A 72,089-nucleotide genomic window follows, 5' to 3' on the forward strand; every position below is an offset into this window, starting at 1 on the left:
GCTATAAACAAAGGAGTGCATTTCTGAATTACAAGTTTATTCATTAGCAAATGTTTTCTTTGCTGATGTGAGGTTCTTTATTGAGCCAAAACAAATGACTTGGTTACTAGCCTTTGGGAAAGGCTTAAGCTAAATAGACCTGTTCTAAAAGCTGCCAGAGTTAAGAAGGACTGGCGAGATTATGCACCTTTCATGTGTAAAGGAAAGCCACTGATTTTTTTTACTGTAAATAGATAACAGCAGTTTCAAAAAGCAGAGCCTTTCAGTGGTATTGGAATGAAACACTTGGCTTTAGGAAATCTCACTATTATGAAATAGTGAAAGACACAACCAAGAAGGGAATTCTTGATAATTTTAGATTTAACTATCTAAATTAAACCTAACAGCTAAAAATATATAAATAATGATTTATAATGTTATCTGTGACCTGTATACTCATGCAGACTTTTGTTTCAGTGATAAAGCTGGAATAGATAAAGACCAGGGTAGACAATATGAAATGACAGCATAGCTAGACAAGTCACAGTTTATACTGACCCAAAGGCACAGGCTTGCTCTCTAGCTTATAACAGAGAAGAACACATTAGCTGCTAGATGTGTGATGTCCTAAAGGTGGGCCACTATGGAGAACAGTATAGAAGTCCATAAAGTTGACAACAGAGCTACTATCTAATCCTGATATCTCAGTACACACACACACACACACACACACACACACACACACACACACACACACTTAGCATACCTAATTGGTATCTTCACACTCATGTATATTGTGGTAGTATTTATAATAGCTAAAATATGGGTTCAATTTGTCTACATAAATGATAGATGTATAAAGAAACTGTGATATATACATACAAGTGTGTGTGTATGTGTGTGTGTGTGTGTGTGTGTGTGTGAGAGAGAGAGAGAGAGAGAGAGAGAGAGAGAGAGAGAGAGAGAGAGAGAGAGAGAGAGAGAGAGAGAGAGAGTGTGTTTGGGTTTCTATTGCTGTGATGAAACACTGTGACCAAAAGCAACTTGAGGAGGAAAGGGTTTATACTTCCAGGAAATAGTCCATCACTAGGGAAGTCACGGCGGGAACTCAAACTGGGAAGAAACCTGGAGGCTGAAGCTGATGCAAAAGCAATGGAGGAGTGCTGCTTAGGGTTTGCTCCATTCTTACAAAATCCAGGACCAGGGCTCTTCCCCCATCAAACACTAATTAAGAAAATGCCCTACAAGCCTGCCCACAAGCCAATCTTAGGAAGGCATTTTCTCAACTGAATTTCCCTCCTTTCCTATGACTGTAGCTTGTGTCAAGTTGACATAAAATGAGTTAGCACAACACAGGCATGCATGTGTGCCCATGTACAAACACTGAGATATTACTCAGTGATTTAAAAAAAAAAATAGCAGGGAGAGAATACTCTCATTTGTACCAAAATCACTGTAACTGAATAATATACTAAAAGAAATAAGCTGAACATAGAAAGTAAGAAGATTAATCGGCACTGATCTGAATCCAAAATAATGACTGTGAGAGGCTAAGCATGACGGAAAAAAAAGCAGATTATGTACAGAGGTGGCTCCTTCACTGTATTTTTTATGTCTATATTGAAATATTATGCTCAACTCCATTAATACATACAATTAGCTAATGTCAATCAAACCAAAATAAAAAAGATAGTATGAGAGAGATGAATTCTAATACATATACTTTAATTTCAGATACGTTCTGTAAACCATTCCCTGTAATGTATCTATAACCAAAATGAACATTAATCTATCCTTTTGGATGACTGTTGCTAAGGATGATTTAGGAGGAGCCCACACAGGAACTTAGAACACAACTAAGTACTTTTTCTCCTTTATTATCACTCAGAAAAAATGTGTTATGATATTTTTATATGGTGGTATTGAAATATCCTTAAGACAAATTATTGAAGATTTATGTAAGTAAAACACCGAATACCAGAGCAGACTTCAGGATTCAGGTTAAGCAATGTTATTTTCTTTGGCTTTAAATTCTTTATTGACAGATTTTTGCCATACACTGCAAATCCAGCCCTAAGTAGCCTTAGAAATGGACTCAGCAGATCAGCAATAGAGTAATTGGGTGTCTGAAAAAAAAAACATGCTTTGTAAACAGTTCCTATAAACTCCTAAGCTTTTGTTTTACTGACAAGTTAGCTTATCAATCCTTGTATCTGGGGGACTGGTTTGTAAGGGCTCCTACCTAGCTTGTTACCACAGGACTCCTGGATTCCTTAGTGACTCTTTGTAGCAGTCGTCTCAACCTTTCCAATGCTGTGACCCTTTAATGCATATTGTGGTGACTCCAGCCATAAAATTATTTTCACTGATGCATCATAATTGTGATTTTGCTACTGTTAAGAATCAAACTGTAGGACCCTCTGAATCCTTCTTACTTTGCCATTCTCCCATGATTCTTTCATCTAGAGTCCCAAAAGAATGTCCTCTCCTCTGCCCCAGTTTCCTGGTAAGTGAAGACTTTCCTGGGACATGCCCCTTGGGCTAGTGTGCAGATATAAGTGAGTATATACCATTTGAGTCTTTCTGCTTCTGGGTTAACTCACTCATTATGATCATTTCTAGCCAATGGACAGGACATTCCCCACAGTTGAGTGGAGAGTGGGGTCTGACTTTCACACGAACTCTGGTGCCTCATAATGGATCACATCCCCTGGATGGGGAGACCTGGTGGCAGTCAGAGGAAGGATAACAGGCTACCAAGAAGAGACTTGATACCCTATGAGCATATACAGGGGGAGGAAGGCCCCCTCAGTCATGTCACAGTCATAGGGGAGGGGAGTAAGGGGAAAATGGGAGTGAGGAAGGAATGGGAGGATACAAGGGAGGGGATAAGCATTGAGATGTAATATGAGTAAATTAAAAAAAAAATCATACTGTAAACATCTGATATGTAGGGTATCTGATAGGTGAATCCTGTGAAAGAGTCCCAAAGGTATCGTAACCCATAGGTTGAGAACCGCTGCCCTACAGCTGCTGAGAGCTGAAGGCATGGGGAGAGGTTCTTCCCTGAGCACCCTTAGAGAAGTTACTGGTTACTTCAAATGCGGCATTACAAATATGGTAAGACTCAGTTTGGCATGCTTCCTGGGGTGGCAATGCAGCAAACCTCTGGGGTAAGGTGAAAAAACTAAGCCTGTCTATGTTGTACCTTAAAAGGACCTAGATTTCTCTGCTTGTATGATTGCCCTTCACAGTCCAAGGGCAAGAATGCTATTTAAGACTCTCCTGCCCAAACCTCAACTTCTTGAAAACTACCAATATGCTAATAATAATCTATCTTTGATATATATTATGTTTACTAACTAGCTAATAATTTTAACTGTAAAAATCCAAGTTACTGTGTAATTATGCTAATTAACTACCTCTAGCATAGACTGTAGATAAAGATAAATGTTAACCACCAGCTGTCTTCTTTGCTTTTTTTTTTTTTTTTTTTTTTTGGCATTTTCTGCTAATTACCCTTCTACACATACACGAATAACATTCTATTGAACTACAGGGATGCTTTGAACTGAGTTGTTTTATAATTTAATATGTATAAATATACTTTAGCAATTTACAAACCTATAGAATATGATCATCTAGAATTTTATTTTCAAAGGTAAAATAAATTTAGCTTGTATGTGAGCATGTTTGAGGTCTAGGCAATTTGACTATATTGTAATTCCCAATCTGACCCCATAGAGTTTGTTTTTAAGAGTTGAAAGATTTTAAAATACACCCAAATTAAAAAAAAAATTACATCTCTGTTTTGAGAACTAACCCATGGGTTAAATGCTGTTTATCCTATTTCTGGACTATTGTCTCTTCTTATTAGGATTTGTGAAAGAAAATGATTGTGTGTGTGTGTGTGTGTGTGTGTGTGTGTGTGTGTGTTTTCACATGTGAGTATGCTTGTGCCTGTATGAATGTGTGCTGTGTTTATGTGTGTGCCTGTGTGTTTGCTTTAGCTTAAAACATCACTAACATGTAATTCATTTCAACGCAGTGGATTCACGTACATTGCAACTTTTTATAAACTCATATAAATAAATAATAATTTGGCCATAATTTTCTAACATGAAGTACTCAACATACATATATCTTTAACATTTGAATGTGCTATATCAGTCTCAAACTAAACTTTTAAGGCATTATAAAATTTTATTTGCTATATTTTTCTTCTGAAACACATGCATACACATACACAGAGGTAGAGGTAGAGAAAGAAAGATAAATAGATGGATAATAGATAGGTAGATGAGAGAGAGACAGAGAGACAGAGGCAGAGGTGGGGAGAGACAATGGAAGAACATAAAGTAAGACAGATAATGACATGGGAAGGCTCTGGGAGGAGTTATAGGAGGAGAAAACATGATAAAATATATTGTATAAAATTGTTAAGTAAAATATTTATTCACTCATTTTTGGTTTTTCGAGACAGGGTTTCCCTGCGTAGCCCTGGCTGTCCCGGACTCACTATGTATACCAGGCTGGCCTCAAACTCACAGACCCTGCCTCCCAAGTGCTGGGATTAAAGGCGTGTGCCACCACACCCGGCCAATAAAATATTTTGAAATTGAGTTTTTCTTGAATAATTGTTCCTAAGCATGACTGTTTTAAGCCTTAGTTTATTTCTGTTACTGTACCAAGCACTTGTTTTATTAGGACCTTTTCATACACGCTTAACCACACTTGGCTCATGCCCATCCTCACTAGTCCCTTGCTCAATTCTCCTTTCCTCTTGCTAGCCCATAAGTCTCTTTGCTTTTATGGTCAGATATAGGTGCACACATGCATATATTTAAATGTTGTTTTTTTACATATGAGAGAAAACCTGGCACTTTATCTTCCTCCTTCTACTTTACTCTCTTCTCTTTAGAGCTTATTCCCTATCATGGTACCTTTTTTATTTTTTGATATATTTATATATTTGATTTTTCAAGACAGAGCTTCTTTGGAACTTGCTCTGAACACCAGGCTGGTCTCGAACTCACAGAGATCCACCTGTGTTTGTCTCCTGAGTGCTCAGATTAAAGGTATGTGCCATCACTGCCTTGACCCCCTTTTCATGATTTATATCTATCTTTAAACTGAGTTTTCCGCACATGGGAGAAAGCGTGATATTCATCTATCTGAATCTGACCATGAATTACTTAACATGGCACTCTCTAGCTCTATCCATTTTCCTGAAAGTGGCACAATTTCAGCCTTTTTTTTTTAAGCCAATTAAGATCTCATGTTATATTTGTACTACATTTTCTTAACCCATTAATCTATGCAAGGGATGCATGTTTACTGCAGCATTATTCACAACAGCTAACAATAAGAATCAGCTGACATGAACATGAGGCATTTAATTTTTTTATGTGTTGAGGAGGTGTCACAACTCACACAAGGGGATCAGAGGACAGCAGAGGTAGTCAGTTTCTTTTCATCCACAGGAATCCCTGGGGTCAACTCAGGTTGTCCATCTTAGCACCAAGTGTCTTTACTGACTGAGTCACCTCACTGGTCCAGAACATGAGAGTTTAAATGCCATCTTCTCCCTCATAAGTGCTTAATACATTCTATGAATATCAAAACATTTTGTGAAAAAAAAATCTTTCTTAGTAAGCTAAGATTCTTAAATATTGATACTGAAACCAACTGGCACACATACTTCAGTGTTAGTGCACATCAATAATTATTTTTGTAGTAGAATTCTCTAAACAAGCTCTCCTCTTGGCCATTTTCAAAACTTACCTTAAACTGAGGAGATAACTCATTTCTGTACATTTCTAGTGGTTTCAATGTTTTCCTGCTAATGGTAAATATATTTACTGAGCCCAAGTGGGGGAAGATCTTTCTCGGCTATTTACATTTTGAATCTGAAATATAGTTTTTAACTTATCAATTTAATTTATTCTCTTGATATTTTATTAAACCATCCACTTTAGCATGCATCTTTTAAAAGATAAAAACTTAATAGGTTGAGTCAGATGTTACGAGTGGAGAGCTCCCCTTTCTGAGGGGAGGGGAGGGAGGGAGAGGGTGTGAGGAAGGGAGGGTGGGCTTGGAAGGTGATGAGCGAGGGTCTACACTCGGGGCGTAAAGTGATCAAATTAAAATTTTTCTTTTAAAAAGAAAGAAAGAAAGAAAGAAAAAAAAAAACCTCAGTGACCAGTCTCAACTATTCTTCAAAAAATTGGTATGCTTAATTTCCTCCCCAAGTTCTTCAGGTGGCCAAGTGTCTGTGGGAGCTGGAGAGACGGCTCAGCGATTAAGAGCACTGACTGCTTTCCCAGAGGTCCTGAGTTCAGTCCCCAGCAACCACACGGTGGCTCACAACCGTCCACAATGAGATCTGGTGCCCTCTTCTGGCCTGCAGGTGTATATACAAGCAGACCACTGTACACACAATAAATAAATATTTAAAAAACAAAAAAACAAGTGTCTGTGACTTCTCAAAACAGTTCTGGAACCACAGCCAAGTTCCTTCGCACCAGAATGACCTGATCCACATCTCAGGCCAATCATCTCATCTGCTTTCTGAGATATGCCCTCACTCTGTCCTGCCAATTATCAAACCCCTATTGTCCCTGGTGTGTACTGGAGGTGTGTTTCCACAGGAATTTTTCTCCATCAAATTATCTCTGATCATGGAGATTTTAAAATACATTTTTCATCAAGGTACGTCCTATAGGATGAGATTATAATCACACACCATAAGAAATAACATTTTCAGGACAAGTACTGAAAACGATAAAGGGTACCAACCCAGACTACCGAAAGACAGGGTTTATTATTGCATCTGTTGATTGATATCCACGGAACACACCAGCGAGGGACTCCTGTATCACTGGAATTTAATATAATATTCACTTAAGGCACCCTGGCTTAAAGAAAATTCCTGAAGCAAATACACAAGGCTTGAGATAATGGTTCAAAACTAAATAGTTCAGCACACATATCTTTGAAAAATTTGATTCGCGAATAGAAGACAATAGAGATATATATTAATGTATAATTTACTGATTCTTCAAATGTCTCATGACTCCTCCTAATGCAAATAAATGTACTTGATAATTTCATTGCCTCTAAAAGTTAGGTAGCTGCATGGAACATAAAGTAACTAAGAAAGTAGGCTTTTTCTAGATTATTCCAGTTTTATATGTTTCTTGATAACTTGAATAAGATATCTTTTTCTTTTTCAATACTTTATTCAGATTACATGCTGATTGTTATCCCCTCACTTGTATCTTCCCACTGCCCCGCCCCCTGTCTTTTACCCTATTCCCCTCCCATAGACCTTCTCCCTGACTATATGATCACAGCCTATAAGGTCTCATCCTGGTAGCCTGCTTCTCCTTCTTCTGAGTGCCACTAGGCCTCCCCACCAAGGGAAAGTGACCAGAGTTCATGTCAGAGGCAGTCCTTGCTCTCCACACAGCCAGGAAGAATGAGCTGCCCATTGGCTACATCTGAATAGGGGGTCTAGGTTTTCTGCATGCATTGTCCTTGTTTGGTACAGCAGTTTGTGCAGCCCCTCCTCCCGGGTCCAGATCTGCCAGCCTTGATGGTGTTCTTGTGGGGCTCCTGGACATTCTGGGTCCTTCTATCTCCCCATTCTTCCATACCCCTCTCTCCTGGAGTTCAATAATGAGTCTTAGCATTTGTCCCTATCTCCCGCTGAGCGAAGACTCTCAGAGGGGGCTAATATCCACTCTAATAAGTCAGCATCTCTTTTTCGCTCTCCTTAGATTTTAATCTTTTTGACGCAAGAAATTTATTTTTAGCTAATATATTTGACGATGATCTGGAAGTACCTTTATCTTTTTTAGCATTAACATTTAAGGAAACTCATGGTGAATTGAGACTGATGAGGCTATTAAAAGCCGTGCTAAGATAAATACAACTCATATAGAGACTGCGGATTCATTTTTCCAGTGGCACAGAGGTGCTGAGATGAGGGAGTGAGGGGACTTCAACTCTTGCCTCCATCAGGTTCGCCTGTAGATGTGTCTTCACAGCATTTTCTTCTTTGCCTCCTGATACGCGGCGGTGGCGGCGGGCGGGGAGTACAGCTCACTGAAGATGATACCGCCTGTGGGCGAATGATCCACGGAGGTCAACGAGCCTACGAAACAGCTTACTTCCGTGGTTTCTACCTCTGATCCTGGTTGAGTTATTGGCCGCTTCCCTCAGTGACCTAAACTCTTTTGTCTGAAGTTTCTTTTGGTCTCAGCACTGGGCACAGCAGTAGAAAGTAGCACTGGACAGAAGCACTATTTGCATGCTCTGAAGGCCTTTTCATTCAGGATAAGCGTGGTTGAAAACCATGCGTGCCTTCAAAATCGGCAAAGAGATTCTTCCTAGGTACAAGTATAACAGTGTGACATTTGCTACCTAAAGCAATAGCCTCTTAAAAACATTGTGAAATCTATACCTATGATTAATAAATAATAGACTATATAAAGTGGTTTTCTGTCATTGCAGTGATTAACACTGAGCAAGTATGAATTGATACCTGAAGACAGGCATATGTATTTTTAAACACTTCAAAGAATATAAACAATATCGTAGAAATTTCATTACTAAACAGTTATATTATTTTGTAAAAGGAATTTCATTTTTTCTTGACAGTTTTAATTTTGTTTCCTAAATAACTAAAGTCTTTGCTAAAGTATTGTTTTACAACCTTTTGTTTTTAAAAATATAGTATTTGATAAAAATATGCAAATGCCTTTTACTTTATTTCCAAAATTTCTTGGGAAAAAATGTTGGGCGAGGAGGGGCACGCCTTTAATCCCAGCACTCGGGAGGCAGAGGCAGGAGGATCGCTGTGAGTTCGAGGCCAGCCTGGTCTACAAGGTGAGTCTAGGACAGCCAGGGCTACACAGAGAAACCCTGTCTTGAAAACCCAAAACCAAAACAAACAAAAACAAAACAAAAACAAAAACCCCCACAAAACAAACAAACAAAAAACCCAACCAAACAAAAGCCCTAATGAATACCTATGTTTGAACGATTCTGAAGAAGCTAAACATTAAAGGGCTGAGAAAGTGTGTTCAGAATGACCTTTCTATGCATACCCTTCGTGGAGGTCAAAATGATTCCATGTCTTACAAGATGGAGTTCACTTTCTATTTCGGCTCTCACACCCTTCCAATGTCATGCCATCCCTTCACATTCCTTCCCATCAGTGTCAATTCCTTTACTTGTTCCCTAACTGAAGTCACAGTTCAGGTGCCACATTCCATGAAATTACCACCGTCTCTGTAAAAGTGCTTATTTATATTATTCCTAGTGCTCTTTCCCCTGCCCCCTTTCCTGACTTCTCCCATTCTCCCACTTCTTCTTATGAGGGCTGGTTGCCAAAAGGGGGTCCCAAGAGGGAGCAGAACCATGACATGTTAAAAATGCAGAATTCTCAGCCCCTATCCACACCTCCTGCATCCGTAGCCGAATGCCTTCTAGCATCATCTCTCTAGAGAAGGGGTGTAGATATCAATTCATCCAGGTGTTTCCAAAGATGTGAAAAGCCCTAGGAACAGAGTTATAAACCAACCAAGAAAAACCTAGTGACAAAGACCTACTCCATTGCCTCCAGGAACACTGCAGAAAGGGTCACTTGGGTTTCTGGATTCAGCAGTTTGTCTAGTGATTGACAAGGCTGTACTGTAGAACCTTTTAAGAAGCAAATCTTCGAACCTGTGTTTCAGGTTAGGGAGTCCCATCTTGGAAAATTGTCAAGTTGGGATTTGTAATAATGGCATGAGTGTTCTAATATGTGGTTATTTCTGTGAGTGACTGATTTCTCACTTCTACTATGATGTAAAAACCTCCAAAGGTCCATTGCCCCTGGCACAAGACACAATTCTGTTGCCAATCTAGCTATTTCCTGCTATACACTTTTCTTTCATATGTCTCTATTTTTTTTCTATTTCAGCTTCTGCCACCATGGCTTAAAGATTTATATTCAAATCTTTCTTCAGATTTTTTTAAAAAAATTATTCTTTTCTCATATAATAGTCCTGCTAGGGTCGCCCTCATAGATTCCAGGAAATTTCCAGTGCACAAGGTTCCTACATTGACTCTAAGTATCTACCTAGTCATCTCTTCTTGTGCTGTCTTCCTATGTCCCTCCCGCACCACCACATTCCTCCTGTAATACGGAGTGCTCTTTTTTTAAATGGCCTAATATTAATTTTTATTCTTTGCAAATTTCATATATGCATCCAACTCTTTCTATATCTACCCTTATATTCACTGTCCAAAATCATGTCCTCATTTTTTCTTTTAAAAATAAATCAACTAAATCCACTTGTTGATTATATAGGGATGTGTGTGGGACAATCCACTAGAGTGTCAGAAATCTACCAGTGGCCATGGCCTCAAAGAACAAAGAGTCTCCCTTGTCTAGCCATTGTTTTTTGCCAATAGTTCGTGCTGGGGCTTTGTGAGCTCCTCCCTCATCTCTATGAGAATATTGATTGGCATCATCTTGTGTAGTACTTATGTAGGTATCCCCATCCTCCCTGGCTACATGGGTACCATTAGCACAACAGGCAACAGTTACAGTTTGATTTCTCTGAGATCTGACTTAATGATGACCAGCTGGTAACTAGGACAGACTCTTTCAGATATTCAGAAGTAGGCACTCACATGATATAAAAAAGCTTTTACATAAACAAGCTTTGGATTTTTTGCATTCTTCCTGCATAGGACTTTGCAGACATATGATTGTCTTAATTATGATCTCTTCTTCAAGATCATCATTAATGCCAAATATTAACACTTCTCAGAAAACATTTTTCTAGGCTTTTTCTGCCTTATCTTTCTTCTGATGTTTATGCAAATACATTGCGCTGCCAAATATCCATCAGTATCTCCTCTTATTCTTCTTGGCAGATTATAATCTTGACACCAAGAATGTGTTTTCTTTGTTTTTTTACCTGGTTTGTACAATCCTCTCCAAACTGCTTGCACATACCATAGCCAGATAGCTATGCTAAAGAGAAAATGTTTTTAAAAGTAAATTTCAACTGGATTCAGGAAAAAATTCTTCATATTTTTAGACCAATAATGAGGCAAAAGTATTACAATTAGTTACTGAGCCACATATATTAGTCACACAGGGTCATCTGTTACTATATGTTCTTAAATATTTATTATTTATATTTTACATGTATGAATGTTTTTCCTGCATCAAGTGCATGACTGGTGCCTACAGAGGCCAAAAGAGGTTGTCAGATCCCCTGAGACTAGCATTATAGTTATGATCTACTGCATGGCTTCTGGGAACCAAACCTGGGTTTCCTGCAGAACAGTAGATGCTTGTAACCTGGTGAGAGAGCTCTTTGCTATTTTTAAAATGGAAATTACTAATCCTAGTAGCTTCTGTAGAATGCCTCACCCAAAAACAACTGCATCCAAGGAGACTACAGCTGAGTCACCTCCATTTTACAACTTAAGAAGCACTTATTTAGGACGCTGAACATTTCTTGAGGTGTTTCTTGGCTGTTTGATATTCCACTGCTGAGAACTCTCTGTTTAACTTCATGCACTATTTTTAGTTGGGTTATTTGGTTTGGTGTTGTTTAATTTTCTGAGTTCTTTATATATTTTGAGTATTAGCCCTTTGTCAGATGTAGGGTTGGTGAAGATCTTTTCCTACTATGTAGGCTGTCATTTTGTTCTATTGATAGTGTCCTTTGCCTTCCAGAAGCTTTTCAGTTTCACGAGGTCCCATTTGCCAATTTTTGACCTTAAAGCTTGAGCTATTCATGTTCTGTTCAGGAAACTGTCTCCTGTGCCAATGAATTCAAGGTTCTTCCCCACTTTTTCTTCTAATTGATTTAGTGTGTCTGGTTTTATGTTGAGGTCTTTAATCCACTTGGACTTTAGTTTTGTGCAGGGTGATAAATATAGATCTACTTGCATTTTTCTTCATGTAGACATCCAGTTAGACCAGTACAATTTGTTGAAGATATCCTTTGTCATCAGGGAAATGCAAATCAAGATGACTCTGAGATTACATCTTATACTTATCAGAATGGCTAAGATAAAAAAATCCAAGTGACAGCACATGGCGGCAAGGATATGGAGAAAGGGGAACACTTCCCTTTACTGGTGGGAGTACAAACTTGTACAACCACTTTGAAAATCAGTCTAGCATTTTCTCAGTAAACTGGGAATAGTGCTGTCTAAAGACACAGCCATACCACTCCAGGGCATATACCTGAAAGATGCTTCACCATACAAGGACATTTGCTCAACTATGTTTACAGCAGTGTTATTTGTAATATCCAGAATCTGGGAACATCCTAGATGTCCTTCAACTAAAGAATGGATAAAGAAACTGTGGTACATTTATACAATGGAGTATTAATGAGTGATCAAAACCAAGGACATCTTGAAATTTGCATGCAAATGGATAGAGTTAGAAAAGATCATGCTGAATGAGGTAACCCAGACCCAGAAAAACAGGCATGGTATATACTCACTTATTAGTGGATATTAGCCCAACATAGATGTCCTTTGAGAGACTCCACCCAATGAGGCCAGATACCAGATTCCAAGTGAGTGTGGTATGAAAGAATGGGGGTCAGGAGCTCCACAGGGAGATCATCAAGGGCAGCAAATCTGCCCTTGGGGCCTGCACAAACTGATGCACCAACCAAAGACAATTCATGCCGAGTACCTAGACTCCCTGTTCAGATGGAGCTGATGGGCACCTCATTCTCGAAGTGTGTCTGGAGAGGGGAGAGAGGGGAGTGCCTCTGACATGAACTCTGGTACCTGTGGTTTGATAACTGCCCCTTGGCAGGGTGGCCTTGGGGGCAAACATAGATGTCCTCTGAGAGACTCCACTGAGTCTTGCAGCTTGTCTCTGGACTAAGCATTGAGAATTGTATGGGAGTGTTTGGGGCATGGAAGGACCCAGAGGGGTCAGGAGCTCCACAAAAAGACCATCAAGCCTGGAGCATCTAGATGTGTGTGTGTGTGTGTGTGTGTGTGTGTGTGTGTGTGTGTGTGTGTGTAGGGGGGGAATAGGCTGCACAAACAGATGCACCAACCAAGGACTTTGAACGCAAAGAACCTAGAGCCCCTGTTCAGACATAGCTGATAGACAGCTCATTCTCCATGTGTGGGGCTGCAGGGAGAGTGTTGACTGCCTCTGACAGAATCTCTAGTGCCAGTGATTTGATCACTGCCCCATGGTGGGTGGCCTTGCAGGTACACAGAGGAAAGGGATGCTGGTTATTCTGATGAGACCTGATAGGCTGGGGTCAGATGGTGGGGTAAGAGGACCTCCCTGTCAAGGGCTAGGGTAGGGTAAGAGGGAGGAAGAGGGAGGGAGGGTGGGAACAGGAAGCTAAAAGCAAGGGCATAACAATTGGGACACAATGTGAATAAAGTATAATAAATAAAAAGATTTTTACAAGAAACACTTATTTTGGCTAAAGCCATAGAATGATTTTTATATACCTATATGCATTTGACTTTCACATATATTGTAATGACCTAGTTCAATAAGTGACACTTCATAGGACTTATTTATTATCTTTTGGTTTTCCACTGATAAACTATTGTCAAATCAATAAAGAACAAGTGATTCTGACCTTTGCAAATGTGTTTTGCTGGGTATGTATTCAAGCATCTTCATTTAATACTGTTTCTCCTTGAGTTTTTCTCCCGTGTCTCATTCATTCTACCCTCTAGAAAGATATAAAACAAATCAGTGGTTGTATTATGAGATTAGCATTCTCATTTAAATAATCTCTGAGTTACGCCTACAGAGGAAGAGGCCCACCTTGTGTCTTTGCATGATGACACAGACCAGCACTGGTATGGACCCAGTTGTGGTAGAGCAGGCCCACAGTGCTTTCTCCCCTTCTCTTTTTATCTTGGAGATAACCCTCTCTTACAGGAAGTTGCCATGCATCAACTGCAGTTCATGTTCCCATAGGAGGGCTAATTTGATCCCTCCTGTTTGGTGTCCTACTAGGGAGTTTAGGGAGCTAAAACCATGTTAATTTTGCTACATGAGCTGGGAAGTAATATGCTGTCACAACTAGTCAAGGCTCATTGTGTCCTTATTCACATAAGCCACAGTGGATTAGGGCTAGGACAGACCAGCAGCAGCTGCTCTTAATGAACTGCTCACCTCTTTGCAGTAGTACCATGTTGAAATTTTATTTATTTTATGTGTCAGTTAATAAATAAATTCATTAAAAAAATCACTTTCTCTAAGTGGTTCAATGAGACAAATGGACTAAGTGACGGTTAACTTTGATACTTAATACTCAACAGGAGTAGCAATTATTAGGGAGAACAATGGTGGCTCAGAGCCATGAAGGTGAAAACATGGAATGTAAAATAACACGACTAGTACATCCATCAGCTGTGACGAATAAAGCACTTCTGTGTAAGAAAATATCAACCAATAAACAAAATCAGCAAAGGAAATGCTAACTCATAGAAGAGGACACAAGATGGTAAGCACATATACATAGAGACATTAATTTTCACTTATTGATGGAAATGGCATTTAAACCACAGAGGACATCATTTACAAATGCTAGCTAACAACGATTTTTAACATGTATGGATTTGTTTTAAAATAATAGCACACAGTGTTGCCATGGTTTACATGAAACAGTACGTAGTAGGTGGAATTTAAATACTACATTGGTAATAAATATTTATGCATTGGAATAAACTACTATTGGACTTATCTAATGGATATTCATAGTTTACTGAGAACTTTATGAGAATTATATATGCTAATTCATATAAATCTTAAGTAAACCAAAATAAGTAGGTTTGGTCCTGTTATACATTCTACAATGTATGAAGCTTCTCAGTGCTTTCCACATTGTAAGTTAAAGCTCCAGGTCTGATCAGGCCAACATCAACTCACTCTCCTTGAATTAGCCCAGGTGTTAATAAAGTACTATAACCTAAAGTAATTAAATATATTACATAAGTGAATATATGACTCAGTCATGGTTGACCTAGTTTAAAGACATAGAGATGTGAAAGTTGATAATTTAGAAGTATAAGTCAATGTACAATAAGCTAAAACATATAAATATATCTTAGCAGGTAGAAAAGTAGATGAAGCAAACATGTGAAATGGAACTAATTGTGTTACAGATGATATTACCTGATTTTGTTTCTGCTTATCATGCAAGGTCTTAACGCATAACAAATTTCTTTGCTTAGAAAGTTATTCATTATTAAATTATGCATATGTGTGACTTACACAGGAAACTGAGCTATCTAACTCTTATATAACTTAATAACATATAGTTGATTTTTGAAAGAATGCAGAAGAGACGTGCTCAGAAGGACAAACACACAGGAAAGACAGTGAGAAAAGTTACTTCATCTTCATTTCCTGATCTTTGACTTAGAATCCCACACTTTATTTATTTTTATTAATTAATTAATTCATTTATTCACTTTACATCCTAGTCATAGCTCCCTTTCTCCTCTCATCCAGATCCCACCTTCCCTCTTTCTTCCTCCGTCTCTTCTCCCCTATACATCAGAAAAGGGAAGCCCTCCTACCCACTCACCCTAGCTCATCAAATCATATTAGGACTGAACTTGTCCTCTTTCCCTGTGGCCTGGCAAGGCAGCCATGACAGGGGGAAGCTAGGAAAAAGGCAGACCACATAATCCATGTCAGAGACAGCCCCTGCTCCCCTTACTAGAGGATGCACATATTTATCACCCTGCACAAAACTCAAGTCCAAGCGAATCAAAGACCTCAACATACACTAACCTATTGTTAGTGTTTAGTAATAGATACACTAAATCTATTACAAAGGAAAGTGTATTTAAATTTGTTCTTGGAGTAGGGGACTGGTAACTTGAAATGTTTGAGTTTTGACTTCTATTTATAATCATACCAAATTATTAAATACTAGGGTATTTAATACATGGATTATATTGCTTTGGATAAATCAAAGCAGGAGAAGAGTTCATGTCAAAGGTAACGCATAAAACTACTATGTACTGAAGCGATCACAAACAGAATGAAAGGAAGATGTGCTCCAGAGTATACTCCAGGACAAATCATCATGCGATTTGAAGGAACAATTTTCCTCTGATTATTTTTTCCAAAAATTTTTGCAAATATTATAATTGCCATTACAGTTTACTAATGTAATACTTTATTATCGGTGAACATTACCAAAGCAAGTTATACACTTTCTTCTTTGTTACTTTTTATGTATATTTTCTCCATATGAAGAGTAGGTTCTAAATGATAGATAGGGTCTTCCATATACTTAGTGTATAGTCTACTATCTAATGCTATGGAATAAATAGATGAACATTTTTTGAAAGCTTGAAATAAAGTATGTCAGTGAGGCATCTGTGGATACTTTACTGAGCCTAGACAGTTTTTATAGCTGCCCTGAAGTCTCACTGATTAATGATTTAGGTAATGAAAATATATTTTATATGCTTTTGATGCAAATATCTTATGCTGTGCTGTATATAAAATTTAGTATCTAGAGAAAGCAATCAATGTCTGGCAAGCCACATACAATTTAGTTTACCTTTAGAAAAACTCTTAAAAGAACGAACTGTGAAAAACCATCCCTACGTCCATTGATAACACCTCTCAAGATAATGAATACAGCATGTGAATTACTTTTATTTTGTTATGATAAAACACCTTGACCAAGGAAACTTATAGAAGGAAGACTTCTGTAGGTTTGTCATTCCAGTCCAAAATGGCAGGGACAGAAACAATAAACTAGAAGTAAATCTTACTTTTTATTTTCAAATCTCATCCCCAGTGACACCTCCTCTAGTAAGAGTACATCATCCTAACTTCCCAAAACAGTGCCTCCAGCTGGGGACTAAATGCATAGGACTCTGGGGGATATTTCTCATTTAGACTTCTGCAGAACTTTTGGTAAAGTTATAGTCTATGAAGTTGTAAAATTCTACCTACAGAGAAATTTCAGTGTGTGATTTTTTTTAAAAAAGGGAGGGGATCAATATTATAGTATTCTAATGTAGAACCTATTGCTGGCAGAGAACAAAGAAACTGTTTCTCTGAGATTCCTGAAATAGCTTATACACTACCCAAGGAGGTGTTGTTTCCTTAGCTACAGAGGGCCACCTTGTTCAAAGCCATAGCACACCCCACTGTTCGAATGTCATTTTCATGTGTTGTAGGAAACAAAGACAAGTCAATGGTGGCCCATTCAGGGTCAGCTTGGCAATTCTCGGTTCAAACCTTCTTGAGGCATCGCCCATGGTTGCTAGGCCCACCTCAGAGATCAGTTTCTTTTTCTGTTTCACTCTGATAATTTTATGTCTTTAAAAAGTTGTAAAGACATTTTTCACATCCTGAGGATTAGGTTAAGGCAGTAAGATCTCAAGTTTCAGATCAGTCTGGCCTACCGACTGTAGCTCTGTCACAAAATATAGACACTTGAAACTTTCAATTTCCTATTTCAGAGATACCAACCAACAATAGAAGTTAATGCAATTTTTGTATAACACTGTAAAAAATCCATGTAATCTCACTACTAGGGAGGTAAAAGCAGAAAAATTATGAGTTTGGGCAAACCTGGGGTGCATGGTGAGCTCCATGTTAGCCTAAAACCTTATCTAAATAACCTAAAAACAATAAATAAATAAATAATAGATACATGATAGATGGATAGATGATAGATAGGTAAATAGATAGATTGATAGATGATAGATACATAGATAGAAATATGAATGGGTAGATAGATGATAGATAGATTAAAAAGGATGTTAAAATGGTGAGTTTGTATTCTCTTTTTATCTTCTTTGGAATTTAGTCCTATACCTGTGCACATTGCTAAAATCCATCCATCTTAACAGAGTACCTTGGTCAACCTTCCTAGTCAGTTTCTAGTGACAGATACTTATGTGACTGTTGAGTTTTTGGAAACTCTTGCCAGGAAATATTTTTGTCCTTCTTCGTGTATCTGGAGGAAGGAAAATGCAAATATTCAGGCTTCTCATGGCATATTTTATTCTGTACTTTAGTACAACTTACTCTTAAATTCACAATTACACAAACTCATTTGAAAGAAACAATTATCTAATGGATGCCATTTTAATATTCTATAGTGTAAGTGTTGCTTGCCTTGTGCTTAGTTTTAAATGACATTGCATTGTGTGATTTTTATGGTCTTGGGAAAGGTTAACAACAAAGCGTTGTCACAGGGTACATTTATTGTAATGTTCCTTTGTTGTTTATGAAAATACCATTTTAAGATAACAAAAGCATTATGCTTTGTCAAAATGAAAATGAAGACAAGATCTAATGTAGAAAGTGCTGAGTGTCTCCCCTCAACCCAGTGTAGCAAAAGGCACAGCCTTTGGTAAACTGCACTTCTGCAGCGCACTCACTGTGCTTGTTTCCAAAACAGTTGGATATAGATCCAGGATGTTTCCTATCTTGTGTGCCCCTCACATTCTGTCTGCAGCTGTGACTAACTTAGCCTCCCTACAAATCCCTCCTGCTGAGATTTGTGGACATCTCTGTGAGCAAACTCAGCCTCCTCAACTTTCCCCAGATGATTTTCAACAGTAATGGAAATACCTATTACTGTGTTTCCATGTCTATGTGTCCTTCATAGGTAACACACTATGTTATACAGCCCTACTGTATAAACTCTCCACTGAGAATTTTCTTTCTCCTGCCCTCAGCTAGGGTTCCCATTGTTGTGATAAAACACGATGGCCAGGGGTGGCGCCACCCACAATAGTCTGTTCCCTCCGACATCAATCACTAAGTAAGAAAATGCACCAAAGGCCAATCTGGAGGCAATGCTTTCTCAACTGAGGTTCCCCTTTCCCAAAACACTATTTAGTGCCAAGTTTCCATAAAATGAGCCACCATACCCACAATGCTGGCTCACCAGTATGCGTGTTACTGTTGCTAACATATCCCTATTTGACTGTTCAAGGATGACATGAAAATACGTCCTCTGGTCTGTGGATTGCTGCCTTTCACAGTAATGGAAAGCAGGGGTTTGCATTTCAGTCACTCTTTTTTGTTTGTTTGTTTTTTTGTGTTTTTGTTTGTTCGTTTGTTTTTGTTTTTGTTTTTTTCGAGACAGGGTTTCTCTGTGTAGCCTTGGCTGTCCTGGACTCGCTTTGTAGACCAAGCTGGCCTTGAACTCACAGCGATCCGCCTGCCTCTGCCTCCCGAGTGCTGGGATTAAAGGCGTGCGCCACCCCACCCGGCTTTCAGTCACTCTTCAACTGGAAAAGTTTAAGAGTTTTCACTTAAAAGTAAGGATTCCCAGTTTCTCCTGGATATTTCAAGTGATGACAGACCACTTGTATTCCCAGGGGACAGCCCTGCTTGTGACTAGTACAAACTGTCCCTTGAAGGAAGTCTTATTTAATTAGCTTCCTCACAATGTACACCATTTCCTCTGCTTCGCATGCTTCTCGGTTGGACAGCCAATTTCTATTTACCATCTTATAATTAGCCCTTTTTTGGGTAAAGAGTTATTAATTTATTATTTATACAGTGTTCTGTCTGCATTGTGAGCTTGCACACCAGAAGAGGGCACCAGATCTCAGTATAGGGGGTTGTGAGCCACCCTGTGGTTGCTGGGAATTGAACTCAGGACCTTTGGAAGAGCAGACAGGGCTCTTAACCACTAAACCATCTCTCTAGCCCCAATTAGCCCTTTTTTATTTATTGAAATGTGTTACAGGATCCTCTAGACAGTTGTGTGTTGGGGGTTGGTCTGATGTATTTTGATGCTAATTAACTAAAAGCCATTCACCTGGGCAGGACAAATGAGATAGGCATTGCTAAGGTTCCTGGGCTTGGAGAGAGACAGAGAGATCCTTAGAAAGAGAAAGAAAGCTCTGAAGAGGAAGAGTGTCCCAAGCAGAAGACAGGAGAAAGAAGGCTGCCGTGGGTTAGATGGAAGAGAAGCACACGGTCACCGTGGATGGAGATTTGGCCCAGATGAAAAACATTAGCAAGTATTTGGGATTACTGGTGAGAGGTAGCCTGACAGAAATTATTAGAGCCAAATGGCATAGGATTGGGGCAGGGATCCCATACCTGATTCACTATGGGAAGTAGCTTAGAGAATTAATATTTGCCCTGCCCCAGGTTAACTAAGGCTGTTTTAAAATATAACAAGTGTCTGTGTCTTGATTGGTTGCTAGCAGGTTATACTGACGTAATAATAATTATAGGCCTGATAATAAACAATTATTCAGCTGTACTGATAAATTAACAACAGTTGTGTGTCAAGCTTCTACCCAAACTACATCTCCCCACTACTCCATGGAATTACCATTTATACCTCCCAAGTTATAGCCTCAGGAATTTATTTCCTAATGACCAAAATTCATTGGTATATTTTTGTTCCCTTTAAAATATATTATAGGCATAGCTAACTTTTTTTCTAAACTGTGCCCTGGACATAATTTATTCAACTGGTTATTAAATAGTTCAATAGAACAGATGAAAACAATGTATAAAATAAAGACAAGCCAAAGTAAGTAGGTTTTCAAATGGATTTTCATTCACTACTCTCCATAATGGAGCTCTTAGAAAAATCCAAAACCAAAACCAAAAACAGCCTGCAGAATTCTTGCTATTACAAATAAGGCTGCTATGAACATGGTTGAGCATATGTCCTTGATGTATGGTAGAGCATCTTCTGTGTATAGTCAAAGCAGAGGAATAGCTGGGTCTAGAGTTTTCTGAGATAGCAGCAGATTGATTTCCAAAGTGGTTGTACAAGTTTGGCTTCCCACCAGCAATGAAAGAGTGTTCCCCTTTCTCACATCCTTGCCAGCATGTGCTATGACTTGAGTTTTTGATCTTAGCCATTCTGATGGGTGTAAGATGGAATCTCAAGAGTCATTTTGATTTGCATTTCTCTGATGACTAAGGAAGTTGAGCATTTCTTTAAGTGTTTCTCAGCCATTTGACATTCCTCTGTTGAGAATTCTCTGTGTAATTCTGAACCCCATTTCTCAATTGGGTTATTTGGTTTGGTGGTGTTTAATTTCTTGAGTTCTTTATGTATTTTGGATATTAGACCTTTGTCAGATGTAGGGTTGGTGAAGGTCTTTTCCCAGTCTGTAGGATATTGCTTTGTTCTCTTGACCATATCTTTTGTCTTACAGAGGCTTCTCAGCATCATGAGGTTATATTTATTAATTGTTGACCTTAGATCCTGGGCTGTTGGAGTTCTGTTCAGGAAGTTGCCTCCTGTGCCAGTGAGTTCCAGGCTCTTCCCCACTTTTTCTTCTAACTGACTTAGTGTCTCTGGTTTTATATTAAGGTCTTTAATCCACTTGGACTTGCGTTTTACGCATGGTTATAAGTATGGGTCTACTTGCATCTTTCTATGGTAGATATCCAGTTAGACCAGCACCATTTATTGAAGATGCTATCCTTTTTCCATTGAATAGGGTTGGCTTCTTTGTCAAAAATCAGGTGTCCATATGTGTGTGGATCTTTTTCTGGGTCTTCAATTCAATTCCATTCGTCAACCAGCCTGTTTCTATGCCAGTATCAGGCTGTTTTAATTACTGTTGCTCTATAGTACAGCTTGAGATCAGGTATGGAGATTTCTCTGGAGAATCTTTTATTATACAGAATTGTTTAGCTCTGCTGGGTTTTTTGTTTTTCTATATGAAATTGAGACTTGATCTTTTAATGTCTTTAAATAATTGTGTAGGTATTTTGATAGGAATTGCATTGAATCTGTAAATTACTTTTGGTAAAATGGCCATTTTTACTATGTTAATTCTCCTGACCCATGAACAAGGGAGATCTTCCCATCTTCTGATGTCATCTTCAATTTCCTTCTTCAGAGACCTGAAGATTTTTTCAAACACGTTTTTCACTTGCTTGCTTAAAGTTATTCCTAGATACATTATATTCCTTGTGGCTATCCAGAAGCATGTAGTTTCCCACTGAGCTTTCATGTGGCTGAGCCTATGATTTGGGTTTCCATTTCTTCCCCAAAGGCCCTGACTAATTCATTCCTTGACAAATAGTTAATTTTTTTTCCTGGAATGAAAGAAGTAGTGATTAAGACCGGCATGGATTTTTTTCCCTCCCATGAGGGCATTGAAACTGGATGAAGAGAATTTAGGTGGGTTGGTTAGTTGCTAGTATTGAGGAATAGAGGAATATGCAGAATTATTTCTCTCTTTTCTGAAAGAGGAAATGTTTTGAGAGATCTAGGGACTCATGGTATATTAATTCATCCATTTTTGCTGCCACTAAATTTCTACTTAACACATTTGAAGAGTGATTTCCATCTACTGTAGCTATAAGGGGAACATGGTTATATATAAAATCCAAGAGCATTTTGCATGTGTAAAGGTATTTAAATACCATAGGCCTTGCCCTTGAATTATCTACTTAGCTTAACCATGAGCTATTTGATCAGTTGTTTACTATTGTTATATGTATTTTTATTGGAGATTTTCAATTTCCCATGTCTTCAGATTAGAGGCTTCGAATAAGCTGTCCCCTCCTAATAAAACATACAATATATAACATATCTCAGGTTTTGAAAATAGGCATTCAGCAAAATAATCTACATCAAGCCAAATGCAATCTGTATATGACATGAGAATTTGTGATAAGCTACAGACCCGTGTTCTCTTTTTTGGAAGCATGTTTTCCACTTTCACACAGGTGTTTTAAGGCCTGTATCATAGTATAAGTAAAATGTTCATGATCAAGTAGTTTCCTTCTAAATGTGGTTTCTTCCCTCCTGGTAATTAGGATGACCAATGGAATGAGTTTGTGTCATTTCTATTGGGAGGAAAAAAGCAAGATCAGGGCAGTTCTTCCCTAAGAAAGCAGTATTCCTGGATGGGGTGCTATTTGTATCATGAATGATGACTTTTTGCTGTAGTACTTCTGCCATAAGAATGGGGTCTTGTTCCCTTCAGCAGTGTGTATCAAGCCCTATGCCAGGGCCACAAAATGTGGTGGAACATACATATTGCAGAGTGGGGGCTACTCTATTATTTACTTCTTCTGAAGAGAATCATCGATCAAATTCAATGTACCTGTAATGGGGATTTATTACTCCATTTTATATTCTTACACATGGGCTAATGGTTGAAGAAAAGTCTGCTTAACTACTGGATGTACACACACACACACACACACACACACACACACACACACACACACACCCCTGTTTGTTTTATTAAACCAGTGATTGTTATTCCTTGAATGCTTCACTATTTAACAAGATCTCTGATCAGAAAGTTCCAATCATCTCCCAAGTGTTTTGGTTTTGGTTGAAGGGCTTTTTCTGCTGGTTCGTTCTTCCCTTCCCTTCCCTTCCCTTCCCTTCCCTTTCCCTTCCCTTCCCTTCCCTTCCCTTCCCTTCCCTTCCCTTCCCTTCCCTTCCCTTCCCTTCCCTTCCCTTCCCTTCCCTTCCCTTCCCTTTCCCTTCCCTTCCCTTCCCTTCCCTTCCCTTCCCTTCCCTTCCCTTTCCCTTCCCTTTCCCTTCCCTTTCCCTTCCCTTCCCTTCCCTTTCCCTTTCCCTTCCCTTCCCTTTCCCTTTCCCTTCCCTTCCCTTTCCCTTTCCCTTCCCTTTCCCTTCCCTTCCCTTCCCTTCCCTTCCCTTCCCTTCCCTTCCCTTCCCTTTCCCTTCCCTTCCCTTTCCCTTTCCCTTCCCTTTCCCTTCCCTTCCCTTTCCCTTCCCTTCCCTTCCCTTTCCCTTCCCTTTCCCTTCCCTTCCCTTTCCCTTCCCTTTCCCTTCCCTTCCCTTCCCTTCCCTTCCCTTTCCCTTTCCCTTCCCTTCCCTTTCCCTTTCCCTTCCCTTCCCTTTCCCTTTCCCTTCCCTTTCCCTTCCCTTCCCTTTCCCTTCCCTTCCCTTCCCTTTCCCTTCCCTTTCCCTTCCCTTCCCTTTCCCTTCCCTTTCCCTTCCCTTCCCTTCCCTTCCCTTTCCCTTTCCCTTCCCTTCCCTTTCCCTTTCCCTTCCCTTCCCTTCCCTTCCCTTCCCTTTCCCTTTCCCTTCCCTTCCCTTTCCCTTTCCCTTTCCCTTCCCTTTCCCTTCCCTTCCCTTCCCTTCCCTTCCCTTCCCTTCCCTTCCCATTCCCTGTCCTCTCCTCCCTTCTCTTCCCTTCTTTCTCCTCCTCTTCCTTTCCCTCCTATCCTTTTCTCCTCCTTTCCTATTTTCAAATAGATCATAATATTTTGAGCCATTAAACTCACTGCTGAAGATTAAAAATTAGTCATGGTGATGTTTCTAATTTAGTACAGAAATATTCTGAGACCTTGAAAGAATAGTTCCCACAAGAAAAATAAAAGGGGCAAACAGCCAGGGAAGCCTCACTTGTTCCTGCAGTTTGATGCCATCCCTCTTCATCCAGGGGATTCTAATCTAATGCAATAAGAGAATGAGCTGGGTACTTCCTTTGCCTTGGACCCCATCTGTACCTAAGTACACAGTGAGTCTTGAGCTCATTTTTCTATTTTGAATTCAGTCCCTCATGCGGCAAATCTGAGGTAATAGTAAACTCAGTCACTGCTGCCTAGCCTTGTCATTTCTCAGGCGAATGGCTGGGCAATGCAAGTTGAAAGTCTCAGAAAATACGCTATACCTGTGTTGGATATTCTAAAGCTTCCGTACTGTGAGAAAGTTATAAAGTTTCAGATCCAGAGGCAAATAATCAGGGAAGTGGGACAGCAAGCCTTGACCATAGATCTGATGATGATTTCTTTACTTTTAATATTTGGATTACCTCAGACAACAGGAAAGACCCTTTAACAAAAACCAAACCACTTGGGAGATGTTTGGAACTTTTTGCTCAAGGATATTGTTAAAGCAGTGCAGAATTCAAGGAATAACAGTCATTGGTTTACTAAAACACGTCTGTGGTAGGCTTTGGACTTTTTCAAACCTACTTTATTTGAGGTTCTTTAATGATTAGATCTTCCTCCCTACCCATTTACCTTAGATATGAGAGAAAACAGGTTAAAAGTAACAGAAGAAATTGACCTTTTTAATACTCAGTTCCTTGGAGTAATTCCAATGGAGTAGTCCACAAGATTCCAATAGACCAGTTAAATAGCAAACAGGCAATTGAGTGAAGAACTCCACGGGAGCCCAGAGCAGCAGCCAGAGCCCAGAGCCTCAAAGCCTTTGCTGGAGCAGTTTTCTCTAGGAGCATCTTGAAGTGGAGTGATGAACAGCCAAGACCAAAAAAAAAAAAAAAAAAAAAAAAAAAAGCCCTATCTCTTGTTTTGGGCTCATGCATCTATATGGGATATATATTCCACACTAGGATGTTTATCAGTTGTTAAAAACCATGGCCCCGCAAGAGGTGGTTCCTCTTCCAGTGGACAAACATCACCTGTTTTCTCACAAGTCTGTTTTCAGCGGAACAACACTGCATGCACACTCTCACACAAGTCTGTTTCATGCCCACACTTGGTATCAAAACAAAAACATGTTAACATCCACTACGTGTGTGTGTGTGTGTGTGTGTGTGTGTGTGTGTGTGTGTATGTGCATGCGTACGCGTGTGTGTGTTGCTGATACAGTGATTCCTCTCATGCAACCTTTTGTGCATTGGAAGAGTCTCCTATTTTCATCACTCAAAAATAAATTCTCAAACTTTTTATACAACATAACAAACAGAAAGTGTTTTTAGTATTCCAGATCTTTCACCGTTCCATACTCTGCAGCCAAAACACTCATGTTAAGGCCTAGAATTCCACATTCAAATCTCTATCACTGATATGGACACACAGGATGGCTTGAACTCCACTTCTGCACACTCTCCTAAGTTATCTCATATGGTTTTATAACGATGCCTGCAAAGTACGTTCTGTCATATATCTTCCTAGTGTGTTACCTCATAAAGATATCTCCTTTCCCCACTTGGATCTGCTGTCCAGTATCTTGCTGCTTGTTGGACAACTGAAACACAGACTAGCTTTCCTGTGAGGTTCTTGAGTAAGCATAAGCTAATGGTCAAACTTTCTCTCACTCTAATCTCCTTGGAGTGAAAGATGATGCTTCAGACTTTGGGCATGGCGTGTATAGACCATGAGAATGTGCTCTCGGTGTTCTCTCATTCTCTTCTCTGTGGTACATCTATCTGACTTCATTAGACTCTTCTGTGCACAGGTACTTTCTCTTGTCTTTTGTTTTTAGGCTGCTATAATGGACATTGTGTATTTTAAAAATATTATCTTTTTCTGTCAAAAAAAATACTAACTCAAAATTGCAGTTCTGTTCATTATGAAACCTTTACCACAGTCAAGGAAAATCCAGTGACAAGTCCTTGAATTTCCATGACCTAAATAAATGTCTTTTTTATTCTGTTATCATGGATTATTAATTTTATAATATTTCAATTATATATTATAATGAAAGCTAATACATTACTTGTTCTTAAAAATCTTTAGTAAATATTTTATATCAGATAAAATGCTGCTTATATGTGCCTCCTCTACATCATAATAATGTCCTATGTATACAACTAAATAATATTTATAACATTTTTATGGTCTTTTGTTCATCAGGCAAAATGACAATTTCATTTATAGTATTATACATTGTACCAGCACTAGTTCCCTAAACTTGAACAGGCCTAGCAAGTAGTGGGCATAAGGAAGTATTTGAGAATAATTATTTAGTAAAGCAATACTCTTGTCAAACTGGACCCAGGGGGCCACACAAAGTGATACACTAACCAAGGTGTATCAGAGGTGCATGCAGAGAACCTAGACACCCCGTTCAACTGTAGCTCATGGACAGCTCATTCTCCACATGGATCCCCTACTAAGAGGACCAGGGAATACATCTGACAGAATACTTTGGCACCCCCAATTTAATCACTTCCCCTTGGCAGAAAGGCCTTGCAGGCTGGCAGAGGAAGAGGATGAAGGCTATCCTAATGAGATCTGATAGGCTGTGGTCAGTTGGTAGGGATAACAATTGGGATGTAATGTGGATAAATTATAAAAAATAAATACATATAAAAATACTGTTGTCAATCTTGTGAACAACAGCTCTTTGCAGAATGCTTCCTAAGTAATCAGTATGTAGGACCTGTTTCTTCTTGTCCTTTCTATGTGTAGGTAATAAATGTTATAATTCTCACTTTCAGGTGAAAAAGAGGGACTGTAAAGAGTTTAAAGAAGGAGTTTTCAGAGTACATAGATATATGGCACAGCCAGGTTTTGATCCCACATATGTCTCCATGCCTAAACCGTTCCTATCCTACTTTGCAGAAACTTCTCTGATGCACAAATGGTCTTTGCCCTTAGAGATTTGGCACTTCTGGTAATACACTAGCTCTGGAAAGGATGGGTGCATCATCCAAATCAAAAGGAGCATGACTGTTGTTGTGTCTCTAACCTTTCATAGCTGCTCCTTCGATCAGTCCTCTGTACAACCACTGCCTGTGGTTAGGTTATGTTGTAACCCTACCTGCTACCACAAGAGGACATCCTATCATACTGCAGCACGCTGTAACCACATCTCTGCAGCCTAAGCCAGTGCTAAGAAGTGTGCTAGTTTCTTTTCTCAGGTTTAAATTTTGATTATGTCAGTTTCTCAGACTCAGCTGAACAAAGTTCTGTTTCAGGTTTCTGTCCTGCTGGAAAGTGACTTTTCTATAGCTTGAACGTTACAGTCACGATAGGTTTAACTACTAACTGATGGTAAGTGGTAGAACTTAGACTGTATGATGATCAAACACCACAGAAGAATTATAAACAATGTGTTAAGGAAACTTAGAGAAGCGGCCATTTGGTTTGACTCCCTAGAGTGTTGTGCACATATTCTTATAGTAAATTAATTTTCAGTTGCTTTTATTTTTGGTCTAATTTTATAAATGCAGGTTGCTTACCTCTAGAAAAAGTAAAATAATAGTGCTAATAAAATGGCAGTTAGAAAAAAGAGCAATATTCACTGAAATGAGTAAGTGTCATTCCACAGATACAAGGATAGCTCAATACAGAGTCAATAAGTATAGTATATAATACCAAATGAACAAGGGACAAAAGCTGTTTGATTAGGACCAATATCTGTTCATTATAAATAGTGCAAATATTAGAGAAGAAAGAAATGTACCTTAGGCCATTTAGGACCAGACATAATAAGCTGACATCTAACATTACACTGAAGGAAAAAAAAGCTAAATGATTTTTCACAAATAACTGAATCAAGCCTGTCAATCTTCTAATTCTCCTCTTCAGTTTAGAGGTCACGCAGATGGATCAGTCTACATGGTAGATCAGAAAAATCCAAAGGAGGAGGACATGGATGCACTTTATGTAGTGAGGAGACAATGGACAGATTGCCCCTCCGATGAAGGAGCAAGTGAGGCCCAGGTTCCCAGCCTCACCTGTGGGAGGGAGCCCTTCACTTCTGGGTAGCTCTGAGCTGGGTCTGCATCTCTTCGAGACTGGGAAGGGAGCCCCAGACTTAAAAACATGCTAGGTAGCCCAGAGCACTTGGACAAAAAGACAGCTGAGAAATAAGAGCTAGGTTTTAATTCACCAACTATCTTCCATATGTTCTATCTATAACAAGAGTCCAAAATAAGCTTAAAGATAAAAGGAACATGGACAAGGGTGTGGGACAGAAAGAAAAAGACCAGAGAGTGCCCTCCCTCATGTGAGGGCCCCTGGTTTTCAAAGGCCTGGGAGGTAAATTGTAGGAGACATACCCAGGATATCTCCTGGGCCCTTCCTCCAGAACAGATCCTTTTGTTAAAACATTGCAGCTTTGAAGTGTTTTTCTAGAAGAAGGCAGGTTGATAACACCCTTTTGGCCAAAGGGTCCTTGTATTCTGCCGCCAGCAGGAGGGAGGCACTTTCCTTTTTTCAGAGCTCACAAAACTGGTTTTCCAGAAGGATGTACCTCTGAACCTCAGGCTGTTGATGGTCTACACAAGTCAATGATGCCTATTTGCTTACTTTATACAAGATTTATAGACAAGGAATTAGTTCAAAGAAAAAAGATGTCAAATTGATTCAATTCGAAAAGGGCATGATCTTATTTGTACACAGACATCCCCTAAGATGTTATCAAAACCTATTATAATTATGTAAACATTTCTAAAAATTATATAATGCAAAGTTGACATATAAATCAGGAACATTGTTATATGCCAATATTGAACTCCTAGAACACTAAGCTATATAGCAATGCCATTTCTAATAACAAAATACAGTGTCTGAAACACTTTTAACCAAAGAGGTGAAAGACTTCAACAACAAACCTACAGAAATTTTTATTAAAACGTTGAAGATTACATACAAACAAACACTATGAGAAGACACAGCATATGTATGGATTGGAAAACAGCAATATTTTACATGTTCACATGACCCAAAGCAATCAATAGAGTCAATGCAATATATTTTAAAATACCAGTAACATTCTTCAAATACTATGAAAAATAGCCCTAATGTATGCATAGTCCCCAAAATCTGAATAACCTAAACCTTCTTGAATAAAAAGAGCAAAGTCTGAGTGATTATGCTGTCTGATTTTAATATATACTATGCATATACAGAGATCTACATAGCATTATTTAGCATAAAACAGATACAGACTGACTGAACAAAACAGAAAGCTAGAAACAACTTACACATTTCCAGTCCAAAGATTTTCATAATGGTGTGAGGGAAATGTGCATCAGAGAATAGTCATCTTTTTCATTAGATGGTGTAGGCAAAATTTAACATACACGGGAGGAAGAATGTAGTTAGAGTTAGACTCCTATTTCTCACAAGCTACAAAAAAGATCAAAATTGATTAAAGAATTAAATGTAATACCAGAGATTATGAAAATATTAGAAGCAAAACATAAGAGAGATACTTCAAAGTATAGTAATGGGCAGAAGTATTTTACAAGACACTATAAGCAGAGGGAAAAAAAAAACCAAAAATAGGTCAGTGGCAACTCAACAAATTTAAAAATATTCTTCAGCACAACAAAATGTGGGATTACAGAGTAGATTACAGAATATAAAAAATTAATGAATAGTAAAAACATAACTAAAAAAGCTTTAAAAGCTAGCTAATGCAAAAACTCCAGAAACTTAATAAATAGCATAATAATCCAATTAAAATGGCCAATATACCTAGCTAGAGACTTCTCAAAAGAAGATATAGAAACCACTACACATATATAATTATGCATATTAAAATATAAATATTTTAATCATTAGAGAAATGAAAAAGACCAACAGTGAAATTTTTACCAGCATGAATAGTTATTGTCAAAAATTCAAGATAATAAGTACTAGCAAAGATATGGAGTACTAGGAATACATGCCCATTATGGAGAATAATGAGGAGATTCCTCAAGATAAAACCAAAATCAGTATGTAAAAGGGACATCTGTTTTGCTAGGTTTGTTATTTCAGTATTTTTTTTAATATATAGGATATAGAAACAATCAAACTGTCTAACTATTGTTGAGTAGATTTTTTAAAGGTGTACATGCATGCTACAGAATACTATTCAACCATAAAACTAATAAAACTTTGTTATTAACAAAAATATGGAGGGAATCCAAGATGGCGGCGCCTATCACATATCTGATCTACTGCAAGGAGACCAGGGACCTGAGTGGAAACCACAGACCGCAAGAACTGGAGAACACTAGGTGAGTGGAGTCGTGTACAGTGCAGACCACAGGCAGACCTGGCCCCGGCTCAACCAATGGCCCACTGATGATGGGGGCACAGTCCCCAGACTCTTGACTGGAACCTGCCTGCAACTGCAGCCAGGCCCTATAACCTAAACTCAGTATATGGAATTGAACTCCTGGCGGTGAAGCACCAGAGCTCTTGGCCTGGGGAAATCTCAGGGAAACAGGGAGATCTCTCCTCAGACACCCCCCATCTGTCATGTGCCAGTCAACAGAAAGCCCCAGGCGCCACACAGAAGCCCAGGTGGCTATGAACTCATTACACAGCCACAGTAGCTTGATCTGAATAAGACAGGCAAGAACCTAGCTACTGGCTATAGCGGACCATGCCTGCACTATTGGGCAGATCTAACCCGGCCTAGCCAGGCTCCACAGCCTAGTATGGTTTCCCATGCCCTTGGGGAGACTGCATAGCCCTGAGGTGTCAGGACAGAAAAATAAGCAGTGGCCCCAATGCAGTGGGACTGAACTGCCTCAGTTGCGTGATCTGAATGAGATTGGGCAGGAGCCTACTTCTGCTGACCCAGAGGGGAGCCTAAGGTGTGGAGCAAATTCTCCTGGAACTGAAACCAGGTTACCTGCCTGTTCCAGGGTAGAACTCCCTGATTCCCACAGGCAAGGGCCCTCGACCTATAATCACTCGCCAATAATTTGCTCTCACCGATCAGTGAAGGACATAGGAAGCTAACTCCCACATTAGAGACAGCAAGATGACTAAAGGCCAGCATAACAAAATACAAAAAACAAAAACCAAAACAATATGGCATCTCCAGATCCCAGTTATCTCAAATAAAACAACCCTGAGAACTGAAACACAATCGAAATACAAGAAAATGATCTCAAATCCCTAGCAACGAAGATGATAATGGAAGAAATGAATAAAATCCAAAAACAAATGCAGGAAGTTGCAGCCAAACAGGTTGAAGACAGAAAGAAGGCATATAGAGAGACAGTAGAGAAATTCAGGAAAATACAAGCAATCAGATTAAGGAAATCAATAAAACAGTTCAAGATCTGAAAGCCTATAAAGAAGCACTGGAAGAAAATCAGGAATATAAAAATAATCAGATGAAAGAAATGAAAAAAACAGATCAAGATCTAAAGATGAAAATGGAACAATGATAAAGGCAAAGACAGAAGAAAAACGAAATGCGAGAGCTTAGAGAAGAAACCAAGCATCACAGAGGTGAGCTTCTCTAACAGAATTCAAGACATGGAGGAATTAATCTTGGGACTAGAAGATACAATCGTAGAACTTGAAGCAATAATCAAAGAAAAGGCTAAATCTGAAGAATTCCTGACACAAAACATCCAAGAAATTATGGACACCATCAAAAGACAAAACCAGAGAATAATACGCATTGAGGAAAGAGAAGACCACTGACTCCAAGGCCAAAATTATATTTCCAACAAAATCATAGAATAAAATTTCCCCAATTTAAAGAAGGAGATGCATATAAACATAAAAGAGGCTTACAGAACACCAAATAGAATGGGCCAGAAAGGAAAAATCCTCCCACCACATAATAATCAAAACACAAAATATAGAGAACAAAGAAAAAATATTAAAAGCAGCAAGGAAAAAGGCCAAGTAACATATAATGGCAAACCTATCAGAATTCCACCCAAATTCTCAGAAGAGACCACAAAAGCCAGAAGGGCCTGGACAGAGATCCAGCAAAACCTAGCAGACAACAGATGCCAGCCCAGGCCACTATACTCAATGAAACATTCAATAACCATTGATGGAGGAAACAAGATATTCCATGACAAAAACAAATTCAAACATTACCTATCCACAAATCTGTCACTACAGAAATTACTAGAGGGAAACCTCCAATGCAAAGTGACAAGCTACGACCAAAATCACACAGGAGAAAGATACCTACACCATCGCAAAAATATAACCATACAAGCACTCTGCGGACCCAACATCAAAATCAAGGCACTTACTTAACAGTTACTCATCACAAATATCCCTCAACATCAGTGGTCTCAATTCTCCAATAAAAAGCCACAGACTAATGGAATGGATTCATAAACAAGACCCAACATTCTTTTGAATTCAAGAAACGCATCTCAGCCACAAGGGCTGACATTACCTCAGGGTTAAAGGCTGGGAAAAAAAGGTATTCCAAGTAAACACACAAGAAGCAAGCTGGTGTAGTCATTTTAATATCTAATAAAATAGACTTACAACCAAAATTAATCAAAAGAGATGAGGAAGGACACTTTGTACTCATTAAAGGTAAAGTCAACCAAGATGACACCACAACTCTAAACACATAAGCTCCCAGTACAAGGCACCCACATTTGTAAAGTAACTATTATCAAAGATTAAACCACACATTGATCCCCACACATGAACAGTGACAGACTTCAACACCTTACTTTCACCAAAGGATAGGTCATTGAAGCAGAAACTAAACCAAGAAATAATGACACTAACCAACATCATGAATCTAAAGGATCTAATATATATCTATAGAACTTTTCACTCAATCTGAAAGGATTATACCTTCTTCTCAGCGCCTCATGGCACCTTCTCCAAAATTGATCACATAGTAGGTCACAAAGCAAGCCTCAACAGATTCAAGAAGATTGAAATAATACCTTGTATTCTATCAGATCACCATAGTGTAAAGCTGGCTTTCAACAACAACAGAAATAATAAAAAGCCTACACACACATAGAAACTAAACAACTCTCTATTTAATGACATCTCGGTCAAGGAAGAAGTAAAAAAAGAAAATTGAGGACTTCTTGAAATTCAGTGAAAATGAAGGAACAACATACCCAAATTTGAAAGCAGTGCTAAGAGGAAAATTCATAGCACTAAGAGCCTTTATAAAGAAATTGGAAACATCTCATATAAGCAATTTAATGACACATCGGGAAGCCCTTGAAAAAAGCAGAAACACCAAGAGGAATAGACATCTGGAAATAATCAAACTCAGGGCTGAAATCAATAAATTAGAAACAAAGAGAACAATTAACAGAATTTTAAAAAATCAGGAGCTGGTTCTTCAAAAAAATCAATAAGATAGACAAAGCATTAGCCAAACTAAATAAAAGGCAGAGAGATAGTACTAAAAATAACAAAATCAGAAATAAAAAGGGAGACATAACAACAAACAATGAAGAAATACAAAGAATCATAAGATCCTACATCAAAGGCATATATGCCACAAAATTTAAAAATCTAAGGGAAATGGACAATTTTTTGATTGATCCGATTTGCCAAAATTGAATCAAGATAAGATAAACAAAGTAAATGGTCCTATTTCTTCTACAGAATTAGAAGCAGTCATTAATAGTCTCCCAACTAAAAATGCCCAGGGCCAGATGGTTTCAGTGCAGAATTCTACCAGACCTTCAAAGAGGAGCTAATACTGATAATCTTCAAGCTACTCCAAAAGATAGAAATGAATGGAACATTACCAAATTTGTTCTATGAGGCCACAGTCATTTTGATACCTAAACCTCATAAAGACCCAACAAAAAAGAGAATTTCAGACCAATTTCTCTTATGAACATTGACACAAAAATATTCAATAAAATACTCACAAACCGAATACAAGAACATATCAAAGATATCATTCACCATAACCAGGTAGGCTTCATTCTAGGCATGCAGGGATGGTTTAATATACAGAAATCCATCAATATAATCCACCATATAAACAAACTAAAATTAAAAAAATCACATGATCATCTCCTTAAATGCAGAAAAAGCATTTGATAAAATCCAACACCCATTCATGTTTAAAGTTTTAGAGAGATCAGGGATACAGGGCACATACCTAAACATATTTAAAGCTATATGCAGCAAACCAATAACCAACATTAAATTAAATGGAGAGATACTCAAGGAAATTCCTCTAAAATTAGGGACCAGGCAATGCTGCACACTTTCATCATATCTCTTCAATATAGTTCTTGAAGTTCTAGCCAGAGCAATAAGAAACAAAAGGAGATCAAGGGGATCCAAATGGGAAAGGAAGAAGTCAAATTATCCTTATTTGTATATGATATGATAGTGTACATAAATAACCCCAAAAATTCTACCAGGAACTCCTACATTTGATAAACACCTTCAGAAAAATGGCTGGATACAAGCCTTCCTATATACAAATGACAATCAGACAGAGGAAAAAAAATTAGGAAAACTACACTCTTCATGATAGCCACAAGCAATATAAAATATCTAAGAGTAACTCTAACCAAGCAAGTGAAGGATGTGTTTGGAAGAAAACTTCAAATCTCTGAATAAGGAGTTTGAAGATGTCATCAGAAGATAGAGAGATCTCCTTTGTTTGTGGATGGGGAGAATTAACATAGTAAAAATGGCCATGTTACCAAAAGCAATTTACAGATTCAATGCAATCCCTATAAAAATACATACACAATTTTTTAAAGGCATTGAAAGATCAATTCTCAACATCATATGAAAAAAAAAAAAAACAGACAAGTTAAAACAATCCTGTATAATAAAAGATTGTCCAGAGGAACATCCTTACCAAATTTCAAGCTGAACTACAGAGCAATAATAAATAAAACAGCATGGTACTGGCATAGAAACAGGCTGACTAACCAATAGAATCGACCCTGAAATAGATCCACACACATATGGACACTTGATTTTTGACAAAGAAGCCAAATCTATTCAATAGAAAAAGGATAGTATTTTCAACAAATGGTGCTGGTCTAACTGGATGTCTACTTGTAGAAAGATGCAAATAGGCCCATATTTATCAGCATTCACAAAAGCCAAGTTGAAGTGGATTAAAGACCTCAACATAAAACCAGACACACTAAATATGTTAGAATAAAATGTAGGGAAGAGCCTGGAACTCATTGGCAAAGGAGACAACTTCCTGAACCGAACTCTAACAGGCCAGGCTCTAAGGTTAACAATTAATAAATGGGACCTCATGAGGCTGAGAAGCTTCTGTAAGGCAGGAGACACTATCAAGAGAACAAAGCAACAGCCTACAGACTAGGAAAAGATCTTCACCAACCCTACATCTGACAAAGGTCTAATATCCAAAAGATATAAAGAACTCAAGAAATTAAACACCACCAAACCAAACAACCCAATTGAGAAATGGGGCTCAGAATTACACAGAGAATTCTCAATAGAGGAATATTGAGTGGCTGAGAAACACTTAAGAAATGCTTAACATCCTTAGTCATCAGAGAAGTGCAAATAAAAATGACTCTTGAGATTCCATCTTACACCCATCAGAATAGCTAAGATCAAAAACTCATGTGACAGCATATGCTGCCGAGGATGTGGAGAAAGAGAAACATTCCTCAATTGCTGGTGGGAATGCAAACTTGTACAACCACTTTGGTAATCTATCTGGTGCTTTCTCAGAAAACTGGGAATAGGGCTACCTCAAGACCCAGCTATTCCACTTCTTGGGATATACCCAGAAGATGCTCCACCACACAACAAGAACATATGCTCACCCATGTTCATAGCAGCCTTATTTGTAATATCCAGAACCTGGAAATGACCTAAATGTCCCTCAGTTAAAGAACGGATAAAGAAACTTGGTACATTTATACTATGGAATACTATTCAGTTACTAAAAACAAGAAAATCCTGAAATTTTCAGGCAAATGGATGGAATTAGAAATGATCATCCTGAGTGAGTTAACCCAGAAGCAGAAAGACTCACATGGTATATACTCACTTATAATTGGATACTAGCCCAAAAAGAATGCCCTCTGAAAATCTTCACTTATCAGGAGATTGGGATAGATGTGAAGACTTCCTATTGGGCCTTAGGTGAGAGAAGTATAGGAGAATGAGGAAATAGAAGGATCCAGAGTGTCCTAGAAACCTCCAAGAATAACAACATGACAGGCGGATCTGGACCCAGGAGGGTCTGCTCAAACTACTGCACCAACCAAGGACAGTACAAACAGTAAACATTGAACCCCTACTCAGATCCTGGCCGTGGACAGGACATTCTCTATAGTTGTGTGGAGAGTGGTGACTGACTCTGACATGAACCCTGGTACTCCCTATTTGATCACTTGGTGGGGAAGCCTGGTGCACACAGAGAAAGGATAAGCAAGCTACTAAGATAAGACTTTATAGCCTACGACCATATGGTCAGGGGGGAGGTCTCCTTCTGTCACAGACCTAGGGGATGAGAATAGGGTGAAAGGCGAGGACATAGGAATGGGAGAATACAAGTGATTGAATAACAATTGAGATGTAATCTTAATAAATTTATTAAATGAAAAATAAAATAAAATATTAAAAAGATAAAAATAAAAAACAACAACAACAAAAAGTCTAACAATACAGATGGAGCTGGAGATTACTGTGTTAAATGTATTAAGGCCAGAAACAGGAACTATTTGATATGATCTCACTCACATGAATGTATAAAATAGTGGCTGTGCTGGTACAAGCCTGCCATTTAGACTTTTAAGCCAGTAAGGCAGGAGCACCCTTAGTTTGGGCCAGCCTGAGTTTCAATGTGATAATTGCTTTAAAACACAACACAACGCCTGCTCCTAGAGAGGGTGGGAGGGAATGGGAAGATACAAGCGAGGGGATAAAAATTGCGATGTAGTATGAATAAATTATACTATATTCAAAATGAGAAAAAAGCTAAATAGCAAAGCAAAACAAAGGGCTGGACGTGGTGGCGCACGCCTTTAATCCCAGCACTTGGGAGGCAGAGGCAGGCGGATCGCTGTGAGTTCGAGGCCAGCCTGGTCTACAAAGTGAGTCCAGGGCAGTCAAGGCTACACAGAGAAACCCTGTCTCGAAAAACCAAAAAAAAAAAAAAGCAAAGCAAAACAAAACAAAACAAAACTAAACAAAACAAAAATTCCATTTTCTAGAAGTTGAGACTATAATAGTAGCATTCAGAAGTGAAAAGTAGGGGAGTAATGGGGAAAGATTGATGCTAAGTTATAAATAGAACCATGAAGGTATGCTAATGTATAGTAATTAGATGTCCAATAAAATGGCAATATAAAATATAAATTGAAGGTTTTTACAATAAAAAGATGGTAAATAATAAAAATGATAGATGAATATAACTCAAAGTATGAAGTATCAAAACTTCTGAGGATACTCCAACCATATTCACTTAGTTTTGAATAATTTTTTAAAGAATTTGATTTAAAAATGTATTTGTGTGTGTTTTCCCATGTAAGTTCAAGTGCACCAGGTACGTGCAGGTGCCCAGAGGCCAGAATAAGACATTAGACTCAGTAAAGCAGGAGGAACAAGTGGATGTGAGCCTCTATGTGGGTGCTAAAAACTTCATCTTGGTGATCTGCAAGAGGGGCAAGTCCAATTAATCACTGAGCTATTTCTGGAATCCCTAAGAATTAATTAATAAAAATAAACACACACACACACACACACACACACACACACACACACAGAGAGAGAGAGAGAGAGAGAGAGAGAGAGAGAGAGAGAGAGAGAGAGAGAGAGAGAGAATGTTTTCCTAACCAGCAGGTAAAAACTTGTTCAAGTCCACACCTGAAAGTCTAGAATAAAGAGAATAATATCTATCATATTGGATTTGTGTCCTAAGCTCTTCCTTCACGACAATGATATAGGAGGAGGAAAAAGTGCAAAGTTTTCTTCTGTCTCCTTTTTTTTTTTTTTTAAGTCCTTCACTCTTAGGTGATTTCTGGAAGATAACCTCAGCACACTACAAAACCTAACATCAGCAACTTCCACATTTCAATACAAAAACTAACAACTCTGGAGCAGTGGCAGTTCAGTGTCCAGATGAGGTTTCCTCACCAATAGTGCCTCAAGAGTGAGAGGGGAGGAACTAACACACAAATCACCAACACCAATACATATGTGGCACAGAAAATTATACTTAATTTGTTAGTCCATAATATATGGTTTGTGGCAATTTAAATTTTACCTACGAGTTTTCCTACCACTGAAACTTGTATTTGCATCCAGGGATAGCTCTATTGTTTTCTCTTTAGTTGCCATAGTCATGTACAACGTTAAAGGGTAGAGAATAATTAGTTTTAGACGAGATAACTTTGATCCTAGTGTATGCTATAAATAATATAGCTTCTAAAATGAACAGCCTTAAGCTAACATTCCAGGCTATTCAAAATTGTGCTTTCACACTATCCTCCAATATCTCAAGTATTTGCATTCTAATTAAGGTAATCTCTGCAGAGAGTAACAATACTTACTGCCATATCACCCTGTCAGCCTGGGATGTCACCTTACTTTTTCGTAATATGCATTTTTTAACTAAAAAAAAAAAATCAGCTGTCTATCGGTTGTCCTCTCAGCAGTTATTTTTCCCCGTTCCTTTAAAATACTTCTCTGTTCTTATTTAAGAAATGTAAACCAGGGCCTTATTCAGCAGTCATTAGAGGAGCTTCCTCCTGAAGCTAATGGGAACAGATACAGAGACCCACAGCCAGACATTGTGCAGAGAGATGAGGGGAGGACACATGGCTCAAAATGGGATGTCTCCATCAAATCCTCCAGGGCGCAGGCAACACCATAGACGCCAAGATGAAAGGAGTGTAACAGCCAGTGGGGATGGAGAACACCAGAAGAAGAAGTGCCTCTAAATCAACTGCGAAAAGTGCATATGAGCCCATAGAGACTGCAGCAGCAAGCAAGGTACTTCAGGAGTCTGCATCATGTCCTCTGTGTGTATATTATAGCTTTCAGTTTAGCGGTTTTTTTTTAGGGGACTCCTGAGTGTGTGAACCAGTGGGTCTTTGATTCTTGTGCCTTCTCCTGGACTCTCTTCCTTCTGTCTGGTTGCCTAATCCTGCTTTGCTGCAATGGTTTTTCTTTTATCTTATTATATTTGTTATATTGTTGTTGCTTAGAAACCTGTTGTTTTCAAATGATATAGAGAAAGTGAGTGGATCTGGATGGGGGAAGAAATGGGGAGGATCTGAAAGAAGCAAAGGGAGTGGAAATTGTAACAGAAATTGTATGCGAAAAGCATCTGTTTACAGCAAAGGTTGGGGACAAGAAACAGCTGTTTTGTTTTTGAGGAATTTACCTTCTATCCCAATAGGCGTGATGGAGCGCCTGCACCCATCCTCACCAGACACAGTAGCCTGCTCAGAACCTTTACAAGCATAGCCAGCTCTCTGGCATGTGAGAGTGATTAGATGCACAAGCCTATGACCAACACATTGAGGGGGCAGATGTAAGGGATGTCAAAGGGCTAGAATCTTGGCGGCTTTTTGTCCCCCAGGACCAAACTTTTTCCAGAGCCAGATCTTCCCTTTGGTGTTTCTAGCACCATAACCAACACACAGCCTTTTATTTCCTACAGAATTTGGGCTTCCTTACTCTTAACAGGAAGGATGTTATTGGTGACACATAGCCTAAAGCACCTGCTCTACAGAGCCACCTGACTTTTTGCCTGATACTCATCTTTTTCTCATCTCCCAAGTGCAATATAAGAGGGTAATCTGCAATAAGTAACAATGATAAATTCAATTATAAAAAGTTGGTTTTAGTCCTTCATGTCCCTAATTAGAAAACATGCATCTATAGGTATAATAACTGTTTTCTCTTTATAACAGTCACAACCAATTTGCTTTAAAAATTTGAATTTATTAAATGTGAATAATTATCAACAAATGAAGTAAACAAGAAAAATGATGAGCTTTATTTTGTATGCAATGATGTAATAATATGTCTCATTGTTAATAGATTATCTGATGAACCTGAAATTTAGCAACATTGAATTTTCTTGGTCTCACTATGATTTCTTTCTTTAAATGGTTTTGTTGTATAACCTTTTGTCAACTCATAAACTTCATTGTTTGAGCTGAAGTGGCATATTTCAGAGGAATATTTCAGGGGCAACTTGCCTTCATGAGACAGTTATGATAATGTATAATGTTATTAAGTACCAACACAACTGTGATAAGTGAAATTTCCCTTCCTATCTCCCAAAATATAACCATTGTGAAAGGCAATTGCAGTGAGATAAACCTAGTATTCACAGAAATTTTCATATATAGCTGTCTATAACTCAAATGTCAACTGTAGAAGCTGAAAGACCTTTTTAATATGCTCAGTATTTTACCCTTGGAAGTATTGGCTACCTCAGAAGATCGGGGAGGCTGGAACTGCTGATTTATCGATCTCTATTCCAGGGGAATCACAAGCTACTATTCTAATTTTCCTGGAGTTATTGTAAGCATCAAATTAAAGGCAGTGATCTGATTGCAGTGTTATTGCTTTCTTTAAGGCCTTGACTGCTACGACCTATCCACTTGCAGTTTCAAGGGTGTTTAATGTGACCAACCCATTGGATCTATTTTACACCCTAGGCACATCAAAGAAACCGTCTTTTGTTGCATTTGGTGTTGATGATGATTACGGCCTTCAAATACAAATATTATTGCTATATAAGTGCTACACTTTGGATTTCATCTATTGTGTAAGCCCAGCGAAAGCAAACAATGGACACTTGTCAAGTGTCAGGTATAAAGCTGATCCTGGACAGGGTTTCCTATATCTTTGAAGAAAGAAAAACGAGAAAAACAAGTATCAGAACTGTTTTCCTGAATCAAGTTTTTGTTGCTGTTGTTGTCAAGGTTATAAAAGCATAGCTTACAAACGTGTTTGACAAAGCAACATGTACTGTATTACATTGTTAAGCAGGATGGAAATTGCTAGCAGACAGAAGTCATGGTAAAGTGGAATGTTCTGGTAAATCTTTTAAAAACTGAAGAAGGTAAATACTTTGAAAGAAGTGATGAATAATGGAGAAAATGCTAAGGCAGCCACACGCAAGAGAACATAAGTAGTATTGAAATCTGGAAAGTTTGGAACATCCCTCCAACCTATTGTGATCAGCAGAGGAGCCTTTAAAAATGGTCCTTGCACTAACCAAGGCCAAAGAGATTAAAGTTTCATTCCCTTGCTTGCTTTTTCCCCACTCTTTATTAGCTTACTGTTTTGCAAACTGTATCCAGGTTTTTATACAGAACCGCACTCATGGGCATCAAAGCAAACATAGTAAACATTTATAAGCAGCAGTTAGTTCCTTTCTTCCTGGCCTCGATTTTATTTACTCAATTAATTATTTAGTCCTAACAAGGAACACAGGCTCCCTCCCGCTCTCCTCATCCCTTTGAAGTCATCAGCTGTGAAGGGAGGCACTGAAGTGAGTGGACTCCACATGCAGGGATAACAGCATCAAACAAGGCTATTGTTTTAAGTGCCACAAACATTAACAGCAGCAGCTCAGTAATAATAATATAAAAGTAATTATGAGAGGTTATTAAATGGAGAATGATTGCCACTTATTCTCCATGAAAGACAAGTGCGTGCAGGAAATGATTACTGTGATTTAAATATTAGGAGACTATATTATTTAAAGAGATAGATATATTTTCCCAGTAGGATTTCACGATATAAAGTCTTTATTCATCTCTTAATCACACCTAATTGGAAGTTTGTGTCTGGTTAAATAATAGAGTCAAAGAGTATCTTCTAAGAAGATTATCCTTACTTTTGCTCCCTTCTCACCTCTCCTGCCCAGTTGTGAAACCTGAATCCTTACCCGTTTGATACTTAAAATAACACTGCACGTTTAGGTAGCATTTAACATTGTTATCTCATTTTCTTCTTGAGATGGCTGCTTGAATCCCAATTTTTCTGTGGACTCAATATATCCTGACTGATTATGAGACCTGGTTAATGTCACACAGCTAATTAACTATGGTAGAATAGGAACTCAGAATGAGGCCTTTGGACATGAAGTCAATAATTAACTTGCAGCCTTGTCAGGAAGCATTCTTTACTAGTACCAAACGGTGACCTTCAAATCATAGTGAATGAAATTTAGACTAGGGTAGTTAAAAGTATGAAATTTAAATAGTAACAGAATTAGAGCTTCCCGTCTTTAATGGCAGCATGGGCTTTGCTGACTGTAACTCTGCTGATGTCTCCTACATACATGATGGTCAGTGTGGATACAGGTGTGTGCACTCACCTTACCATGACAAGCTCATGAAAGAAAACATCTAGTTCTTCTGCTCTATATTAGTGATGGGTTACCATACCAATGTCAAGGAACTGAAAGGGCTAACCTTAGCTTTCCCTTCCTAAAGAGAGAGACCTTGTTCATTGTGCTGCCAGGCTCAGGCTTTTGTGAATAGTGTTGACATTGATGACTGGTTAGGAGGCTAAAAATGTATACAAAATAATTCTGTAAGCAAGTTTTGTGATGAGAAAAACTTTGCAGAAAGGCATCTACACAGCTCTAAATAATACTGTAGTCTAGGTTGTATAGCTCCTTACCATTTTTTTGGATTCGTTTTTCTTTAGAATATTACTCATATTTTTACCTTTAGCCATTGCCCTCCAATGCAATAACAATTCCAGAGTCTTTTATTTACTTATGTTTCTACCACTAAAACTCAATAGGCTTCTGATTTTTACAGAAAACTGTATTACATATTGTCTGTTTTGATATCATTCATTTCCTAGTCGCTGTTCTTGCACTTAGCCTTCTAAGTTCCTAACTTTCTCATTTAATGCATGAAACTATCTTTTAAAGTAAAGTTCTCTTTGACATAGACAAGGTAATCAGGTATGTTTTTCACTAGGCATGTGCTAAACATATTGAACACATTCCACTAAGACTTTCCTAAAATTTATTTTGGTTCTATGATTATCTTTCACATATAATTCTTCTTCTCCTTTGTTGGGTACCACCCTCCCTACATCAGGGGCATCTTCTCTCATCGTACCAGTCATCCCGTAATCCCAACCATTCTTCCTTCTGACCACTTTATCACTTTTATTGTATCCTTTCTTTTTATATCTACACATCTATATGTATGCACATATAAATTCAACAGTACATTCTGTGTGTAAAAAAGACATATGGTTTTTGTCTTTTTGAGTCTGCCTTATTTTGTCTAACATGGTGATCTCTAATTCTATTCATTTTCTGAAAATGTCAGAATTTCATTCTTCTTTAACATAAAAGGCATCATCGTTGTACGTACACACTGCATTTCCTCCTGTAAATAATGCCACATTGAACATTAATTACCATAACCTGCGTGACTTTTGGGATTAAACTCATTGATGAAACATGGAATAAAGAAGTGACAGGCACATGTACAGAAAAGCTGGGGTCTGGTTGGCAGTGCAAACTTATGGAGAGACAGCAGCAGTACAGAAACTGAGCAAATTTGTTATAAACATTTGAACAAGGACGTGGGTTTACTTTATACAGCTAAACAAGGGGGCAAGTTTCTTATATATAACTCAACAAGAGACCAATCTCTGATTCCAATCTTGGGGGAAAGAAGCCATGGATGATCATTTCTTCATTCACTGTCAACATTCGTACTCAGAATAGAAGGCCCTGACATTCCAAGGGGTCTCAGGCTTTGGCATCTTTGATATGGTCATACTTATGTATGTAATAATCATTACCTCAGGACTTTATCTGATTCCCACAATTGATATGATTTACTGACTTAGAATTCTTAGTGTTTTGTTCTTTCATACATAAAAAATTGCTGATTCTACTTAGAATTACTTTTTATTTAACACGTATTTTAAGATTATTTTCATATTTTGTTAAGAATGTCATTGGAGTTTGATAAAGATTGTTTGAATCCATGTGTTTCTTTTTATAATATAGCCATTATTCTGTTATTAGTCCTTCCTGCTAATCCATGAAAGAGAAGTCTTTTCATCGGCCAGTGCTGTCATCCATTTCTTTCTTCAGAGCCTTACATCTTTCATTGTCAAGAATTTAAACCTCCTTGGTAAGTTTATTCCTAAGCATTTTATTTCTGTGATAATATTGTGAGTGAGATTTTTTTCTTATTTGTCTTGGGAGGATTGTTATTGCAATATTGAAAAGCTACTGATTTTTGTATGTTAATTTTTTTCTTGCTACTCTTCTAGAAGTATTTCTCATCTCTGAGAATTGGCTACTGAAATCTTTATGATCTTTAAAGCACAAAATCAAGTAGTCAACATATAAGAATAAAGTGATTTCTTCCATTTGTAGCCTGGTTTCTTATTTCTTTCACCCTACTGTTATTGCCAAGCCTTTGAGCAGCACATCAAATAAAAGCAGAGAAAGTTAGCACACTTTTCTCATTCTTCTTTATAGAGGAAGTGCTTTTATTTCCCCTATTTAATGTACTAAATGTTATGATATAAAACTCATATTATACTGCAAAATGTTCCTTACATTCCTAATTATTTCATTGCTTTATGATCATGATAAGATTTTGAAATCCATAAAAGTCCTATTCTGCATATTGAGACAATCATGAAATTTCTGTCCTTATGTCTATTTATGTGACTTATTACATTTACTTTTCCCTTCTGTTGAGCCATCTTAACCCCTGGAGTGAAGTGAAGCTGATCATGACATACGATGTTCTTAGTGTGTTTTTGTTTAACATTTCCAAAATTATTATTGAGAACTTTTGCATTCGTTATAAAAAGTGGCTAGTAGTTTTCTTTCTTTGCTGTAGCTTTATCCAGTTTTGCTATCAAGATGTTGGAAGATGTATAGAATACAATTGGTAGTCTTCTTTCCTTTTATATCCCGAGGAGCAGTTTGAGTAGCATTGGTATTAGCTCCTTTGTAAAAGTGGTGCATGTTGGCAGAGGATCACATGCTCCTGGGCTATCTTTTATTGGGAGACACTACTCCTTAGTCTTATCATGTAGTATGAACATACTTAGGTTGTCTGTGTTCTCTTGATTCACTTTTAAAAGGTATGTGTGTCTAAGAAGTTCTACATTTCTCCTGATTTTCATTTTTAAAGTGTTTTTAAGATATTTCTTAATAATTTTGAATTTTTTGTAATCTGTTGTAACCTCCTCATTTTTCATCCCAAATTTTAGTGACTTGTGTTGCCCACCTTTCATTGTCATAGTTGACTTGAGGTTTTCTTTTTTAAATATATTTTATTAATGTATTCATATTGCATCTCAATCCCTTGTATCCTCCCATTCCTCCCTCCCTCCCTCCCATTTTCCCCTTACTCCCCTCCCCTATGACTGTGACTTAGGGGGTCCTCCTCCCCCTGTATATGCTCATAGGGTATCTAGTCTCTTCTTGATAGCCTGCTATCCTTCCTCTGAGTGCCACCAGACCTCCCCATCCAGGGGACGTGGTCAAATATGGGGCACCAGAGTTCATGTGAAAGTCAGACCCACTCTCCACTCAACTGTGGAGAATGTCCTGTCCATTGGTTAAATCTGGGTAGGGGTTTGAAGTTTACTGCATGTATTGTCCTTGGCTGTGCCATAGTTTGAGTAGGACCCCTGGGCCCAGATCTGCTCATCATAATGTTCTTTTTGCAGGTTTATAGGACCCTCGGGGTCCTTCTGTTTCTCCATTCTCCCATGCTATTCTCACCTAGAGACCCAATATGAAGTCTTCCCCTCTGTCTCAGTTTCCTGGTAAGTGAAGACTTTCATGGGACATGCCCCTTGGACTAGTGTCCTGATATAAGTGAGTATATACCATTTGAATCTTTCTGCTTCTGCGTTAACTCACTCATTATGATCATCTCTAGTTCAATCCATTTGTCCACAAATTTTGGGAATTCCTTGTTTTTAAAGGCTTAGTAGTATTCCATAGTGTAAATGTACCAATTTCTTTATCCATTCCTCTACTGAGGGGCACTTAGGCTGTTTCCATGTTCTGGCTGGTTATGAATAAGACTGCTATATTCATTCTTTGATGATTTCACGTATTGTGTTTTGATCATATTTAGGGCAGGCAGAAGTTATACTTGCTTAGAAAAGTGTTAGTAGTAGGCTTACTATTAGTTCCATGGCCCTAGCAAACCCACCAGTTCATTATATTTACAGTACATACCATGTATCTTAGTTATATTCACTCCCCACCCTCTCCCTCAAAATAACTGAGGCCCATACCATCTCTTCTTTCTTTGCCCACCCTATTTTCATTTTTATCTCTTCATTCTCTCTCTTTCTCTCTCTCTCTCTCTCTCTCTCTCTCTCTCTCTCTCTCTCTCTCTCTCTCCCTCTCCCTCTCCCTTTCCCTCTCCCTCTCCCTCTCTCTTACTTGCCTTCTTGACTTTTTGCTTCTTTATTCTTTGTTTTCATAACTCCCTGAATCTACTTGCAGCTACCCTATGTGCAAGTGTGTAAGTCCAGTCACAGGGGTAACAATCTGCCAATGCCTAGTTCCCCACGATGAAAGGATTCTCCCTCCATCACCAGCCAGCAGTAGCTCCTCAACCAGGTATAACATCAAGAACCCTGACCTTTTCTGTGTGTAACAATTGTGAGTTAGCTTCATCTTCTCAGGTCTTGTGCAGCTATCCATGTCTGCTATGAATTCCTTTGTAACTGACGTGTCACATTCATGAGCTGTCATTTCAGAACACCTCTTATTTTCCGTCTCTTTTATTTTGTTATTGAGTTGTAGTTTTGCATGATGTAATAAATTACATGAAATGATTTATTTTACTTTACATTTTTAAAATGTTATCTTGTAAGTTTGTTTTACAGAGTGTTTAATGGGCCACTGAGACGAATGCATACATTTAATCTACTGTGTGTAGTAGTAGTAGTAGTAGTGTGTGTGTGTGTGTGTGTGTGTGTGTGTGTGTGTGTTTGTACATAAAAACATGAGATAAGTCCAGTATTAAGTGGTGTTATTTAATTCTGTTCAATTTTGTTCAATTTTAGATTTTCCGTCATAATTTTTTATTGATTTTTTGTGAAGTTCACATCATACACTGGTAGCCCACTCATTTTCCAGTCCTTCCATATCCATCATCCACCCTTGTGACATCCACCTAAAAGAAAATAATACATAAAATTAAGTTAAACCAAACATACAAACAAACCTTGCTGTTGAAGCTGTAGCGTGTCATGATATGTCACACAGTATACCCTTTTGTCCAAATAGCTTTGCCTGTAAATATTCATTGTAATGAGTCATTGGTCTGGTTCAAGGCCTCTGGCTTCTGCTATACTGTCATTATTGGATCCTCACTGAGACTCCTCTTGGATTTCCTGCTGTTGCGCTGAGTCATGGAGATCCTGCAGCTCTGGTTCTGCAGTACCAGCAACTTCACACACTTCAGAAGCTCATTGGTGAGGTAGATATTGGGATGGGTCAGCTCTAAGCGCTTGATCTGGGATTGGGTGGTAACTCAGTAGGTCAGCTCATCAGCTCCCCCAAGCCCATGCCACCGCAGCCAGCTCTCCTGCACTGCTCATGTGAGGGATGGGGCCATCTTTCCTGAGTGTCATTTTTAGCAATTATAACAAATCTAAACATGAGGATATGATTATTCTCTGTTGATGTTTTGGGTCAGTGAATAAAACTCAGATTATCAGTTTCATGGAGTATTGGTTAGTTACCATGTCGCTCATCTTGACATAATGTAGACTCACTTGGGAAGGGAGTCTTAATGAAGAATTACCTACAACACATTTTCTTACCCACAATGTAGCTTAGGCTGTTCTAGAACTCACTAGCAGCCTGGCCTCTAACTCCCAAGATATCTACCTACCTATGTCAACCAAAGGCTGAGTGTAGAGGCCTGTGACACCACACCCTACAATTGTCTTGATTGTTAATTGATGTGGGAAAATCCAACTCATTGTGGGAGGCCACATTCTCCAGGCAAGGAGGCCTCAGCAGTGTGAGAGAGGAGGAAATAAACAAATAAGCCTGCATTTCTTCATTTCTTTCAGCTTTGCAATGTTCTTAGCTATTAGAGTTCCTATCTTGACTAATCCATGATGTCCTATAAATTTTTTTCTCCTTTAAGTTGATTTTTGTCAATGCATTTCATCATGCAACAGAAGTGAAACTAGAAGACACAAGCACTTTCACCAGATGAGCTTTCTTTCTTTCTTTTTATTAAACAAACAAACAAACAAACAAACAAAACCAAACAAGCAAAAAAAAAAAAAAAACCCATCCTTCACATCACATACAGCCGGATTCTAGTCTTCCATCTTACCTTGAAAACTCTATTTATGTTTTGTCCTATTTGCTTTTGTTGGCTTACTACAGCTGGCATACAGATGCTACTTAAAGTAGTGTTGAATTAAGTGAATTTGACTAGAAGGTTTCTCAAACAAGTGAACAGAAATGTCCATGCAGTTTCAGTCAGATATTTTAAGGAAAAAGAAAAACTATCATGGCTTGCAATTCTCAGAAAAATTTCCCCTGGAGCTGGCAATATGCATAGAGGCACTTGGCCACCTGAGTTCATTCCCTAGAATCTACACTGTAGAAGGAGATAATAAACTCCCACAAGTTGTTTTTCTGACCTACACAGTCCTCAAATAAAAACTGGACTCATGGACTCCCCAAATAATAAACAAACAAACAAATGAAATTTAAAAACAAAACTTTTCTTTATTCCTTAATCATATAATGATAAGTAGGTCCTCATTGATACTTGGATGTTTTTGAGTATTTAACGGGAGAACATGCAACAAGGGCACAGTCTTCCATTGCTGGTGGGACTGCACCCTCCTACAACCCCTGTGGAAATCAACCTGGAGGTTTCTCAGAAAACTGGCAACAGATGTACCTCAAGACCCAGCTATACCACTCTTTGGCATATACCAAAAAGATGCTCCACCATATCACAAGGACATTTGCTCAACTATGTCCGTAGAAGCTTTATATATAATAGCTAGAAACTGGAAATAACCTAGATGCCTCTCAAAAGAAAAGTGGATAAAGAAACTATGGCACGTTTACACAATGGAACAGTACTCAGCTATCAAAACCCCAAAACATCATGCAATTTGCAGGCAATCGATGAAACTAGAAAAGGTTATCCTGAGTGTGGTAACCCAGGCCCAGAAAGACACACATTGTATGTACTGACTTATAAGCAGATAATATCCATAAAGTACAGGATAACCATGCTGCAAATTCATAGGCCCAAAGACAAGGAAGGCCCAGGGGAGGATGCTTGTATATCACTCAGAAGAGGAAATAAAATAGATATCTGACGTAGATTGAGGGAGGGAACTGGATGGGCCAGGGGAAGGGGAAAGGAATGGGGTAGATTATTAGGTTATGTGTGTGAGGACTAGAAGAGAGAAGAAAAATCTGTAGTGGAGGCATCTCTAGGATAGTGCAGACTCCTGGGAGTCCATGTGGGTGATCCTAGCTGAGACTTTGAGCAGAAGGGTATATGAAGTCTAAAGTAGCCACCTCCTATAGCCAGCCAGGTGGGACTTCTAATGTAGAGACACCAGCCCACCCATAAAACCTTCAACCTCAAAGTTGTCTGGCCTAAAGAAGTGTAGGTATAAAGTGGAGCAAAGATTAAGGGAATGGCAAAACAATCAGTGGCCCAACTTGAGACTCACCCCATGGGAAAGAGCCAACCTCTGAAACTATTTAGTGATGCTCTGCTGTGCTTGCAGACAGAAGCCTAGCATAACTCTCTCCTGAGAGGCTTCATCCAGCAGCTGATGGAAACATATTCAGAGACCTACAGCCGGACAACAGGCTAAGCTGGGGAAGTTTTGTGGAAGAGTGGGAGAAAGATTGAGGAAGATGGAGGGGACAAGGACACTACAGGACCTACAGAGTAAACCAACCTGGGCCCACAGGGGCTCACAGAAACTGAACCACCAACCGAAGAGCATGCATGGGCTGGACCTAGACCCTCTATACATATATATCAGATGTGCAGGCTGGTTGTCACTCACGTGGGTCCCCTAACAATGGGAGTAGGGGCCATCTTTGACTCTGGTGCTTGCCTTTGAATCACTTTCCCCTTGCTGGGCTCCCTCAGTAGAAGAGGCTGCACTTAGTCCTGGCAGGATTTGAGGTGCCAGGGTGGGTTGGAACCCCATGGGGCCCTCCTCTTCTCTGAGGGGTGACATGAAGGTGGGTCTGAGAGGATAGGAGAAAGGGGGCTGGGGTCAGGTTGTAAAGAGATTAAATAAATAAATAAGGGGAAAGAGACAAAGGCTACTGCCTGCAATTATATGAATGCAAGCAGATAACATGTAGGGGGAAACATATTTAAATATATTAAAGATTTTAAACGCTCAAAAAAAAACCAACAAATAATGGTAAAGAAGAAGGAAAGTAGTGGGAAATTCCTGGATTATAGTATTTAATGTATTAATGACTTGTGAAGAAAAACATGTAGGAAGAAACATTAAAATTTTACTAAATCTATTCTTCACGCTCGTTACAGATTGTAAATTATAAACCTATGTAAAATTTGTATTTAAATTATTATTTTTATTCCTCAGTAACAAAACATCTTTTAATAAGTCACTTCAGTTACCTTAATCCCTGTCTAAGTCTTTAAATAGCTGGCAATACGCTAATTAGGGTAAGTGGACAGGAGAGATCAGGGAGTCTTAGGAGGAGAACATGGTCCGTGACTGGTGTTATGGCCTGTGGCATCTCAGTACTTCCATTGTATATGGCCTATCTGTATTTAGTTATGCTTTAGGTCTTAGTCCTCATTAGCTTGCCTTCTCTTTGGATTTTATTTCTATACTTGGCTGTGTCCTGTTATGATTTCTCTTCTAAGCATTGTCCTTTTATGGAGCCATGGGGACAGTTTATCTTATAGAACCAAAGAGGAGAACTAAATATTATCGTAACTGCTGAACTCCTATTTTGCAATTACAAAGTTAGAAAATACCAGGAAGTTCCAAACTCCTTCTGTATTCTGTTTTCCACCATCTCCACCAGAGCATTACACATTTCTGAAGGTAACCAAACACCCATTCATAATAAAAAAGAGACGCCGCTGCATGAACTTGACAACTTATGAAAGAACAAATAGCTACAAAAAGTCATTTGCTAGGGAAAAATTCCACTTCTGTTGTCAGTGCCCCAGCCAATATCGTCTGTTCTGGATGTTGCCCACATTGCTTAGAGGAATTCTTTTTGTAAATGTGCTACAAGCTGATAAACTCAATCCTGCAGGCTTTTATTCTTTATGTTTGCAATTTCATTAGACAGCACGGTGACCTCCTTTTTCCCTCTTTGCTTTATTCTTGCTTTAGACTCTGATGGTGATAGCAGCTCTCTCTCTCTCTCTCTTTCAATTTAAGTTTAATTGAACTTGAGATTAGTTGTTCACAGATGCTGGTAAACCTTGCCATGTGTTGCCTAAAAACAAATTCTAACTTCAATTTGAATAGCACCTTTCACATCAGCACCCCAAATTGCTTCACAGTAATACATCATCAATATTTCACAATGTGGCATCACTGAGCAGCATGCACAATGATTCACCATCATTTTAAACACTCTAGAGAAGCTGCCACTAGGGGGAAGGCACATCCATGAGGTTACTGCATGAAATAGTTTAGGAGCAAACAATGTTTAGGACAGACTAGCCAAAAGATATAAAACTGCTCCCGAGGCACATTTTATTATTGCGTCAGTAAATAAAAATTGAATAAATTAATGAACAATATACTCTGCTTTATGTGTAAATATATACTTGATGTCTGAATAGTCTGTAGATCTCATTTTATACATGAACAATAACATTGTTTTATTTTATCTAAGAAATTAATTCATGGGAATGCATTTGTTCAAGCTGAAAATAAGAGTATTAATCCAAGGCATCTCTTTCTCCTTTTCACTACACCTAGTATCCACATTAGTATCTCTAGAATTTATGTTATTGCTTTCCACTATGTTGTCATATTTCCTCATCTTATTTCTTCTATATTATTTTATTTTCATTTTTCTATATTTGAAGTTATAATTTCTTTACAACATGTCTCCATTTTCTTTCCCACCTCCCAACCCTTCTATGTGCCCCTTCGACTTTCCTTAAATTCATGACCTCGTCGAGACTTCTGCTCCTGCGCCTCTGCGGGAAGCTGGAGCAGAGCTGGCTTTTGTTAAGACAGAACTTAGCCTATATGTGCTGTTTTACCCACTGGAACAGTGACGGATGACAAAGATGTGCTTTGAGATGTGTGGTTTGGACGAATTCCAACTTGCTTTACTCTCTCTCAGGATGAGATAGCTGAGAGGGAAGCAGACCCATAGTATTTGCTGTTGCCATGAGTCAGTTATTTGACGTTGGCGACGTTAGTGAGATATGGTTTGAATATGAAGGGACAGCCCTGAAATGGCAGTATCCAATTGGTTTACTGTTTGATCTGCTTGCATCAATTTCAGCTCTTCCATAGAACATCACAGTACATTTCAAGAGTTTTCCAGAAAAGGACGTCTTACACTGTCCATCCAGGGATGTGGTTGAAGCTCACGTTATGGTATGTATGAGAGAAGCTGATGCTTTAAAGCATAAAAGTCAAATTATCAACAAGACGCAGAAGAAAGACCACAAGCAGCTCTGGATGGGACTGCAGAAGGACAGATTTGACCAGTTTTGGGCCATCAACCGGAAACTTATGGAATACCCGCCAAAAGAAAATAGATTTTGTTAGATTCCTTTTAGAATATATCAGACCACCACTGAACGACCGTTCATTCAGAAGCCTTTCCGTCCTGTGGCCGCAGATGGACAGTTGCACACACTTGGAAACCTCCTCAAAAAAGTCTGTCCTTCTGTAGTTGCCCCTGAAGATGGAGGAAAGAAGAACCAAGTGATGATTCACGGAATTGAGCCGATGCTGGAAACCCCTCTGCGGTGGCTGAGTGACCATCTGAGCTACCCAGATAATTTTCTTCACATCAGCGTTGTCCCTCAAGCAACAGATTGAAGGAGCGGGTCATCTTGGATGGAGACACCCTGTGTCGGGACTTAGCGGAGCACACCACCCTTGCTTCAGTCAGTTGCGGTGGAAACAACAGACCCCCATGGCCCTGCGAGCCAAGGAGGAGGAGGAGGTGTCAGGTCCCAGCCCTCGGGAAAACTCGAATCAGGGTTCACCTGAAAGAGGGAGTAGGGATTGAAAGTAGGATACAGAGATGCGAGAAATAACGAATCAAGTCTGGAAATTTCTGATCAAGATTCACTTTATTGCCAACTAGCAGGAACATATATAGAGCAAGGTCAATAGGATCTGTTCTTCTCTCACTCACCCTAGCCCCAGGGCAAGAATGCAAATAGCCTAAATCGCTCCCTGTAGAACTTCCTAGTTCCTCATAAGAACTTCCTAGATCCTCTGGGTGGTTCCAAGTTGTGACTTCTCTACTTCAAGAGAATTAGACTTAAGAAAGTAAGAGAGAAATTCTGTTATCAATAACTTACAGTAATTTTTTTTTGGTAAAAGATCAAATTACAGTAAATCCATTTTTCCTTAATGAGAATTTCTTGTTTACAGTCAGCCTATTGGTATGCAAACAATCCTGTAACTTTGATAATGAGAGGTGAGAGATTTTTAAATAAAGCTTCTAATTTTGTTTTGTCATTTAACACCATACAGTTTGTCACTTTCAAGGACCTTCTGAATCTCACACACTTTCTATTCTGTGGTTCCACTTCTCACTGGCACAGCAAGGGTGCAGGGCATAGGGCAACTCGTCTCAGGAGCTATCACAGAATTTGTTTCTGCAACTTGAAAATCTGTCTTCTATACACTGAAGGTAGAAATAATACTGTCTTTGCTGTTCTTTTGGTCACTGTAAACCTGTCAAATCATATGCCGAGTACCTGTCTACGATGATTTTGCATATTTCAAATATCCTGATCTTTTCCATTTTTTTTTTCCTCTCGGCTCCTGGACTGGTATGTCATCGAGGTCCCCTGGTAGCCAGTCTTTAAAGCCTGAAGGTCACCTGTCTCTAGACTGGAGAAGCTTTTCCTTATCATTACCAAAAACATCCAGAGGGTTCCAGAACTCTCCCACAGTAAGGGAAGTTTGCTGTGCTCTGCTGATGGCTGCTTGAGACTCCCAGAGTTGGTGTGTGAGCCAGCTTGCTGTCCTCGGTGAATGTCTACCCATCTGAGTATGCTAAAAGGTGACATCATAAGAAAATGGTTCTAGGCTCTATAACAAAAATGAATGTTTTCTTATGAAAAAAATTCATGACCTCTTTTTCCTTTTTGCACTAATTTTTATTGTATGCGTATATGTATAGGTGTTTACATATTTATTGCTAATATATAAATATATAGATAAATATAACCTATAACAGTTTTCACCTTTTCATTGGGTTATCTGAGCACACACCTAACTTTTAAAATTATTATTATTATTATTATTATTATTATTATTATTATTATTATTAATTATCAATTCTTTTACAATTTCATATACTATGCTTTAATCATATCCACTGCCTCTCCCCAAAAAATCTTCCCAGACCTTTAATCCCATACTCTGTGTCCTTTTTTATTTAACCCATCAAGACCTACTTGTAATTCCCAAATAATACGGTAGTGTGACCTTCCAGGGGAACATGGTCATCTGATCAGGGGACTACATTCATAGAGAAACTGATCCCCCCTCCCCCAGGCATCCATAATTGCCAACGGCTTTTTGGCTGAGGTAGGACTTTGTGTTCAACTCACCTCTCTATGCCAAGATTTGTTCCAGCTTTGTCTTATGCCTGCTGTTGTCATCACTGCCATGAGTTCATATGTGCAGCTCCCAGAGGGGGGGGGGTATTAGAGCTAATAACAGAGTGAATTAGCTATAATAAAAACAGTTACTCCTCCTCTAATGCTGCGACTAGATTAAAATAATCTCAGAATGCTTCAATTCTTGGAAGAGAATAGAACACTTTCATGGCCTGATTCCACAACATTTCTACGCATATTTTGTTTTATTTACAAAAGTGATACCTTTATATTTCTTTTATATTGAATTTGCATGACAGATGCAATGATCAATTTCATGTCAATTAAAATGATTACTACTGGTAACTACTGACTTAATAAAGCATCATTTCATGATGTATTTGTGAGGGTGTTTCTGTAGGATATGGATATGAGTCAGTTAACTTGGAAAAAGGGATCCTCACTATGTGTGAGTACCATTTACTTGGCTGTTTTCTCCAATAGAACAACAACAACAACAACAACAAAAAATACAGAGGAAAGATAAATTTTCTTTGGCTTTTTTTCTTGTGGGTTATCATACTCTTCCTTATTTTGGTCGTGAATACCAAAGTTTCTGGGCTTTAGACTTTAGGAGTCTAGACTTTAGAATGTAAATTCCAGCATCTCTCTGTCTGTTTCCAAGACATTAAGAATTGGATGGACAATGTCCTTCACTTTACTGAAGGTTTTTAGTTTCAAGAATTCCCACTTATTCATTGTTGATCTTAAACCCTGAGCTGTTGGTGTTCTGTTCAGGAAGTTGTCTCCTGTCCCAATGAGTTCAAGGCTCTTCTTCACTTTCTCTTCTAATAGATTTAGTATATCTGGGTGCATGTTGAGGTCTTTGATCCACTTAGTCTTGAATTTTATGCAGGATGATAAATGTGGATCGATTTGTATTTTTCTGCCTATAGACATCCAGTTAGATCAGCACTATTTGTTGAAGATGCTTTCTTTTTTCCATTGTTAAGGTTTTGGCTCCTTTGTCAAAAAATCAAGTGTCCATAGGTCTGTGAGTTTATTTCTGGGTCTTTGATTTGATTCCATTGATAAGCCAGTCTATGTATATACCACTACCAAGCAGTTTTTTTTTAATGATTATTTTTGCTGTGTACTATAGCTTGAAGTCAGGGATGAAGACACCTCCAGAAGTTCTATTATTATATAGGATTATTTTAGCTATTCTTTATTTTTTCCATATGAAGTTTTGAATTGTTCTTTCATGGACTGTAAAGAATTATGTTGATATTTTGATGGAAATTACATAGAATCTGTATGTTGTTTTGGGTAAGGTAGCCATTTTTTACTATGTTAATCCTATCGATCCATGATCACAAGGCATCTTTCCATCTTTTGATTCTTCTTTAATTTCTTTCTTTGTTCAAAGACTACAGATTGGGAAAAGATTTTCACAAATTCTACATCCAACAAAGGGCTAATACCCAAAATATATAAATAATCCAAGAAATCAAACACCAACAAAACAAATAATACAATTAAAAATGGGATACAAAGCTAAACAGAGAATTCTCAACAAAAGAGTCTTGAATAGCCAGGAAGCACTTAAACAAATACTTGAAGTCCTTAGTCTCCAGGGAAATGCAAATCAAAATGACTCTGAAATTCATCTTACACCTGTCAGAGCAGCTAAGATCAAAAGCTCAAGAGGGAGATCCAAGACACACACCTCATTTGATCAACAGGACATCGGTGACTGACAGCAACCAAGGACATTGCAGAGAACCTCCTAATCAGTTGTAAACTTGCCACAAAATGAGGAACGATATTATGGGATCATGGCATTAGAAAGGTTGAGAACCACTGCCGTAGAGTAAGTAAACTATTTTGTCTTTAGACCAATTACCATACGTTCTTCATACTGATGCACCAACCAGGGACTATGCATGGTGAGGAGCCAGACTCTCTGCTCAGATGTAGTATATAGGCAGCATACTCTCCTCTCCGTGGGTCTCATAATATGGGGAGTAGGGACTACTTCTTACATGAATTCTTGCCCCCACACATTGATCACTTCTCCCTGGTGAAGTGTCCTTGCCAAGCTACAGAAGAAGATGAGACTTGATAGGCTGAGGGCAGATGTTAAGAGAGGAGGGCTCTCCTTTCTGAGGACTTGGTGAGAGAGGGAGTGGGTATGAGGGAGGTAGGGAGGGTGGGATCAGGAGGCAACGAGGGAGGAGGCTACAATCAGGATGTAAAGTGAAGAAGTTTTGTTTTCTCTGAAGTTGCCAAGTACAAATAGCCAAAACACTATGAATGAAATATTTATATAATTCCTGATTCTTTCATGATTCTTCCTGCTGTATGTAGTTTATGGCATATATGTGTAATAATATAAATGTATATGTAAAAAAAGAAAACAACAGTAACAACAGAAAAGAAAATAAAAAGGACCTATAAGAAAAAACTAAAACTGAAAAAAAAAACCATTTAATCAATCATTTTGATAATATTCTGGATGTTTAGTGAAAAAAACCCCATAATATTGTGAGATTCCTATAGGCTGCAAAACAGTGGTTTCTGCTTTCTTGGCATGTGTCTGTAGGAATCATTTTATTGCTGTGTCCGTGGTAAGATTCCAAAAGTCTCATGTATAATTTTTGCTAGAAGAGGAGAAAATGTGTCTTAGTAAAACACACATGGACATTTTTCTCTTCAGAATAGTCACATAATAAAAGGTCATATGCATGAGTTTATTGTTTTGATCTATATCATTGCTTGAGACAAAGTTATCAGTGTGTGTATGCTCATGTTAAAACATACAGCTAATGGGGCTTCAAAAACTGGTCAATGCCTAAGAACATGTCCTGTTCTTGCAGGGAAGCTGAGTTTTGTTTCCAGCACCTGTGTCAGGTGACTCACAACCACTAGCTCGAAGGCATCTGATTCCTGACTCTAGACTCTACAGGGTCCTGCACCTATACATGCATACACATGCACAGAGACCCATACACATACACAAAATTAAAAGCTAAATGTGATAAGGTACAAGGAAGAGTGAAATAAATTTTGTCTGTTTTCTGAAAAACCTGTGGACAGTTTTGTTTTGATTGGCAGTATAAAATTTCATGCATATTTTTGTTATAATGATAGTTTTATTTTAAAATCTTAAATATTGCTCAATTATATACATGGGCCTCACCAATTTGTCACTTAACATCGGCATATCAAAGATTTACAATGACCCTCCAATAGCATATATCATAGTATATGACTTAAAATATCTACATTGAAGTATGGAATAGAGTAGAAAGCACAGAACTAAATATACAAAGTTAGTTTGTTTTATTAAGCAAGTATGCCAATTTTTTTCAAGGGAGAGTTAAAAGGTCAATCAACAGATTGTTCACAAAAATTAAATATCCATTTGGGTTAAAAGTGAGTCCATACATAGACCTTACTCTACAGAAAAGCCAACTCCAAATTAATCATTAATCAAAATTTAAAATGGGAAAATAATATTTTTTACATTACAGAAGCAAACAAAATCATATTTACAATACTTTAGGTTTTATATTGACTGTTTATCTATAACCTAAAACAATTATTTATAAATAAAAAAAATCACATGACAATTTTAACATTACTAAAATTGAAAACTTCTGCTCTGCAAAATGAAAAGTTGACAATATACAAATATAAGCCACAGATTGCATGAAATATTGCAAGGAACATATTTGGTGGAGGTTAGAAGTATACGGGGGATGTGTGATGTGCTTTTCTGCTGTATAAATGTGTGAAGTCAATGAATGTGATAGAGCAGTGAAAACCTACATAATTTTGGAATCCAGTGAAATCTAAGCAAAGTATTTTGATGTAAAATTATTTTCCATGTGTCTGTATGTTAACAATGTAACCTATAAGCAAATAGGTAGTGGGAGTCAAGTTTTCACTGTTGGAATAACTGTTTATAAATAAACAAGTAATGGAAAGTAGAGTGACTCATGTGGGTATAGTTTATACATGAATAAATCACAATGAGCAGAAAGGTTTGGCTTAGCTCTACTACCTACCAAATTACCAAGAGAGCATGAGCGCTCACACACACTGCAGGATATTTGATCCCACTGTGACCCCCAGATGTGAACTGTAAAAACCTGTTTCTAATCAGGGTGTGGTTTAGTCTTTGATCCCAGAGCTTTCTGCTCACTGTAAACAAGTACTTATGGTGTGTGTGGTTCACCCCTAGCACACACCTTTGATCCAAGAGCTAAATAAATTCAACCCTAGGTCAAGAGGTGGAGCAAGAAAACAGCTGATGGGGATTAAGCAAACAAAAACAAACAAACAAACAAACAAACAAACAAACAAGGACACTGAGTGTAGAGAAGGAGAAAGAGCTTTTTCCTCCTGGGACATGAGCTGAGTAGGAAGGTCAGCTGGGTGCTTTTTCTCCCTCTCTGAGTTGGAAGGCTTTTACCTCAGCATCTAGCTCCTAAGTATTCATTGGAAAGTTGAACGATTGGGATTTTGGTTTTTAAAATAACACACACATATGTTCTCTTGAGTCTAGAAATTCAAAGCCAATCAGTTCAAAATATTGAGACTCCCAGCTGCAAATAAAGTTCAAATATTTCGGTATAATCAAAATGTGAAATAAATATTCATGTGCCCCTATGGATGTCCTAAAGAAGGGAGAAAATAATTACTTAACTGTATGTTGTACATAGTGAACTTTTTCCAAAAGGTACAGTATAGAAAGGGATTAAAAAGTAATGTAGTTGTGGAGAAATTAGGGAAAAATGACCTTTGCTAGAATCATATGACCAAGGCCGGCAATAGAGATTAGTAACACTGACAATCATATATCCTTAGTACAGTGCTGGGAATGGAACTGGAACTCAGTAGTCCCCAGGAGTTCTCAGTCCCTGTCCCATCTTGCATGTCATACCACTCAAACACCAAATAAGGAACAGTAAACTTCACTAAAGCATCATAGAAAACAAGGAAAATCTGAGGAGTGGACACAGCCAAAATGACAGGACTTGAAAGACAACTACAATGTAACTTTTCTGTGATTTCTAGAATGAAAACTTGAGGAGGGAAAAAAATCTTACAAAGAACCAAGGAGATGGAATAAGAAGATGTGGATATTTGGACAAGTGTACGTAAAGAATAGTGGAAAAACTGATGCACCTATATGAACATTCTTTACTCTCTCTGTAACTTTCCAATAACCTCAAATTACACCAAAAAAGTATTTAAAAGTGACCTCACATGACATTTTCCAAGATGTGTATATTATTTTTTATGGTTGAGCTCACAAATGTTTTTTTATTTGCTAGTTAGAAATTAAACTCACAATAACCATGTTTTTTTTGCGCTGCCCAGCACAATCTGTTGGGATGAACCTGGCTGAAATGTTAACACTGTGTTTTCTGTTTTGTATTGGAGAAGCAGCTTTTAGCAGAGTTAGAACTAGACATCTGAGCACTTACCTGTCCTTTCCTTTGTCCTGAATTAATGACAGCTGCGTGATCTTTATAGAAATAATTTCTGGGTACACATTCCCTAGAATGTTAGATAATTTCTTCTTACAATATCATACTTTTATAACTCTATCCTTTAATCATGTCAAGCTGTGAGGTTTACATTTGATTTTTTCTCCAGGATTCAGTTGCTATCTCTTTCAAGTAATTTTCTGAAGTATACTGCTTATGTTATGCACATATATTTTCTATGACATTTAATTATGAAAGCTCTAAAGATACATATTTTTAGTTAGCTAATGATAAACAATCTGCACAAAAGACAGCCTAATATCCCGTGCCATACAAAAATAGATGTGTGACTCTACGTGTCTATCTTTCTCTTACCGGGATCTGAAAAGCAGTCCAGACATATTCTGTGTGTGCTGATCATAGATGAAAGACAGTGAGTACAACAAGAAAGCTACCTTGTGATTGTGTTTGTAACTAAAATCCTGGCTTTTCTTGTTTTCTAAATAAAGAGCCAAATTTATTCTCCATCAAGTTACCACATTCAGCAAATAAGGTTTAAAAAAGACAGAGGATAAAACCATGAGCAAGAAAATAATGTCAGCATTTTAATTCATTTTTTCCTATTCTTATATTCTATAAACTTCTACTGAATGGCAGTTAGACATACCAGTTTCTCAGAGTCTTTGCCAGAGTTAACAGTCAACAATTTTTAATATTTTATTGTTATTTTTGTTTTGTTGATGTGCTGATATGTCTTTAATGTGTATGTGTGTGTATACACTTGCTTGTTTGTTTGAAGGCATGTGTGTGTGACTATGAGTGTCTGTGCAGGGGTGTATATACCACAGGACACATGTGGAGATCACAAAGTCTCTACCTCTTTGAGATCGAGTCTCTATTTATTCACCTCTGTATATGCTGGTAGCTGGTTTGTGGATTTCTTGAGATTATCAATCTTTAGGCATACAGAGATTGTATATTTATGGGTGGACCACTGAGTGTGACTTTTAAGTGGGTTTTAGGACTCTGAAATGACTGACTTGTTAGGCTTCCTTAGAAAGTACTTTAATAGTGAGCCATCTCATCAACACTACACACACACAAACACACACACACACACACACACACACACACACACACACACACGAGAGAGAGAGAAAGAGAGAGAGAGACAGAGAGAGAGAGAGACAGAGAGAGAGAGACAGAGAGAGAGAGAGAGAGAGAGACAGAGAGAGAGACAGAGAGAGAGACAGAGAGAGAGAGAGAGAGAGAGAGAGAGAGAGAGACAGAGAGAGAGACAGAGAGAGAGAGACAGAGAGAGAGAGAGGGACAGAGAGAGACACACACACACACACACACACACACACACAGAGAGAGAGAGAGAGAGAGAGAGAGAGAGAGAGAGAGAGAGAGAGAGAGAGAGAGAGGTACAAATGCACCTGCACATACACACACAGATACATACAAACAAACACACAATTACTTTTTACATGTATTTGTTTATTTCCCATTTAAAACTTTCTCTGACTTAGAATCATTATATTATCTTCATGATTTCCATACAGATCTTGAGTGCATCTACAATGTAGCAAATTTCAAGTGTTGCACACCTTCTTTTGATATGAAAATATACTTATTTATACTGAATATTAATTTTTAAATTACCTTTTTCTCCCTCCCTCTCTCTCTTTCTCTCTTTTGCCGAGGGAGACTGAGTATGCTTGCTATTCTTGTTTTCACTTTCTATTACATAATTGTTTTATAGAAAATCATCTCACCATTTAATAATATGTCAACTGGTGAAATTACAACATCATATTTTTCTTAGAAATGATTTCTTCTATTGTCCTTTTTGCTTTCCTTTCTTTCTCTTTCCAGGGCAATAGCATCACGGTCTGAGTCACTATGTCTTAAATTTCCTTTGAATTGCATTTTGAGATTTTGATAGAAAGCATGTCACAGAAATCCAATCAATACATAGAAACGTCCCGATGCCTTTCAGAGCTGACAAAGATAAAAATGATTCTCGGGGACATTGGATGATTTCTGAGACAGTGTCATTGTTTAGGCTTTAAAACGAGGGAAGACTGAAGAGTAAAGCAGTGATTCTGTTGCTACCGTCAGTGGAGACTGTGGAGAATGCCCTTGGTCATCTTCTCAGGACACAGAGAATTGTCCTTCCTTTTCTTTTGGCTAATGGCACATATTTGTCCTTCTTCCCATATACTCCCTTTCCCATCAGCTTATCTTTTTCCTTCAGGGAAATCTAACGACTGATTAGTAAATAAGTGTGGAACCTTTAAATACCCTCACATGTATAAATTTCCCGTGAGACTGGCTGAGGCTCCTGTTATATGTGGTTACGGTTGGTCCTCACCTAATTTCATCTCTTCTTCCTTCTCCTGTGCCTCAACTGGTACTGTCTAGAACATCTCATGATTCAGTCTCCAGGATTCAAATCATCTCACAGAGCTGACGTTGAGAGAATGTCCATTAGCAGTTCTCAGTGAGACTGAATTCAGCTCACTTGTTTAGCTTTGGTCCCCACCTCATCTTCTCTTCCTTGTCAGGACACATTTATTATGCATACAGTGTGCTGTCTTCAGAGTCACTTAACTATGCAGTTTCAAGTCTGATGTAAATACGCTGTGGATATTCACCAAGTAGTAAACAGCACAATAGAGAATGTGACTTCGTACGTATTCTACACAATGCTTGGAGGAGTTCTTAGTTCTAGTGGGCTATACAGGTTATGAGAGAAATGATGCCCTCTGATATTACAAACTAAATATACAGATATGTGCTTTATCAGCAGAGATTCTTTAAGTGCTACAATAGTGATGTTAAAAAACAAAACAAAACAAATGCTGCAGGGAATTTGAATTATTGAATGATACCCAGAAAGAGATGATCAATTATGAATTGTGATGATAATATTTGTAGATGTATTTTCCTTCAGTGATAGTTCTTATCAGTAATCACAGAATGTTTGTCATGAGGGTTAACAGAAAAGTCAGCAAAGCTCCATAAGAAGAAGACAAATACTGCCTTGGATATGAGTAATTGTACTTATATGAATGTGTTCCACTCTTTAGAAGTTGAAGTATGCTTAGTATTTTTTTTTTAAGGATTAATGCGTCTTCCAGAACTGGAAACCATTGCCAGAATGAATCTTTAATCTTGTAGAATCTAGTTTAACTGACATTTTTCCTCTATGTAAAATTATAGATAGATGTTTGATGCAGGTTTTGTAAACATGTAAGAGGATAATCTATTATCATTTTACTTATCTTAAAAATGAAATTGTTCCTTTTTGTGGCACAGTATAGAAATCAGTTCTACTACAGTAGCACTTTATTATCATTTTGTATAAAGGATATTAGCAAGACTAGCTTAACTGCAGAAACATGGCTATGTGTATACACTGATTTAAGTACAATCACAGGCATAGTTATGTGTATGCATTTGTGAAAGTATGCATATATTAGTGTCCATATCTGTGCAGCTCTGTGAGATGCACGAAAGTTATGTACTGCTAAATAATTAATCAGTTCTTACTAGGCATAATAGAAGGATGATTCCACATATTACAAACTGGGATTAAATATTGATTTCCCTGGAAGACAATGGAGTAGGGAATGAACCAACTCTTCTCTCAGATTAAAGTTTAAGTGTTATCATCATGCTATCAAACTTATTTCTATGCAAACCTTTTTCTAGAATAGCAAAAGAAATCGACATTGACTATGAAGAATTTATATTGTATCAATCATAAATAATTCTCAAGACATTAGCATATTGAATTTATACCATACTAGTTAGCTTACGGTTAGAAAGAAATTAATGACTTACTTTTGTGTGAGGGAGTGGGGTGCATTCCAGCTTATGTGCACACTCATAGAATGCCAGAGAAGGGCATCGTTATTGTACTGCTCTGTCGGTCTCTGTTGCAGTCCATTGAGGCAGTGTGTCTCACTGAATCTGGAGCTAGGCTGTCAGCCAGAAGTCCCTGGGACCTTTCTGTCCTTCCTGATAGTGCTGAGGTTACAAAAAAAAAAATGCACAGCACCTATGACTTTTTAAGTGGGTGCTCATGAAATTAACACCTCTTACCCCCTGTGTCTCTACAAAAAATTAGACACACCAGTCTAAGCTTTGTCCCCTAGCTACTGGAAAATGGTGAAGAAGAGATCACCTGATTATTTTATGTTCTGGTAAGGTGTATGCACACAGGATACTAGTGAAACATCTTTTCCACAAGCTGGATGACTCTTTGGTTCATGTGATCACTCACTATAAATGAGATTATTAAGATGTCACCTTGACTGGTTTACTTCTTTTATTCCCATCAGAGATTCTCTTTCTCGTTTCATTTTTCCTGCCATCTTTATCATTGCCCCCTTTATTCCTCAACTAATTACAATAATCCTTTTGCCCCTTATATATAGTTAAGAGGATTTTTAAAAAGTCTACTTGGTGAATATTGCATAGACAACTATGACATAAGTGGTTGAAACCTGGCTGAGGGACAGGATTGTGGATTTCCTGTCCAAGCTGCTAGAGAAATGACTGCACTGAGTGTCGTAGCATGGTCACCATTTTCCTTCCACATCACGCATACATTTCCTTACTAACAAAGCTAAATCTAGATGAATGAGGCTAACGACAGCCTCCAGGTCCCATGTCCTTTCCCCTCTGCTTCCATCTGAAACCAAGCACCCTTCAATCACACTTCATCTCTTCTCTCCACATTTCTTGCTATCTGCCCTTTAAATTCGTAAGCTGTCATCCGTCATCCCAACTCCTATGCCCTGATAGGAGCCTTTGCAACTCTTCAGCTTTTGCCCTGAAATATCCATCCATCTCCTGCTGTAATAAAGATGAACAGACTCATTGGAGACATTATTTTACTATGTACATGTGTGTGAGTGCACACACACACACACACACACACACACACACACACACACACACAGACACACACATGTGCTTCTTTTTACACATTTGTGTACATCTGTCACACATAACAGCAATGTAAGTGAATACTTGAATGCAAGAAAAGTATTCCTATGTTCTTTGTTGTAATATATCCTAAATTTTATTCTTCAAACGTGGTTGAGGAAAAGTCCCTTCTATGACTAATCCTTTAAGTCTAGGCCCCTTCATTCTTCATCATTGGAATTACTAACTTCCTGGATCTCAGGGTCTTTCTCTAGACAGTGCTTGTCTTAAAATCATGAATTTTTAGACTCTAGTAGTGTTTACATGGAAATTTGTGTTATGAGCTATATGGATATTTTCTTTTCTGTTTTCGTGAATCTCTTATAATGATGTCCTAAGGTAGATAATCACTTGCTTAGAAAAGTGGTTTTTTCTTTGTTACTTTTCTTGGGACGCAACACATTTGCCCCTCAAATTACAGAAAGCAGTAATTTTACAAATTGTTTGCATTCCATCATCACGGTGTCACTGCCTTCTATGTCTGCTGCATTAATTTCCAGAGTAGATTGCCTGAACATCAAAGTAATGTGGTTACAGAGAGCTCTTCTTTATGTGAGATTCATGGCTTGCTCTGTGTATTCTTGACTGTTGTCTAATTTGGGGCCAATTCTCACTTTCTATTCTAAGAATAGAATTCATTACCTCTATAAAGTCATTTTTACATTTTCTAATTATCCGTATGGTTTCTCTGCTGTGTACCCTTTACCTTTAGAATTCCCATTTATCTTCTTAAAACAAATTGTTTCTTTTTCTAATATACTCAAAGAGGCCTTGTCTTTCCCTTAGTGTTCGATGTAATTGTTTTTTAGTTCTTTATCTACAAAAACATGCTTGGCACCCTTCATTTGCTAAGTCTGACTTCTGGTCTACTTTAAAGTCTAAACTATCACTTTACCACATTCACTGCTTCTTGGTGTCCTTCACATTTAAACAGCTGATTTACATACACACTAGATATGGTAGCAACTTTCATACTAAACTTCCCTTTTCAACATTTGACATTTGTTCACTTTGTTTAGTTTCTTGGTTAGACTAATTTACTGAAATATTTACTTCTTACAATGTGATACATTAGAAACTTCAGCTTATATTTTTTTCCTTCCATTAATTGTAAGTCTGGGTTCAAGCTCAATAGATGGTTCATCAGATAAAGGAATCTGCTGCCATGCCAGACAACATTTGGACTCACATGATGAAAAGAGAGGAACAGCTTATATAATTTGTCCTCAGACTTCTATAACATTCTGTGTCAAAGTGTGCATGAGGAAACAGATATTATCTGTTTTTAAAGCCAGGTAACCTAAAAGTTACCCAGAACATTTGTGTTATATAGTGATCAACATGGAGCTGTGGAAAGTAGGGTCTGGTGATGTACACAGGCTGGAAAATCCACCCAGAATAGCTCTTCCATGACTGGAAGAAGGATGTTTGAGTATCAGCTCATTCTATCCTTCTTTCTAGGATCTCTAGATGGTTCACAAGTGTGGTTTGAATTTCAATTGTTATAAGCCTTTTCATCAATCTCTAGAGACAGTGATTGATTAGCTTTGCAAAATTTGACCAGCTTAAAAGGTACTCTTCTGGGGAAGACATTTCTCTGAACTTTTCCCATTGTCATTCCAAAAATCAAAATCAGAAATCATTATATTTTATCTAAAATTTGTATATTCATCATTTAATAGCATTAAATGAACCAACTATACATTTAGCTAACCTGGAAATAAACTATTTTTCTTAATTTCTTCATCTACATAATGACTTAAACCATATCTAACATTTTAACCACGTCCCCTGGATGGGGAGGCCTGGTGGCACTCAGAGGAAGGATAGCAGGCTACCAAGAAGAGACTTGATACCCTATGAGCATATACAGGGGAGGAGGTCCCCATTATCATAGGGGAGGGGAGTAAGGGGAGAATGGGAGGGAGGGAAGAATGGGAGGATAGAAGGGATGGGATAACAATTGAGATGTAATATGAATAAACTAATAAAATATATTTTTAAAAAGATGTGTTAAAGATCTTTCACATCTTCAACATCCAACTACTACAGTTCTATTTAATGCTATCATAAATTATCTTCATGCATCCATTCTTGGTCACCTTAAAAATCTATTATTACTACTATATTCAGAATTACCTATGCAAAGAAGGAATCACTATAGTTGCCTGCTCGATCTTTATGATTACCTATGGAACATGCTGTGTAATCCTGTTGTGATTTTACTTTTGTCTTTCTACCTATAAAGACATAGGTAAAGAACATGTAAATTCGCATCTCTTTGCTTTGATGGATTTTTAACCTATGTCTCCCATCTATGCCACTTATTTAAATATATTTTCATCATATAGACTGCCTATTTGTCTAGGATAGCAATCTTCATTTCTCTTCATCAAATTTACTTGTTCATCCAGATCCTGTGTAGGCATTCTATGACCAAAAGGGGAGTTCCAAGATTCCCCAAGTTGTACTAAATGCCTCTTTTAATACTATGTCAGCTACCAATCAGCAACTTTTCTGTGTCAGCAACTGAGTTTTTTAATCTGTGAATGTCCAGCCTTTGTGTTATGTTAGGCTCTTGGTTCGCCATGTTTTGTGTTTTCAATCCCTTTCTGGCTTCTTATGGTTCTGAGTGTGAACACTGAAATCTTTAAATTGACTGGCTGCTTTTGAGTAATCCATTATCTCTCCTTTTCAGGCCTTTTCAGATGTGCCTCTTCACTTGAGAACGACCTGCCTTCTTCTAAGCTCCTGTCTCTGGATATGCACCTTCCCTGTCCTTGTTAACCTTGATTCTTTTCTGCTTTGACTTCAAATGCCCCTTTTACCAGGAAAAATTTTCCCTGAACCCACAATTAAATTAAATTCTTTATTTTCCCGTAAACACTCCCTTTACTGCTTTTTTTTCCACAACAGATTATATGTTTAATTATTATTTTATTTAGTTCTTACTTTACCCCGTGAAGGATGTTAAGACTGTGCTAACAAGAGTTGTATTCAATTTTGAATTTTTATACCTACAAAGTGTTATGCATTGCTTGGCACTTGGATTACATTTAATATAATCAGGGTGTATAAACTCACAAATGGCCTAATGAATTTTGTAATGACAAAAAATGTTCAACTCAAACACCCTGGTGGTTCCACAGCCTTTCAACTCTGCTTTGTAAACTGAAATTAATGTTCCATAAAGCTGACATTAATGAAATATTTTACAGTGAAAAATGAAAACATGAGAAAATATTCCGATCAAATCATATTTATATTTCAGTTTTCTACCAAATTTTATTCACAACAAGATGTATTCTATTTAGCATATGGAGCCTGTCAATCAGGTTGAAACACTGTATTGATACAGTGTATGAAAGTACCAATGTTCCTTGTTCCTAGCAGAAATTTTGCTGTGAATACTTAGTGAGAGCCTTCCATGTTACATGCCACATTCTAAGTAAGCCACTTTGGTTCTACTTATGTGCGTCACCTGGCTCTGTCATCTATCCCTCCCTAATCAATTATTTGTTTGTATGTCTGGCACCTGTATTGAAATGTGGACTCATTGGGGAAGCACCTTTGTCATCTTAACTTTATTTTTTTTTTTTGCCTATGTATCAGGCATAAGTAGATTGTGAGTTAAGATTTATTGAAATGATCAATCAAGTTATAAGTGTCTCAGAATCACTGAATGTTTCTCATAATGGGAATTATAGTGGATGATCCAGCCTGGAATAACTAGATTTACAATCCATTTTCATAGTATATACAAAAGCTTCGATATATTTTATAAATTTTTCTTTCTGCTTTACATATTTTTGTTTCATCTTTTAATCTATCATTCATTCAAAAACAGCACTTGTTAGCTATTATCCTTTGCCAGAAACTTTCAATTTTCATAGAAATGTTAGAATAAAAATAACCAATTAGAATGCTTTTCTAGAATTAAAAGAACATGATTCTAGTTACATGATCAGTCCAATACTAGTGCCATTAAATTTTACACAGTAATTTCTTTTGAATTCTCAGCCATATTTTATAAAGGGAAAAAAGAAATCCATAGTTTGCAGATGTATGTTTTGAAATGCATCTTTAGCCATAATTTTAAAAACTGAAACAATAAATTAAGTAAATATGGCAACAATTCTTTTTTAAAATTAATCAATTTATTTATTCACTTTGCACCCTGATCGTAGTCTCATGCCTCCTCCCCTCCCTCCTCCCCTCCCAGTCTCCCCCTCCCCCCCCCATGCTCCCTCCCCTGTTCCTCAGAAAAAGGGAACCCTCCTTCCCATTCACCCCAGCTTATCAAGTTACATCATCCTCTTCTTCTGTGGCCTGACAAAGTAGTCTCTCTAAGGGGAAGTGATTGAAAAGCTGGCAAGAGAGTCCATGTCAGAAACAGGCCCTGTTCTCCTTTACTAGGCTACACACATGAAGCCTCAGCTGCTCATGGGCTACGTCTGTGTAGGGACCTAGGTCCAGTTCATGCAAAGCCCTTGGTTGGTGCTCAGTCTCATCAGGCCCATCTGGGTCCTGGTTAATTGGCTTTGTTGGTCTTTTTGTGAAGCTCCTGTCACCTCCAGGCCCCTTTTGCCTTCCCTCCACTTTTCCACACTCCCTACGCATTGCCCAATGTTGGGCTGCGACTCTCAGCTTCTGTTTGGAGCACTGCTGGGTGGAACCTCTCAGAGGACATCTCTGCTAGGCTCCTGTCTGCAAGTATCACAGAGTATCATTAATAGTGTCAGGAGTTGGTTCTCTCCCATGGGTTAGGTCTTGGGTTGGGCTAGGCATTGGTTCGATATTCCTTCAATCTCTGCTCTATCTTTATCCCTGCACATCTTGTATGCAGGGTGAATTTTGGGCTGACAACTCTTATTATATAACAATTTTCAATTAAAAATGTTGGAAGAATTTTCTCTGGCTTGAATAGTCTTTATGTACCCAAAGGCTCCAGTGTTGGAGATTTGGTTCTACACTTGATATACTGGGAGAAGATGGATTTGTTTTTTCATATTTGATATTGATCTTATTTTTTTAAGATTTTTTTCATTTTTTAAAAAATTATAATTACACCATTTCTCCCCTGTCTTCCCTCCCTTTAAATCTTTCTGTTTCGGTCACTGTTTTACTGCTGTGAGAGACACTGTGACTGTGGCAATTCTTATGAAAGAAAGCATTTAACTGGGGCCTGGTTTACAGATTCAGAGGTTTAATCCATTATCACCAAGGTGTGGCAGGTGTGGGGCTGAAAAAGGAGCTGAGAACTACATGATGATCTTCAGGCAGAGGGAGAAGGTTCCACTCTGTGAATAATGAAGTGCCCCTGAAACAGTTCAAGGATTAGCAGGAATTTGCAGTCTTTGAGACTGTCAGCAAGCTGCAGCAGAAATTGCCTGGCCAGTATTGTATGTAGTTAGAAATGTGTCTGAGGCCGAGGTGGTTGTCAAGCAGGCACTTGCTTCTGTAAAGCAGGAACTCGTTTATATGAAAGAATCACAAGAAATGGAAATGCATCCTCTGGGTTGGCTTATTATTTGGCAAATAACTTAGATAAATGAAAGGGTAGGGGAGTCAGGGGTAAAATGATAGAACATATCTGTCGGGTCTGACCTTAATCGAAAACCAGAAAATATGTCATTCAAGGTACATATTGGGTCCTTAACAATGGTCTCAAACAAGATGCTAGGGTAGTCAGGATATATTCAGCACTTGAACTCCTGGAATTAGGGAAGATTTTTGAACAAACAATGAAAGAGCCTGTCGTACTGTAGCGAATTTTATGAGGCTGTGGGACACGGGAGTGGATATGATCAATCTGACCTCATAGAGGCCAGAAAGTCAGTAATGTAACTTCCTGTCCATCCTTCATGCAGAGGCTGCATGACTTAATACAGTATGGGGAAATCAGTACCTGATAGGCTAATTCAAGCCATCTGGAATTAATGATTGTCTCCATTGGAGGTTCCCATAAATGTGTGGGAATGGAGGACTTTAGAGGAAAGGCACTGCTGAAAGAAGTAGGCTAAGGAAATCTGTGTTTGAACCCCCAGTTCACTAGGCCGGATAGCATTATGTTCATAGAGGAGAAGGACAATTTGAATCAGTAGGGACTTCAAGGCTGATGTGGAGCTTTGCTGCATGCTTTGGTGAGGTAATACCTTCGTAAAGTAAGACAGGCTTTGGCAGACCTCAGTGACTTAGGGCAGTATGTAAAGAGAGTCCGCAAGTAAAAGAGAAACCTAGAGAAGAGATGAAAAAGACAGAGGAGAGGAAGAGGTCTGTCTGGGATTCCCGAAGAGAAATGTGGCAAGATGTATGCCGAGCTGGAGTTTCTAAGGAAAAAATATAGATAGAAAACCAAATCGTGTGCTTCGGAGCACAGGAAAGCTTTTAAAGGCTGAGGTGCAGTTC

The 72,089-nt window shown here is 38.2% G+C and overlaps 1 pseudogene across 1 annotated transcript; it reads left to right on the forward strand.

Annotated features, from left to right (window-relative positions):
* The first annotated feature begins 30,577 nt into the window (after positions 1-30,577).
* Positions 30,578-53,437, forward strand: LOC311584177 (autophagy protein 5-like; annotated as a pseudogene). Its single transcript has 4 exons — positions 30,578-30,666; positions 39,071-39,230; positions 44,400-44,508; positions 52,657-53,437. The product of its transcript is annotated as an autophagy protein 5-like (transcript).
* Positions 53,438-72,089: the final 18,652 nt, after the last annotated feature.

This window comes from Acomys minous (genome assembly GCF_964271855.1).
Source record: "Acomys minous genome assembly, chromosome: 15".
NCBI lineage: Eukaryota > Metazoa > Chordata > Mammalia > Rodentia > Muridae > Acomys > Acomys minous.